The sequence below is a fragment of the Marmota marmota genome, unplaced genomic scaffold, assembly GCF_001458135.2.
Source record: "Marmota marmota marmota unplaced genomic scaffold, marMar, whole genome shotgun sequence".
NCBI lineage: Eukaryota > Metazoa > Chordata > Mammalia > Rodentia > Sciuridae > Marmota > Marmota marmota.
In genome coordinates, this window is record NW_026000016.1 from 40,224,908 (window position 1) to 40,295,527 (window position 70,620).

The window sequence follows — 70,620 nt, forward strand, 5'->3', positions numbered from 1 at the left end:
GAGAAGGGATGCGGGACTTCAAGCAGAGACAGACGGAGCTATTATCACAAGGGTCTTAATGACACTCAGGTCCAAATATGTGTTAATGACCAAGCTCCTGTTACGAAGAAAACATCACTACAGTAGATCATAGAATGTAAGAGTTTCCTCTCCTCAAAAGAGCCAAATCATGAGGTCAGCCTTGGTCCAGGTTCCTTCCATGTATTGCTCTCTCGTTTACGAGGCCATTGACATTGTGCATGATGGAAGCTGGGTCACCAACATATCTAGCTGTTAGCCACCAGGAATTGGCTCACCTTATTCTCTATTCCATGGGTGAGGACCCTGTCAATGGGGTCCACAGGTCCTACCATAATGGTCTGCCTGTCCTACCTCTGATGGTGGTAGCTGTCAGTCTGTCCCACAGCACCATCAGGGTTGGGATAACACAAAGTGACACAGATTGAAGAGATGGCACCATCCTCACTTTTGTGACACACGGCAAGGCAGCTGGTCATAGTGTGATCTGAGATAGGAGCTCTGGACAGAGCAGGAGGGCCTCAGGAGGGGTCCTGTCTCCACGTGACTCTTAGGCAATAGTAAAAAGGAATTGGGAACTACTAAAAACTACTCAGAGACACCTGGAGACTCCCACGATTCACCATGGCAAACTGCAGCCCCGAGTCGGAGGAGGGCACAAATTGGCAAAATGTGATGACATCACAAGAATATGGGCCCACCCACTAGGGAGGAGCCCCGCAACTGAAGCTCCCCTTTGGGCCTCCATTAAGTATCTCTGGAAGCACAGTGAGTCAGGATTCTTCTTGCCCTGGGGCAGAACCCAGGTTGGGTACCCGGTCAGCCTGTGGGGATGCTCCCAGGATCCTTTGCTTAGCACATTTGGGTCCAGGAAGGAGACAAAGCAACCCACCCAGCTCCTATGCTCTAGGAATAAGGGCCCTTGTGAGTGGTTACAGCCAAATCCCTGACAGCATATAGGGAAGAGTAGACCAGGTACCCCTGGAGGTACTAGGGGAGCTGAGCAGGCAGGCCTCATGGAAATGTGGCTTGGGCTGAAGGACTTGGAAAACTGAGAAAAGAAAGGAGAACATTCCAGGCTAAATGGGGAAAGAGCATAGAACAAAGGATAGTATCAGTGCCATGGGGCCCTCTGGGGTGGAGAAAGTGTCAGACTTTGGGCCAAGTGTTTAATTTGCCCAACACCCCTCTGATGTAGGGCATCACCTTCTCATTTTGTAGATGAGGAAACTGAGAGCTCAGAGAAGTTCAGTCACTTGCCCAGAATCACCCAGCTTGTTCCTGAGGGAGCCGGAGCCAATCTCAGGACGCTCTGGTTGTACAGTCTGCTCTCTGCCTCCTTGCCAACGCTGGAGGTGGTGTTAGAACATCCAGGGAGGACTTGCTGGTGCCCTTGGCAAACAGCCACTGACAGTCACATCCCAGGCTGGCACGAGCTCTTGCTGCTTCTGAGCTCCCTGCTCGGTGGATCAGTCCAGGTCTGCCCACTAGCTTGGCGTCCTGCCTGCCCCCTGAAGATGTCTTCAGCAGGAATCACAGCCAACAAATGTACCAGCAGGATGAGACAGGCTAAATGCTTAAGAGGGAACAATGCGGCTCTGTGAGCAGCCCCGGCCGGAGCCCAGCCCTGACAGGAACTCGCCCCAGCTGACGGGCCTCCAGACCCACTCACGCTGCGGCCTGCTCCCTGCACCCTGGGGGTGAAGACGCTTCTTGAGCCCTGCAAACCCCAGTGTGACTCAACCAACCTTTGCCCTGCCCACCCAGGGCCTGCCTGCTGTGCCAGGGGCTCCCCAAAATGTTTCTTCCTGCACCCTTACTCCAGTATTACCTTGTTTAGCACATTTCATACCCCTCTGCTCCCAGAGGGAGAATGGAGTTTAGGGTGGCCAGTGCTGATCAGGCTGAGGAACCCTGCGTGTGACCCAGGTGAATGTCCTGGCTTGGTCCCAATCTCCTACCCAGAATGGACCTGCTGCTTCTCCAGGGCTAAAAACCTGCCCTTGATAATGCTTGGTTCTGGGGAGGTCACTGGAAGGAGAGGAAGGAATCAGGGTGCTAAGGACCCTGACCTAACAAGCGGGGAAAAAAAAAAAAATGAAAACAGAAATATGAGGTTCACTTTGCTAAGTGTAGAGACATTTCCAGGCTTGGCCCCGCCACACAGCCCCTGAAGGAATCTCAGGATGGAGGCCTCCCCTCCACCCTCCCTCCTCTCCAGTGTGAACTCCAGTGTGTCCTCTCCAGACAGCCCCATCCGCAAGACTGTTCTCACAAAGGCTGCCCCTCCTAGTGTGGGTCTGGCCCTAAAGAGTCTGGTTTGTTCCCAGTAGTGAAGCTTTAGGGACCTAGAGGGCAAGGGAGGTGTATCATCCAGCCCTTCAGATGACCAGCTGCACCCAGAGCAAGGCAAATGACCACAGGACGTGAGGAAACGTGTGGAGGTCAGGAGGGAGTAAGAATAAAGGTGTGGTATGTGCCCTGAGTCCGCCTCCTCCTGGGAAAGCATTCTTGTTCTTGGCCAGTACCCACACCATGGACACCCCCTTGCGCATGCACGCGCACACACAGACAAACCCCTTCTTGACACCTCCCAAGAGGACAAAAGGCAGAGGGGGCTGCGGCTAGAGGGCTCAGGTGCCCATAATGTTCAAGGGCTTGTTGAGCTAGAGCAGCTCAGGAAAAGAACCTTCCAGAACCCACTCTGCCACTTGGCTGCGTCTCTGGGATAGGAAGGGAAGGCCTCAAGAGGGAAGTTGACACTCCTGGCACCCTGGGACAAGGGAGTTAGGATAAGGAATGTTCACTGTTCAGGGGGAGAAAGAGTGTCACCTAGCTGGGGTGTGGCTACCGGACTAAATGCAGAGGAGTGTCAGAGAAATGATGGAGACAGGCAGATGGCCATGCACTGTGTGGTCAGTCATGGGCCAGGTGCACCTCCTTTTTGCACATGTCCCCTATCACAAATGAATAAACTGAGCTTCAGAGGAGCCCACACTTTGCCCGAGGTCACATGATTAGCCAACCCCAGGGTCAGGATATGAGCCTGAATTCTCTACTCTTTCCACTACATCCTGAGGCCTCTTGAGGGCCTGTGACACAATCCCAGGCCTTGAGGAGCTGCAGGGGAGACAAAACGAACATGGAAGGCCTGGGGAAGGCCTCAGCTTTGGCTGGTGTGAGTTCGGCAGTGCCACTCAGAGAACAGACATGTGTGGGCCAGGGGTCATGGAGGAGGGGCAATTCCGTGGACCAGACCAGGGACAGGTAAAAGTACCTTCCAGTTTTACACTTCTTCCTAGAGAACACAGACTACAAAGGGAAAGACAAACACACATCATTTTCCTGTGACTGTCCCAAAATCACAAAACACACCTTCTGACTTAACGCTCTTGCTGCACAAGCCAGACCCTGGAGAAAGCACAAGGCCTTGGAACCCAGGAGTACTGATCTCATGCTTCTCGAGCATCAAGCTATTTCAGCCCTCCCTGGGTTTCAACCTGTGTACACAGTTAAGGTGTGCCTGGCTTAGGGGCCCAAAGTCAGAATCGCAGCCAGGAGGCCTGTCAGTTAACATCAGCAGCCTGGAACGCCCCCTCCCCACTTAATCTCAGGCCTGCTCATAGCATTCCCAGCCCTGTGCAAACTGCCTTGAACACCCTCACCCAGGCCACCAGTTTCTGGTTCTGAGCAGAATCTAACTCTTCTTTCTAGAAGGTGCAGGACTACCCACCTAGGAGCCGCATCACCCTGGGCTCCCAGGCCAATGCTACGGTCCGGCTACCCTTCCCCCACCTTCCTCCAACAAAGCCAGATGGAGCCCAGCAGTCTCTTTGCAGCCACAGCCACACAGGCCCAGCTCAGGGGAGAGCATCAAGACCTCTTATCTCTTGTGGAGGCTGGGATTGGGGATGAGGGACACTAACCTGAGTTGTCTTCACAGCTCTGCCCTCGCCTCTCTCGATGACCTTGGGCAGATCCCTGGTCCTGTCGGGGATTTTGGAATCTAATCCATAAAATGAGGGAGGAGGACCAAATGGGCTTAGTGTCGTGCATCTCCCTGTTCCATGGCTCTGTGACACTTGCTTTCCTCTGGCCACAGATGTATAAGGACCATGGACAACCTTGACTTGACTCTCCAGAAAGGTTCTAGCCAGACCCTCCATGCCTCAGAGGCCATGCTAAGATTCCATTCAGACTACTGTCCCCACCTCTGCTATGTTCATTTTTGAAAGCCTCTCTCTGCCGGTTCTTGTCAAGGTCTTGACCTCCCGGGACTGGTTTTTACTGGGTCATGTCTCCCTGATGCCTAATATGGGTCAGGCATTCAGTAGGAGCTCAGGCTTACTATATGGAAACAGTGAATCCTAGTTCTCATCACCCCACTCACCTTGCCCCCCACCATCTCCTGACCAGCCTGAGCAGCCCACAGCTAGGGTGCTGACTCCCTGAGATTCCCAGGGAGCTCTGCAGTCCTCGAGTCACATACACTCCTATAGCTGGCTGGTAGCCTGAGGGCCAGGTCAGATCCTGCCACCGCAGGGCAGGAGGTGAAGAGTTTTCTGTCTTTGGCCTTGAGCTGTTTGCATAAGTCACTGGGCCACTCTGCTCCAAACATGATCCTGCCCACACCCTTGGCACAGGCCCTACACGGGGCACTCGTGCAAGAAGCCAACAGGTGCAGATAAGGCCAGAGGCCCAAGAATGGACTGCAGTAGCAAAATTAGTGTCCTTCTTGCAGGTCTAGATTCAATTTGCTCACTTGAAAAATAACCGCTGTGCCAACTCAAAAGTACAGCAGATACACGCAAACACGAGATTTAGAAGTCAGAGAGGGCTGGAGACAAGCTGAAAAATCCTTCTAGAAATAGTGCTTCCAGGGGCAGTCCCCATCTTACTTCCTCCAGGGAGTGGCCCTGTATGGCTTATAACTCAGGTGTCCGGGCTTCACTTGTAGCAGAGCCTATATGTCCCCTTCCACAGAAGTCTTCCCTGACCTCTGTCCCCTCTGCTCAGGAGCTAAGCTAGGGCCTCTCCTGTCTCTTGTGGCATCCAATGTTTCCATATGACAATGGTCTTTCCCACCAGCATGAGATCTTTTCAGGATGGGAATTTTGTTTTATTTATCTCATTCTCTCCACGATGGGATCCCGGCACTTGAGGAGGGGTTTTGAATGAATGAATGAACGAATGAATGGGCAAACCAATATAACTTTCAACCCTAGGATGTGAAGTCGGCTGTCTCTAAAGGAGAATGGACACTGGTCCAAAGAGAGGATACAGCTAATGTTCACCTGCTTTCATCATAAAAAAACATATACTTTAATAAAACCTAAGACTGACCTGCTTTGAATGTTAAATGTCTTCTTTGCTCTTTTCTCATTGTTTATGAGTCCTTATTGCCCTTTTTCTCTACCATTTATGTCTGTCTCTCCATACCCTTGTGTTCCCCACACCTCAGTTTAATCCCATCCAAGATACCCCTAAGACGCCCTTGTCAGCCCCCAGGGTTGCTCTACCTCCTCTCCTGTTTCCCCCAGCCTCCGGACTGGTTCCTTCTTTCTGAACCACCCACCTGTGACTCTTGCCCATATCCTGAGGCCCCTGTTCATCCCCTTGGTGACTTTGAAGGAACCTCTGGGACCATCCCTCCTGCCCATATTACTTAGGCCTGCCTGTCCAGGATTTTGCTGAGACAATAGAACAGTTGGGGAAAAAGTTAACTAGTCCCCAACTCTAGCACATGTTCTGGAAGTCCCAGCCATCTGCATCCAGGTGACCTTGGGAGTTATTTGAAAGGGAAGCTGAAAGTGTCCAAAAGGTACGGTATTGAGTAGGGCCCCATCCTTAGCTTTGTGGGTTCAAAGATTAAAGTGATATAGTGGACAAAGCAGAGGATTGGAAGCCATAATATTTGAGTTCGACTTCTCTCTCTTCCATCCAGATCTTTGTGACCTTGAGCAAGTTATTTCATTTTTGTCAAATTCAGTTTACTCACCCCCCCAAAAAAAAAAAATAGAGTAACATGCCTATCTCACATGGTTGGTATGGGAATTAAACTAAACAACCTGCAAGAAAGCCAAGCATTCCATAAAGCAGGTCAAAATGAGGGGAGATTCTCACATGAACAAATTTTACACTAGACTAATTGGTAGCCCCAAATATCCATGGGTCATTTAAAAGAGAAGAAGAGCGTCTTCAGATAGCCCTGGGTGCTTCAGTTAGCGAGGCTGTGCCTTCTCTGCCCAGAAGGATGTACAGCCAGATGATTCCCTGGTGAGAATGGTATCATCTCAGCAAAGGGACTTAGTCATTTGATCTGGATGGCCATTGTCCCCGGAGTAGAGTAGGAGCCGGATGACTCATCTGCTTTCTAGGAATTTCCTGGCCAAAGTTTAGAGGAAGTCAGGCTCCCCACAACTCGGGACAATGCTTGATGATCCATGGACAAATTCCTGCCCTTCCCCATTCTCCATCACACAGTTCTTCTCCCATCTCACAAACCTATATTGTGCTCCTAGTAAGTACCAGGCAATGGCCTAGGTGGTAGGGATACCAAAGGGAACAAGCCAGGCACCACCTGCCCATCCTCCCTAGGCATCTTTGGAAAGACTGACAATGGAGCAAATAATTGCCACTGGTTGCATTGAGTGATATGCTGTTGGTGCAGAAAAATCCACAGGAATGAACCAGCTAAGTCCTTGCAATGGCCAGAAAGGGCTCCTGGAGGCAGTGTCCACGCACACATCCTTTTCTCAGCTGGGTGGCAGGGCATGCTTAGGTTGCTTATATTCTGGTTTTCTTCAGGCAGTTGTCTGGTGACCTTGGGTGCTCCCCTGGTCCACACAAGCAATGCATAGACAAACTACCCCTGGGGTTGGGCTTGCAGACAATCCATTCTCTCATTCATTCAACAAATATTTGTTGAGTTCCTATTATGTTCTGAAGCTAACATATTTCGTCTTTTATTTCACCCCAATTTCCAGTGGTGTCTCACGGAAGCACCCCTGTACTAATTCTCTAACACTCCAGAGCCCCTGAAAGACAATTTAGGACTAGGACAGCCTGCCCCACATGTATTGAAGAAAGGACACCTGGCATCAGGTGGGGAGTCTCCTTCCCAGGAGATGTCAAGAAACTCCCCCGACCCCCCTCCCACCCTGCAATGCAGAACTACTTTCTGAGGTCCTTCAGTGGCTCTCAGTGGGCTTAGGGTGGGTATCTATGACCCCCAAAGGCAGGCTGAGCCTGGAAAAACCATGGCTCAGGCAGGCAGTCACTCCTGGAAGTAGCCTGTGGATTGGAGGTTCACTAGCCTTCAAAGCACCTTGTATGTAATTGTGGTAGGTCTAGTTTCTTGAGCTCCTTACCAGATCCCACACCTCCACTTCTCTTCACTTGATACTTGATTGCACTGATGGACAGACCAAGGCACAGAACTCGCTAGTGACTTAAGATCAGGGACAGAACTGGGAACCAGGTCTCTGCTACAGCCCCCCAAACCTTCAGGGGCTCTCAGGGTCTCCCACACATGGCTCATGCCCTTCCACAGGGATGTTCAGAGGTCTGCTGTCCCCCACCCCCAGATCTACAACCTTCAAAGCAGCTCCAGAGTCCCACCCTCAGGTGGCCTCAAAGGTTCCCATTGTCCAAGAGGCTATTTGGCTTGACCCCCAGCCCATAAGCATCAGGACAGCAAGCTCAGAGAGGAATCTGCCTTGTGTCCCTCCTCGGCTGGCCGCCTTGGGGGAGCCTGTGGGGCAGGGGCCCCGCTGAATGTGACCTATTGTCTTCGGGGTGGATTTAGGAAGTGCCAAGCTCCCATCAAACAGCCCTGCTCCCCCAGTAAAACAAAAAAAGGGCTGTTCATTTGGGACCTTTTCCCCCTTATCTCCTTTTCCTATCTCCTCAGGCTTAGCTATGGTGTAGTGTTCAAAACCACTTCCCCTCGGAGCCAATCAGAAGCCGGGGCTCACCCCGTGGCCCTGAGGTGAAGTTATTTATAAACGCCTCCCTGGATTATTTGAGCAGAGCCCTTTCACACACCTCACGAACACCTTTCTGCTGCCCGCTGCCCAGACACACCTGCAGCCCTGCCCAGCCGGCTCCACTCACCCACCGGTAAGGCCCATCCAGCCCAGCCCAGCCCACAAGGCCGGGGTCATCCCTGGAAGAGGGCGGGTGCCAGGGGTACGGAGAGGAGGATGACAGGAACCAACAGGTCACGGGGTGAGCTGCTGGTCCACCTGGGCACCAGTGGGAAGGATACTCTGGCCCCTGAGTCTGAGAGAGGCCCTCCGAGGAGCCCAGGGGGTCCCCACTTCCATGGAAGGACCTTGGCTGCCAAGGCCAAGCTGGGTTGAAGGAGTGTGTGGGACAGAGGCAGTGGTAGAAGACCCCCAAACAGCGAGACAAAACCTCCTTCACAGGCCTTCCAGGGAAAGGGGGACGGTGGCCTTCCTCGGGTGCCTCCCCTTTCTTCTCAAGCCTTGAAGCAAAGAGCCCTGAGTGCCTGTTTGCCAGCCTGCTCTGGGTGGCTGGGTCCCCTCCCTCTGCAGAGGTCCTCTTCCACTTCTCCACCAGCTCTGGGCACTTGGTGTGAACTGCATGGAACCTCATTTGTCCCCATTAATCTTGAGAAATTGGAAGAAGTGGAAGGAGAGGAAACCGGGAGTGGGAGAGGATGGGGAGGGACCAGCTCCATCAGGCAGGCAGGTGGGCAGCGGGGAGCAGGGCCCAGGGGACCTGACTCCATGATGAATTTTTCTGCATGGAAGGGTTTGGGTCAGGTCAGTGGATGAAGAGCCAGCTGGCTCCCAGCATCTGAGCTCACCCTGCAGCTCAGAGGGGTCCCAGCCACCTCAGGCAGTGCCTCTGTTCCTGAAAATCAGCTCAGAGGGCCACCAGCCTAGGCCAAGCAAGTCTTTCTAGTACCAACTTCCCGGGACTTGGCCCCTTTGGGTCTGAGTGCCAGGAGGAAGACCAGCATTAAGGCAGTGCCCCCTGGAGTGACACAGGCCACCAAGTAGGGGCGGAGAGAGAAGGCCTCCCCCGATAGCTGTCTTCACTCACATAGACAACCTTCTCCAGAGGCCCTGACCGACCCCGACTCTCTCATCTCGGCCCTGGCATTCAGAACCTGACAAGGGCCTGCCTGGGCAGCACAGAGACCACATACTCTAGTGCCACCTCCATCTCCAGAATGGCCCTCCCAGACACCTTCCGGGTCCAGTCAGCTCTGGGGCTCATTTGTATGAAATCCTGGGGGCAGAGATGGACTTTCTTTGCTCTCTCAGTGACCAGACCTCCAGGAGATTTGCACATGATTGGTATTTTGTGTGTATTAAACTGTATTAAATAATCAGAGTTAGCTCACTGAGGGACTGGGGGACCAGCTCCACACTGACCGAGCTCTGAAGGGTGAGGGGGTCACTATTTGGAAGACAGAGCTGACACCTCCTCAAAGGGAGATGGCCCTTCACTCGGCCACCCTTGGCTCTGAGCTGGATTCTTGGACCTTTACTGTTCTCCTTGTCCAGGACCCTGATTCCAAGAGAGACTAGCCCTGAAATCCTCAGAGACCTCTAGGAGTCTAACCCCAAGTGCCTGTTCCCATGACCTTGTTCAGGTTTCACTATTGTGAAGTACTTCACAACATCTACCCTCCATTCCTCTTGCAGGAATTCATTTCCTCCAGCCAGCATCTGTCCGCATGTCCCCAGCAGGGAGGCCAGAGTGGGAAGGAAAGTTCACTTGGAGATAAGGAGAGGGGATTTGGGGGTCCCAGCAGTGAGTCTCTCTCCTGCATGCGATACAGTCCTGGAGCAGCCAGAGAGAGGGCACACACTTCAGGGACATTTGTCCTCCCCTCACATCTCTGAGGAGGAGAGTAGGTTGGGGTGAGGAGGGGACAGGAGATTTGTCCAGGAAATATGAGAATTTCAGAAAGAAAAGTATTAAAAAATGCCTTAAGGGTACATAGGCCTCTACAGACTCCCTCCACCTGCCAGGGACACAGTCTCCAACTAGGCCCCAGGAGCACACTTACTTGTCCCAGCTCCCATCCCCACCCTGGTCAGACAGAGGCTACTCTTTCCCTGGAACTCCCACCCTGGATGAGGCACTCAGAGCAAAGGGGAAGCCTCAAAGTGACCTTTCCTCTTCCCAGACACAGCGACTGGCCAGGTAGGAACCAGTGATAAGGACGCCAGGGTAGGTTGGCCAAGCCGGGGCTGCTCCCGTGCCTGGCACAGGTGCGTCAAGGAACACCCCCCAACACACCACACACACATACACAGGCACACACACACACGCACACGCACAGCCAGGCAGGGCTGAGAAGGAAGTTAATCTCTGCCACAATGACCGTCTTCAGTCACCTCCAGACCTGACCAAAACCCACAGACAGGCTCCCGCCTTCCTGCTCCCCAGGTGTCCTGGCTTCTGAAAAGCCTCTCTGCTCTTCCTCTAGCCCATCCTGGGGACCTCTGGAGAGTAAGGACCTGGGGCTGTGGGGCAGGGCAGAGGGGAAAAGAAAGGCAAGGAAGCAGAGTGACCTGCCTAAGGTGGCTGAGCAAGAAAGTGAATCCTCCAGGGGACAGTAGCAACAATAATGGTCAGGAGGTACCGCAGGCTCACCACGGGGCACCCTTCCAAGGCTTCCCCTGCGTTAACTTGGGCACTGTGCCAGCGCCCATCTCTGCCCACAGTACTCTAGGGACATGGACAGATCTAGTCACAAAAATGATTGGGAGGAGGTCCCAATGCACTTTCTTTGGCATGAACTCATTATAGGGGCTCCCCACAGACTCCATTTGCCCTTGGCTCCCCATCCCCCAGCCATGCCACTGTGCAAGTCCCCTGAACCTCTGTCCCCACTCCCCTCCCTGGGCTTAGGAATCGTCCTTGCACCCCTATTTCCTCCCATCTGCTTTTCTTTTTCCCCCCTACCTGCCTTAAGCCCTGCCTGCTCCCCCCCACCCCAAGTCTCTCCAGCTCTTTGGACGGGCGCTGCTTTCCTCTGCAGAGTGGGAGGGCCAGAGTCACCTTTTTGTTCCTCAATATTGTCACATGGCACCTGCTATTTATCCCTGATCTGGCAGGAGCGGGGGAGGGGCTGTCACTGTTTGATGGAGGCAGGGCACCTATGGCGACAGAGCACTGGGCTCTTTTTTTTAGGACGGTGACATCACTGGGCAGAGCTGTGTGTTTAACTAGGGATCAGATCGCCATGTTCCCTATACCTCTCTCCCTTCTCCCCCTCTCACCTTCCCACCCCTAGGCCAGCACAGTGAGGTCCCCTCACTGGGGGACTCTGGGACCCCACGGCCTGGAGAACCCCAGGAGGCAAGGCCCTCCCCATTGTGCTGGCCACACTTACCCACCCCTCCCAACCCCCTTCCTCCAGTGCTGAGGACTGGCTGGAGATGAAGTGACACCCCCACACCCCTCTTCTTGAGATTAGAAAGTATGATGAGGTCGCCTCCTCACCAGGACCCGGCGCAGCTCCTGAGCCTGCAGATTTGAGATTCTGCTTGTCCTTGTCCAGGGCAGCTAAGGCCAGGGTGGCAGAGCCCTCTATGGAAGAAATGGAACCCAGCAGTCCCATCTCCTCAGCTAGGGAGCAAGGTCACCAGAGTGGTCCAACAGGAGCACTCTGGATGCCACTGGGGTGGGGTGGGGGGGCAACCTCCAGAAAGCAGGGGTCAGTGTTGTCTCTAGGGGAGTCTAGAGCCCCTTCCAGCAGGGGCTCTTGAGTGGGAGTCAAGGCCTGGTTCAGAGCCGCCTCGCCCCGCCTCCCTCCAAGACTCAGTTTCTTCATCCAAAAAATGAGAGGCTTGGGCCCAGGGAGCCCTCAATTCCCTCCGAGCAATAACTTCCCAACTCTGACTGGCCCCTGGGTTCTGCTTACTGAGACATGAAAACAGGGGTTGTGAGAGCTCCCTAAGTCTTTCCCCTGCAACACCCTGTTTCTGGAAAAGAATGGGGCAGAGAGCATGGGGAAGGGACGGATGCAGGGTTGCAGAAAGCAGGGGGCTCTTCCCTGTCAGCCTGTGTCGGAGGGGATTCCCTGGCCTCCGGTTCTCAGCCTCTGGAGGCCTGCCCACAGGGGTAGAGGCAGTCCTGAGTCACCTACCTGATGCTCTCTGAAGGATTTCCACCACCCCGCCCCTTTCCTCCCTCCCTTCTCTGGAAGGACAGCCGGGAATTACCAAAGCCAACAGCGGTATACAGGCTGGAGAGGGGCCCGGGAAGGGGATCCCAGAGGAGAGAGGGGGCTCCAGGCTGGGGTGGTCTGGAAAGGTTTCGTAGACAAAAGGAGGAGTGGGGAGGAGGAGGGACGGAAGCCATCTCAAGGATGGGCAGGTCTGGGAAAGCAGAAGTGAGTCAGTCAGTTCAACTGGCGTTAAGAGCAAAGTGTGAACAGAGACCCAAATTGGTTTGGCAGAGGGTGCTGGACAGACCCACCTGGATGGTCCAGAGGGACCCAGCCAACAAGTCCACCCACCCACCCACACAAGACCAGAGGGTGAAACATCAAAAATTGTCAGAACTAGGGGTTTGGCTTCACCCTTCTGGAAATGAGGAAGATAGAGATTTCTGAGCAGGGGGTGTAGGCTGGAGTGGAAGAGGCAGGGCTGGAGGCCAGGAAATCAGTTAGAGGGCGATTGCAACAGTCCAGGTGCGAGGCCAGACTTGGAGGTGGAAGGACAGAGTAAAGGTGCAGAGGCGATGGACAAGAGAGGAAGAGGAAGGGAAGAAATAGCAGAAGGGACAAAACCACCACAGTAGGCTGATTAGCAATGAACGTGGAGGCTGAGGGGTAGGAAAAGGACAAGGTGGAGTGGCAGGGGAGGGACTGAGACACAGGGAGAAAGGTACCACTGCAGAAATGGGGAAATCAGTGTGAGGAGCTGGGAAAGTAGGCCTTAGTAAGACTGGGTATTAGTAGCACCCACCGCAGCCCCCCACTCCCAATGCACTGACAGAACTTCTGGCCTTTGGGAGTGGCCTCGGAAGGCGCTTCTGAGGTCACTTCCTGTTGGTGGGTATGGAAGCAAAATTTCCCATCACCTCTTCCAAAATTTGGGGTGGGTTTTTTTTTTGTTTGTTTGTTTTTAACTGGGGATTTTATCCCTGAGCCACATCCCCAGTCCTTTTTTTTAAATTTATTTATTTTTAAATCTAGAGACAGGGTCTCACAAAGTTGCTAAAGGTTTCACTAAGTTGCTGAGGCTGGCCTCAAACTTTCAATCCTCCTGCCTCAGTCTCCCGAGCTGCTGGGATGACAGCCACGCCCCACTGTGCCCAGCTGGGCTGTGTCTTTGCAAGTGGTCTATTTGATGGCCTGGAACTCACTCCCCAAAACATAAGTCTCTCTGAAACCAGGTCTGTAGCTCAGATTCCTTGGAAAATCCTGCTCCCCACTCATGGCCTCCAAAGAGTCCACCAAGAACATCACTTGGAAAGCCAGACCCTTGCAGATACCATAGAAGGCATGGAGGAAGAGTGAGGCCAACCTGCCTCATGAAGGTGAAGGGCTGGAGGCCGGGTAATAGTCTCTCCTGTACAGAAGGGAGCATCCTCCCATCTTAATAATTATAATCATCGCCGTTACCATTTACTGGATGCCTATGAAAAGCCAAGCACTTCACACTCTAGATCTTGTCAAATCCTCATAGCAACTGTCTGGGGCTGCTATTATCCCCACTTAGGGATGAAGAAACTGAATCTTTGAACCCAGGTCATTCTGGCGGTAAAGCCTGTGCTGCTTTTCCGATGCCACCCTGCATTTCTCCCACTGAAATGTCTCACGTGCCATTATCCTTACTCATTTCTGCCCATGTCTCTTCCAAAACACCATTTATTGATTCACTCAACAAGCATCTGTTGTGTACCGACTAAGTGCCAGGCAAGGGGCTGGGCAGGGGACGTGGGGAGGCTCGTGCCCCCATCTTGCCTTCTGTGGGGTATCATCCATGGGATTTTTTTTTCCAGGAATCCATCCCTTACCTGCAGTTCCCCCTGGACCTCGGTGCCAAGACCCAATGAATGGGATGCACCAGCCCAGCCCTCATTAATTCAAGTACAACCTCATTAAGGACAGAAACTCAACATTTGCATCATTCTCTACATTTTATGTAGGTAAAATCTTAGCCATTACATCATTGGATCTTCACAACAACGCTGTGAAGTAGGGGGGCTGCTCCCCATTTTGCTAATGAGGAGCCTGAGATTCAGAGAGGCAATGTTACCCTTCTGAGTACAAACAGGTCTCCAGACCCTTAGTAAATACGCTCATTCATTCTCTCTCTCTCTCTCTCTCTCTCTCTCTCTCTCTCTCTCTCTCCCCCCCAGTGTCCCCTTCCACAAAAATTACCCACCAGACTGCTCCCCTCTGATAACCTCCCTCCTCCCCCCAGGTCCTCCTCTAAGAAGTCCAGAGCCATCTCCCTCCTGTCGTGAGGTTACACATCTCAGATTTTTAGCCAAACTGGACACAGCCACCCCACCCTCCCCACTTGCCAAATATAAACCCTCCATCTAAAGGTGGAGGTAAACTGCCCCCTCTCCTTCCTCCAAGTAGGTCTTCCCAGTTTAGGGGGTCAGGGCACAGGAGAAGGGACCAGGAGTTGGAAGACAGTGGTGGGCGGGGGAAGGGTCCCACAGGGAACCCCTCTGGGCCTTAAGGGCCCTAGCACCAGGCTCTGCCCAACTCGGCTCCTGGATCAACAGTGAGGTTGCGCAAAGCAGAGGAGGAGGGACACCAGTCCACGAGGGTGGGGGGAGAGGCTGGGCCCAGGAAGTTGTGGGAGAGGCTACCGGCAGCGGGACCATCCTGATTTCCCCAGACACACCATTTTCCCTCTGGGGAAACCTGTTGGTGAAGTCCTGGATGTCTCATTTGAGAAAGGTCCTCCTGAAGTCACCCCAGCCATTCCTCTGCCTCCAGGAAGGCTGTTCTCTCTATTTGTCCCAAGTGGACTGATTGAGTGGCATGACCCATCTGCCAGGGAAACTGAGACCTGGGGACAGAGTGGTAGTTTGTAGGGGCTCCAAGAGGGGCCAGAGGATCAATCCACTGAATCCAGCTGTGACTTCTACCTCTGTACTCCCACCTCCCCTGTGCCTGGTGCTCGGCGGGGGTGATGGTGATGTCACAGGTGTGGAGTGCCAGCCACGTGCTGGGCGCCAAGCAAAACAGCCAGGGCAAGTGTGTGTATCATCAGTGCCTGAGAAGGAAGGCCACCAAAAGGAGGGAGTCTGGCGGGAAGGCGACAATGGGAAGGGAGGCACCTTGCTGGATGGGGGCGGGGAGGACCAGAATAAAACGCCCCTGCAGCAAGAACAGACAGAGAGAGGGCCCTGGCTGGCGCTGGGGAGGGATGCCCCCTCACTCTCCTCTCCTTGCTTCTCCCAAAGCTTGTAAATGCCCCAGACATGAGCCAGCCCAGGCCCCGCTACGTGGTAGACAGAACCGCATATTCTCTCACCCTCTTCGATGATGAGTTTGAGAAGAAGGACCGGCCGTACCCAGTGGGAGAGAAACTTCGCAATGCCTTCAGGTAATGTGGCCCAGAACCTGTCTCCTTTTTCCTCTGCTCCTTGCCAAAATCCTTCCTGAGCCAGGGCATGGCTCCTGCACTAGGATTCCTAAGACAGAATGTAGGGAAGATCTGGAAGGGGAGGTTCTAAATCCTGAACTTTAGAGCCTACAAGCTTATCTGTCCTGAGACCCCCTCTCTGCAAAGAGGATAAGGAGGAGGAGCAAGAGCCATTCAGTTTCAGAAGGGTTTTAGAGCATCCCTGACTCCCTGCCTAGGGCCTCCCCATCATCTCAGTCCCTTCAAGTCTCTTTTGGGTCTTCACATGAGCTTAAGATGCACATGCTAGGATAGGGAGGGGAAGGGAGCATCAGAACCCCCCACTCCATGACCTTTGTTAAAAAACGCCTGAAGCCACCATATCCCATCCCCTTTCTCCTCTTTCCCTCCTTGACATTCCTTTCTGTACCTGGTCCAGAGAATTCTTAAAGGATGCCCTAAATTCCTGGGCTCTCCTGAAGGGGTATGGTGCCACCAGCCTCAGGCTCTTTCAGCACCCAGATACCCCAACTATGGGCCTTGCCTCAAAGAAAGAGGACACCCAGGCGATGCATACCCACGCTCCGGGAGCTGGGGCCCCAGCTGCACTCTCCCCGTTCCTAGACTCCTGGCAGGCCTCGCGCAGGCCTGGCTGTGGGCTGGCTTACGCTCCCTCGTTCCCCTGGGAGAAACAGCTGATTCAGTTACCTGGATTGAGGTCACTGGCGGCGGCTAAAGTGGAGATGCAGGTGGAACTGGTTCAGGCTGAGGGAATCACCCACTTGAGTTTTTACTAAAAGCCCCAGCCCAACCCTGCTTCCCTTGGGAGGCTCCATCTCTGCCTAGTTATAGTCAAAGCCATGGGTGCCCAGGGTTTGGGCACCATACCCACAGTTATGTTCCTCAGACTTAAGAGCTCGGCCAGTCTTTGAGCCCAAAGGAACCCCAAATTTGGGTTGCTCTGATGCTGAGGGAATAAGGAGGGTCTGCTTTTTTCCTAAAAGATAGGATGGTGAAAATTCTAAAAGGAGCCAGGGAACTCTCCATTCCCATGGGGCTGGCCTGGGAGCCTTGGACAGTTCCTGGCACAGAGAAGATGCTCCATAAATATGTGATTGATAATGAATGAATGAATGAATGAATGTCTAGAACACTAATCAGTCTCTCCACTAATGAGGCATCTACAGATATTTTTGATCTTGCTTCCAGCTCTTTTCAGACCTCAGATTTACCCACATAGGGCAGGGTTGCAAGAAGATCGGGCAGGCACTAGACCTCGAATGCCCTGTTATTCTTTACCCAGCCAGCTGTCTGCTTGGGAGTCCAGTTTCCTCTACCACAAGCCAACACCCTGCAGAGCCCCTACAGAAGGACCCCCTGATCCTCTCCTAGGATCAGACTTTAGAGATGCATGAAGTTATTTACCACTTTCAACTCCCTTTCCACCATACCAGGGAGGAGGGAGGCACCTGTAAGCCCCAGAGAAGACTGGACAGTCAGAGGCGGACGGCAATGCCATTCCACAGTGTCAGTTGGGTCAGAAAATCTGCCTAGACTTTTCTGGACACAAAGCATTGTCTGTGTTGGTTTCAGTCTTGGGTGACATCCAGGGGACCCAGTGTCAGGGAAACTATTATTGAGCAAGAGTAAAGAGCAGGAATTGGTGGCGGGCAGGAAAAGAAGCCTAATCAGAGCAGGCCAGTGAGTCACCAGATGGGCCCTGAGTATTTGAGTTCCCTTAACTGGGAGAAGAAAAGAAAATGCCCCCCACCCCCTTCCAGTCATCAATCCACCGGCTGTCGCCCTTGAATTTGTAAGCCCTTGTTCCTGCCGCTCCGGAGTCACCATGAAAGGACCTCAAGGTACTCAACAAACAGGGAAGGGATCAACTCTCCCTAGCCTGTGTTGGCCAAGGAACAGCTCTCCCATTCTTCCCCCTCCACCCATCCATTAACCAGGGGGAACTCCAGCTCTCGAGCATGGCACAGAAAGGTCAGCGAGTCAGCTGCAGTGCACCCCACAGGGACAACAGAGCCTTCCTTTTGGAAGGAAGTTTAAGAAAAAAGAGCAACAGATAGCCCCCGCTCAGACCCCGTGTCAAAACTGGCTCATCCATTTAACTATTTACTTATTCTTCTATCCAACAAATAGTTCACAAGCACACCTCTGTAACATTCAAAGTGTATGAGGGGGAACAAGAGAGACAGACCTCTCGCCATCACGGGGTCTGCTGAGTTGAGACAGAGGAAAGGCAAGAATTAAGTCACAGGGTGCACCCAGAGCTGCAGGAGCCCAGACGAGGGCAGTCGGGCCTAGGCTCAGTCACTCAGGCCTAGAGAAAGGCCATCTGAGCCAGGGTTGGACCTGACATCTCAGAAGCCTGAGCCACCATAAAATTCACACCTTGAAGCCAAGCCTTGTAGACGTCCCAGGTGAGCAGTCAGCAGTGAGAAGACCTCCAGCCCAGGGTGCATTGACAAGCTCTCCAGAGAAAGTTTCTGCCTGCTCAGAATCCTCCGCATGGTCTGTGGGTGCTCAGTTTCCTGAGATCCAAGTGAATTGTGAATTAATAAATGAGATTAATTATCATCCCTCTCCAACCTGCCTCCTTCCCTGTAGCTGTTCCTCAGCCAAGATTAAAGCCGTGGTGTTCGGGTTGCTGCCGGTGCTCTCCTGGATCCCCAAGTACAAGATCAAGGACTATATCATCCCCGACCTGCTGGGCGGACTCAGTGGGGGATGCATCCAGGTGCCACAAGGTGAGGGGTCCCCTCAGCCAGTCCTGGCCTGCTGCTCCCACCTCTTCTTCTCTCTAGTGCTCCTGAGCTTTGGATCTCCTTGTCCCCTGCAGGCATGGCATTTGCTCTGCTGGCCAACCTTCCTGCAGTCAACGGCCTCTACTCCTCCTTCTTCCCTCTCCTGACCTACTTCTTCCTGGGGGGTGTGCACCAGATGGTGCCAGGTAAGGTCTCTCTTCTTTCGACAGGCAAGATGACCTGGACCTCAAGGATGGGTGGCATGGCCCAGGGGGATGGGTTCCATTGCATTTTCCTGGTGTCGGTACTGATTGATCCTGGAGGGACGGTCACTGTATCAGTCCCAGGTTCTCAGTGACCTTGGAGAAACCACTGAGCTCAGTCAGCATGACCTGTTCTATCCCCCTCCCTGGAAGGAGTGGATAACTTGACAAAATAAGATAAGGCCTACACTACACAGGTGTGAGAAATCACTGTCCAGGGGCCAGAGTGGTCTCAGCAGGCCACTAAAGGGACATTTGGAGTTCTCTGATGCTAGGTGAGCTAGAGAAAAGGGGCCTGTCCACCAGGGCTGGTCTCTGATTCTGGTTCTGGTGAGTGGTGGCCTCACATGTCAATGAGATGCTGTTGACAGGTAAAAGCATAGGTGGTTGGAGAGTGCAGAGGGTGACTGGACGTCAGTGGCATTGTCACACTGGAGAGGAGGGTGGAAGTGCAGGGATCCATCGCCCCGGGGATCAGGATGCTTTCCATGGGTGTGCTCCAAACCTCTCATTTTTGCTGGCTGGGTGGGGCACCACAGGTACCTTTGCCGTTATCAGCATCCTGGTGGGTAACATCTGTCTGCAGCTGGCCCCAGAGTCGAAATTCCAAGTCTTCAACAATGCCACCAATGAGAGCTACGTGGACACGGCAGCCATGGAGACAGAGAGGCTGCATGTGTCGGCCACACTCGCCTGCCTGACCGCCATCATCCAGGTAAGGTGGACAAGTCCCCAGCCCTGCTAGGGTTCCACCTTGGGAAGAAACCAGGCTGCTCCGCCCCTGCCCCAGAGCCCTTTATATGATGATAGGTCTGATTTAGGGCTCTGTCTTCCTCCATATTCTTCATCCCAGAGCAAAAAATACCTTAAAAATTCAGAGTATCTTTTCACCTGTGCCCATGTTAGGACCATTCCTACGACCAGCAATGGCGCCTGATGAATCCGCCCTGAGCTTTAAAACTGCCTAAAAAAAAAAAAAAGATTCACAGCCTTTCTCCACTGCCCCTTGGAGAAACCCAGCTCCCTGCCAGCATTCCCCACGCCCCTTTGCCCCACACCAAGGCAGCAGGTGCACCATGTAAACCGAGCTTCTCCCAAGAAGTGCAAAGGATTCCCTGGGGCTTGGGGAGGGAAGCTCAGTCTGACAAAATGCAAGAGCAAGAAGCAGCCCCGAGTCCGTTCATTTATTCATTCACTTTACGTTTCATGTGCCAAGAACTGAGCCCTGAGGATACAAAGATAAATAAAAAAGAGGCTCAGTTCTCAGGTGCTCCCAGCCCAGCCGAGGAAGTAGCCATGTTGACCAATAAATGAATGTGAGATAAGCAACCCCCTAGAGCTCCTTACAAATGGCTGCAGGGACACAGAAGAGAGAATCAAGGAAAACCTCAAAAGGGAGGTGACATTTGACCTCAGCCTGAAGGATGACTAGAAGCTAACCCATGAATGAAGGATCAAGTATAGAAGGATGGGGGGGGGGTGCCGAGGGAGACAGCACCCCAAAGCACAGAGGCCTCAGAAAGGGAGTCTGACCAGAAATCAGCAAAAAGTGTGATGTGACCAGAGGGTAGAAGGCCAGAGAATAGGCCAGAAAGGTATCAGGGGCCAGACAGTGAAGTCAGTCTGTCCCCTAAGAAGTGGCTTTGGATCCAATGGGCAGTCTATAAGACTTACTGGGGCTTCTGGCTGGAAGGTGAATTAGAATCAAGGGAGAGACCTGTTGGGAGTCTCTGCAGAGGCCCAGGCAGGAGTCACAGGGGCCTAGACCAAGGTGGTGGCCATGGAGAGGGAGATGGGGGTGGACGTTGTTCCAGGAGCATCAGCGGGGCTTGGTGATAGATGGGATGTGGGAGGTGAGGGAGGGTGACTCCACTTTCTGGCTTGGGCAATCAGGTGTGTGACGGTGTCATACGGAGAGAGAAAGCACTCAGAAGGACCAAGTTTATTTTGCAGATAAGGAAGTCAAAGCCAGAGGGGTGACGTGACAAAGGCCCGATAAAGAACCAAAGGCCTGGTGGCGGCCACATAGGGCACAGTGAAGGGCAGGAGGAAGCCACAGAGGACCCTTTTCCCTAGAGCCACTGTGTCCCAGCACGGTGGGAGCTCCAGGCCTGGATTTGTGCTGGTCAGGTTGCAGGGGTGGTTGACCCATCGTGGGTCTCTCCTGCCACCTCCTTTCTTCCCCTCAGATGGGCCTGGGCTTCATGCAGTTCGGCTTTGTAGCCATCTACCTCTCCGAGTCCTTCATCCGGGGCTTCATGACGGCTGCTGGCCTACAGATTCTGATCTCCGTGCTCAAGTACATTTTTGGATTGACCATTCCTTCCTACGCAGGCCCGGGGTCCATCGTCTTTGTGAGTCTGGGGAGGCACCCTGCCAGTGGGGCAGACCTCAAGCAGATGCATGAGCAGAGGATACTGTTGAAGGAAGTTGTGAGCTGCTCATTCTGAGATGTTCTCAAGCAAAGGCTGGCTGAGCCATTGTTCAGAGGATTCTGCGGGAATTCCCACCATGGAAGGAGGGAGTTGAACCCATGCCCTCGAGAGCTTCCTGAGATTCTCTGTGGTTTATTCCTGCAGAAAAAGAAATGTACTTTCCATTGGTTCCCCACCCCCCATTGCAGTGCCCCAACCTGTCCCTGCTTGGGAAGACCTTCCTTAAGTGTAATCTTCATCCCTCCTTAAGTTTGAACTCTTCTAGAGGAAAAGAAAGTATTTCCATCCTAGCATGAGTTCCCCACATGTCCTTTGGGAGAGGATAGTGGGAGATGGCAATGTTCATGACCAGGGTCTGTGTTCAGCCTTTGTTCACCTCCATAAGCACTCAGGGCATCTCTCCCTTGAGACAGGCACCCAGGAGCGGGTTAGTATGGGGTCAAGGGGTGGGAGCCTGTGAGCCTCATGCTCTCTCCCCCAGACCTTCATTGACATTTGCAAAAACCTCCCCCACACCAACATCGCCTCGCTCATCTTCGCCCTCATCAGCGGAGCCTTCCTGGTGCTGGTGAAGGAGCTCAATGCTCGCTACATGCACAAGATCCGCTTCCCCATTCCTTCGGAGATGATTGTGGTAAGATCTTGCCCAGGGCTGGGATGTTGGGGGGACTGGGATTTAGGGGCTGTGAGAAGAGATAGGCCCAAGGGAACCCCTACCTGTCCCTCACCCCATCCCTCCACTGACAGCCAGGGGACAGAAAGTTACATGGAACCCATTCCATGCCCCGGGTGTGGGACTTCCTATTCCCACTTCCCCTTCCTACTCCTACTTCCTACTCCTTCAGTAGGTGTGTCTGCCCCCTCCACCTACCCCCATCCAAAGGAGGCAAGATAGTGTGATTTGGTGCCTCCAAAGAAAAGAGAGACTAGGGAGAGACCCCTGCCCTGGCCCCAACAGAGAGCCAATCCTCATTCTCCACCTTGGGATTTGCAGGTGGTGGTGGCAACAGCTATTTCCGGGAGCTATAAGATGCCCAGAAAGTATCACATGCAGATCGTGGGAGAGATCCAAAGTGGGTGAGTCCAGGTGATCCAGAGGCCTGGCCCCACCCCCGACCCCCTGGGCTCCGATGGGGATGACATGATCTCTGTGACAGTCCATTAGAAACAGTATGACACTGGTCACAGGAGAACATCTACTATTACTTATTACCAAGAAGAGCCGCGCAACCAGCCAAGGCTGACCTCTTTATGGAACATGGGTCTTCACAGCGACCCTCCCCTGCAAGTCTCACGCTATAAGTGCTGTTCAGCAGAACTTCTCCTGCTGGCCCTCTGCCTTGCTCTTGGCCCTGTTTATCCATGCACAGTGGTGACCATTAGGATCAACCAGATTTGTTAGGCATCCATGTTGTGCCAAGCACCATGCTGGGCCCCAGGAGGCCAGGGGCAGAGCCTGTCCTACTGAGCAGAAGAAGGCATGCGAAGGACATCCTCAAGCACTGGGGGCCCGTGAGTCCATAAACTAGGGGAGTGCAAGAGTTCAGAATCTGGACACAAACAGACAAGGCCCTACCACTGGCCAGTTCTGTGATGAGGAGGTTCTCGAAGCCTGGCTTCCTCCTTTGTGAAACAGAAGTGATGGTGCAGCACCCCCGGGCTGCAGTGAGAGAGACTGGCAGGGATGAGTTAGGAAGAGATGCCCCTGGTGCACAGCAGGGGGCTCTGGCTGGCCCCTGAGGGCTGAGGAAGGACTCCCTTCCCTCTCCTCACACCCCTGGGCCTTGCCTTCTTTCCGGCTCCTCCACAGGTTCCCTGTTCCAGTGTCACCCGTGGTTTCGCAGTGGAAGGACATGATAGGCACAGCCTTCTCCTTGGCCATCGTGGGCTACGTCATCAACCTGGCTATGGGCCGGACCCTGGCCAGCAAGCATGGCTATGACGTGGATTCCAACCAGGTAGCTTTGGCTGCCCTCAGCAGGGCTGGGTGGGATGGGCCAACAGAGACCTGCAAGAGATTTGGGGGCCCTTTGAGCTGAGGGCTTGGGGAGACTCTGATCCCAAGAGGCTGACCTCCTCTTGACTGGTAGTGTGTGACTTCATGGCACCAGGGTCACTCTCAAGTCATAGGCCCAAGATCCAGAGTGCACACTGACTATTTTGGGTCGCTGCCCTCCCACCAACTCTGCCCCCTTCCTATAGGAGATGATCGCCCTGGGCTGCAGCAATTTCTTTGGTTCCTTCTTTAAAATCCATGTCATTTGCTGCGCGCTCTCTGTCACTCTGGCTGTGGATGGAGCTGGTGGAAAATCCCAGGTGAGCCCTGTACTGGGGGTGGGGTGGGGGGGTGTGAAACAGAACCCAGCCCCACCTTCCCAGCCCCATCCTCTCCCTACTCAGTCTCCACTCCACCAAAGGCATCTATGGGAACAACCAAGGGCAAGACTTCCACAGCATCCCCCTGTTCCCAACTCTTTCTCTGAATAGGTGGCAAGCCTGTGCGTGTCTCTGGTAGTGATGATCACCATGCTGGTCCTGGGGTCCTACCTGTATCCTCTCCCCAAGGTAAGAGCCCAGCTGGGGAGCAGAAGACAGCAAGAGACTCCAAGCACCAATGATCCCTAGGAGTTGGGTAGATCTTAGATTATGAAGCACTGTCATTGTCACACTTAGTCTCAATCACAACCTGTAAGGTAGACACGCAGGTTTTATTCTCTCCATTTTACAGAGGAGGGAGACTGAGCCTGAGAGAGTCTACCTGGAGAGACAGCTCGTGGTGCAGGACTGTTCCCAACCCTAGCCTTCTGGTCTTAGGGTATAGCCCCAGGCACTTTGTGCACTTCCTAGGGTGCCAGGCCCTGGTACTGCCCGGCTAGCAGGGCTTACAAGAGCCATTTGAGGATAAGTGGAGAGACAAGGACAGAGATGGGGCCAGGTGAATTCCATGGCTCTAGCAACGGCACTTTCCAAGCCTAAGATTGAGCGGAGAGGTTTGGGGGTTCTGCCAGAGGAAGTGCTCTAGAACTCCAACTCTAAGCTGCCAGTCTCAGGGTCAGGTGTGCAGGAAGAAGGGAGTACCCCAGGTGACGTGGAGCCACATTCTGCCTCTCCAGGCCGTGCTGGGAGCCCTGATAGCTGTCAACCTCAAGACCTCCCTCAAGCAACTCACCGACCCCTACTACCTGTGGAGGAAGAGCAAGCTGGATTGCGTAAGTAGTGGGCAGCTCGGGGCACCTGTCCAGGACCTTTCCCTCCTCCAACCCACAGCCCCAGCTTATCTTTGAGCCCTCCGGTCTGCTGTTCCCTGAGTGGTTAAATATCCAGGCTTTGGAGCAAGGCATCCTATGTTTAAACCCTACCTCAGTCATTCCCTAGCTCTCTGGTCAATAGCAAGTTCCTTAACCTCTCTGACTCTCATCTTCTTCATCTGTGAAATGGGTGTTTTCTACTCTCCAACCCTTTGATTGCTTATGAGGAAGAAACGAGGTCATATGAGTAAACTGCACGCTGCCCGAGTTGTATTTGTGCTCAATCAAACTTAGTTACTCTTATTTTTATAATTCACAGTTCAAAACAGCACAAGAAAATCACTTTGTAAGAAAGTTTGGAACATAAAGCCAGAGGATCAGGGTCTTGAGCAAGTTACTAGATTTCTTTGGGCTTCTGTTTCCTCATCTGTAAATGAGGATGATAGTTATGTCTGCGTCAGACACTGGTTCTGTGGATTAGGTGAGATCACAGTGGGAAAGCACCAAGTAACCACAAACAATCTGCAGCATGACTTATTATCTTGATTAGTCACGCACGCCAAGTGCGTCTCCCACTGGGCAATAGTAATGCAGGCTCCCAGGTACCGATGACATTGCATTAGCTGCATTTGAGCCAGGGAGAGGATTTGCTAACCTCCTTCAAAGATGACAAAATCAAGGCTCAAAGTGGCTAAGTAAATCATCAAAGGCTCCAGAGGAGGCAAGGGGCTGAGTGGATGGGAACCCCAGGTCTTGAATTCCAGCCCCCTGGGCTGTGTTGTCTCCGGTGAGAGAGAAGCTCATCTACTCAGTGCAGGGAAGGAAACCCTCAAAGTCAGAGCACAGAGTGGGCTATCTGATGGGGAGTGATGGGGCTGGGAAGAAAAATTATGCCCCAATTCCCAGCCCAAGGATCTACTTTTCCTCATCCCAACATGCAATCGCCTCTTATATACACATAGTGCTGTGGTTCCACTTGACCTTCACCACAATTCTCTATGGGAATCCAGGAAGACCGATTCCTTTTAGAGGAATTTGGGGATCCCTAAAGGCCCCTGGCCCCAGCCTATCGGTGCAGGTCCAAGCACCTGATATATTGATCACTCATTGATCCCAAGACTGGGACCTTTGCGTTCCTTAACTCGAATCCCTTTGTGGGTTAGGAAACCACAGCTCACACAGCTAAGAAGAGAACCAAACGCTGAACCCAAGATGCACAATCTTATTATATACATGCTCTCCCTCTGGACGCTGGGGCTTCTATTTTTAAAACAGGCAAGAGATTGAGGATGTAGCTCAGTGGTAAAGCCTTTGCCTTGTCGGCACGAGTCTCTGGGTTCAATCCCCAGCACTACCAAAAAAGAAAGAGAAAATGATCAGGCAGCCACACTCAACGTAAGGGAAGCAGGTAAGTCTAACCAAAGTACAAACACGTAAATCACTGCAAACCTGCAATCAAAAGGGAAGGATGGGTCTGAGGTTGTGCTGACAGTGAACAAAATTGGCTAATCCAGGAAGACTTCCTGAAAGAGGCAGTTTTTCTCCCCAGGCCTGCTTTTGACATCTCTCTCCTCACAGTGTGTCTGGGTGGTGAGCTTCCTCTCCTCCTTCTTCCTGAGCCTGCCCTACGGTGTGGCAGTGGGTGTCGCCTTCTCCGTCCTTGTTGTCGTCTTCCAGACTCAGTTGTAAGTAACAGCCTCCTGACTCCCAGGCACAGCAGCGGGTTGCTGAGCCGGCCTGCTAGGGGCTCCCACACCAAGGCCTAGCTCAGCCCGCTGCACCTGACACCTTTTGGCCCAGGCACTGGAGATGCTGCCAGGGCCAGAGGATGTGTGGCCCAACCAAGACTGCAGGCACAGGATGGGCTGTCTGACTTCTCATACCTTAAAACTCCCAGAAGAAGCCAGCCTGGTCTTAGCGGGCTGGGGGTACAGAGAATGTAGACAAAGAGCTGGTGGGTGAGACCCAACACCCTTCCAGAAGCACAGCCAGTCCCCAAGACCTAAGGGGACCCCACCCAGGAGAGCACCAGGGCAGAGCACAGGGCCACGCTCTTCCTATAAAGGGATTGAGTAGGACAGGCCCTGGGTACAGGGAGAGGATCTGGCCAGGGCAGCGAGGGTGCTGAATGTTGGAGAAACCCTGCCTTCTCTTCTTAAGAACTCAGAACCAGGAAGTGATGATTTCAGGGCCACCTAACCTGGTCATTTTGTGAAATCTCACCCTTTCTCTCCCCTGAGCTGCCTCAAAGGCCTGCCTGACATCCCCACTAGGCATGTGTCTCCAGTGCAGAACAACTGGCAGAGACAAGCCCAGGGATGAGGACAGGACCCTGTTCCAACATTGCCCCACCTGGGCTCCACCCCAGCATCCTTCCAGGCCCACCATAGCATTGTCTGCCATCTTTCTTTTTTCTAGTCGAAATGGCTACGCGCTGGCCCAGGTCATGGACACTGACATTTATGTGAATCCCAAGACCTACAATCGGGTAGGTAATCCAAGCTGATGACCTCACTCTTTGGCCTTGCCCCCACCCCGAGCAGAGGTGTTTAAAAATAGAAAGAAAAAAACAACAGTCAAGACATTTCTGCAACCTGAGCTCAGTCTCCTTCTCACAGGTCCAGGAAATTGAGGGGATTAAGATCGTCACTTACTGCTCCCCCCTCTACTTTGCCAACTCAGAGATCTTCAGGCAAAAGGTTGTTGCCAAGGTAAGCCTCAGTCCTTGGTGACCAGGAGGGCTGAAGAAAGAGTGACCAGAAAATGAAAGTAGAGAAGGGCTGGGAGCAAAGAGCAGACCACCCCAGCAAAGGTGGAGGTCAAGATTGTTGTTGGAACCAGATGTGGTGGTGCACACCTATAATCATAGCTACCTGGGAGGCTGAGGCTGGAGGATCACAAGTTCAAGGCCAACCACCATCAATTTAGTGAGTCCTTGTCTTAAAATGAAATAAAAAGGGCCGGGGATAGAGCTCACTGGGAGAGCACTTGCCTAGCCTGTGCATGCCCTGGGTTCCATCCTTAATGCTACATAAAAAAATAATTTAAAAAAAGAAAGATTCTTGTTGAACCTCTCCCTACAGACAGGTATGGATCCCCAGAAAGTATTGCTAGCCAAGCAAAAATACCTCAGGAAGCAGGAGAAAAGAATGATGCCCACACAACAGAGGAAGTCCCTCTTCATGAAAACCAAGGTGAGCAGAGGCCAGGAGCAGCCCGGCCACCATGCCGACCTTGGCCCTGGTACCCCACCGAGAGGCAAAGACAGGAAGTCTATGAGCACTGCCTGCTGGCTGCCAGGCAATCTTCTTTGGTGATGGGCTGCCAGCTCCCAGGGAAGACACTGAACTCCCATGTTCTGGCCAAGATAGGACACTGTCTGTGGACCCATGAGCAACCCCAGATAATGGAGAGCTTCCATGGATTTCCTAGGGTGCCCAGACAACCCAGAGTACCACGGCCAGGATGGGAGGCATGGAGGAGCAGGCAGACGTGGGCAAATGCCTAAGAGCTCTGCTGTCCCCACAGGGCCTTCCTCCTGAGCAGAGTGAACCGAGGTTTCAGGGCCTCTCTGGAGGGGTCCTGGACTCTCTCCCTGGACTGGGGGAGACCAGGCTTGCAGGCCCTGCCTCAGGAAGGGGCTCTGGGAGCGGCCTCTCCAGTGGGGTTCCCTGGGCCTTATTCACAGCACCAAACTGAGCTATTCACCTCCACCTGCTCCTCACCCTGCTGCGGCCATAGCCACGTCTGACTTGGTTCCATGGTCCCTGCCTCTGACCCCCGCCCCACCCCCCAGACCGTCTCCCTGCAGGAGCTTCAGCAGGACTTTGAAAACGCCTCCCCCACAGACCCCAACAACAACCAGACCCCAGCCAACGGCGCCAGCATATCCTACATCACCTTCAGCCCTGACACCTCCTCAGCCACCCCATGTGAGCCATCAGCCTCTGCTGGGTCCCCCAGTGAGCCCAGTGACACCCTGGCCAGTGTCCCACCCTTTGTCACCTTCCACACCCTCATCCTAGACATGAGTGGAGTCAGCTTTGTGGACTTGATGGGCATCAAAGCCCTGGGCAAGGTGAGGCCCCCAGGGAGAGGGTGCATGGCCCCTGCTCCTGCTCCCCGCACCCCCTTAACTTGGAGCCCTCATTTCAACCAGCTGAAGGACACTCAAGGCCCCTAGGGATCCCTCCTTTCCCCAGACATGACCAGGACAGGATACTCTCTGCTGAGCCGGCACACGATAGTAAATCTCTTTTGAGTTTCCGGTCCCCCTGTGCCACCCCACACCAACAGGCACCAGGCCTCTGAGGCCTCTGGGATCCCACCCCAGGGTTCTCTGAGTAGAGTGTAGCTTGGCTCGAGATCACAATCTGCTGGCCCTTCCTACCCTCACTGGCCAACCTAGGAGAGAAGAAAAGTAACACCTTGTCCCCAACCCTTGGGTCACACAGGTGACCAAGGGACCCTGAGTGAATGTACCCATCTGATGACTTCTCAGTGGCCACCCCTGATGTCAGGGAGTCAGCAAACCTCAGATGGAGACAGCACAGGGGTACAGAGGGGCACAGAGATCGTGTGGGCCAATGTCACCAGCAGCCAGGAGATGTGAAGGCCCCTGCCTTCCTCAGGCCTCAGCCTGCCTCCTGAGCCTGAACCTGCTTCCCAGGCCTGGCTACAGCCTTAGTCTCTCTCTTCAGTCCTCCCCTGCGGCTTCTGCCTGAAGCCACAAAGTCGGGGAAAGAGGTGGAGCCGGGAATCCAAGTTATGAAAAGAAAAGATCTGGCCCCATAAGAAGGGCCACCGAGACTTTAAGTGCCCAGCACATTGGCAAAGCCCCATTTCCGCCGGGCTTTCTAGAGGAGGCTTCAGCCAACACTCCAGAGAGAAGTGGTGTGCTCGGCTGCTATTTTTGTCTTTGGCTGCCAGGGCTCCCTGGGTTGCTTATTTGTTTGGCCTTCCCTCTGAAGTAGGTTTTGTGAGTCACTTTGGAGACCCACTCAGAACATTCCTTTCCTTCTGCCCCCACTCTCTGTTCCCAACGCCTTCCCCACACGTCTAGCTGAGCTCCACCTATGGGAAGATTGGAGTCAAGGTCTTCTTGGTGAACATCCATGGTAAGAAATCCATGGGGACGTGTAGGGCACCCTGGTATGTCTGGGGGGTACAGATTGGTGGGGCACTGAATAAGAGCACCCCAACATTCCCCTGAACTGCTGACTGCTCATAAGAGATCCAGTCACAAGTCATAAGAGATGGGTCAGATTATGAGAGTATCAGAGGAGTCTCCATGGCCAACTGGGAGAGTTGAGAAAGGACAACCAGGACTCTCATCTGCCCNTTACAGGAGAGAATTGGCAGCAACTTCCCCATGGACATGCTAGTCTTTCCTCTCAAATTACCACAAAGTACCGACTCCCTCAATCAAACTGCTTCCTTATGCCCTGAGTTGAAGGTTCAGCATCCTCAAGCCCATGTTGCCCTCTGCTGTCCAGAACTGATATGGCAGTGCCAATGTCATGCTGCCCGCACCTCCGCCCACGTGCGCTAAGAACATGAACCTTGGGCGTCTCTGTTCCTCTCTGTCTGCTCTGGGCTCACCATCCTTCCTCTTCCCCAAAGGCTGTTATCTCTCTGAAGGTGATCTTGCTTCCTTCCAGCCCAGGTGTACAATGACATCAGCCACGGAGGTGTCTTTGAAGATGGGTGTCTGGAACGCAACCACATCTTCCCCAGCATACATGATGCAGTCCTCTTTGCCCAAGCAAATGCCAGAGAAGTAGCTCCAGGTCACAGCTTCCAAGGGGTAAGGTCCCTGCCCCTGGGAAATCCTAGGGCACTAAAATAGCAAAACTAAAGGGCATTAGAAAAGCCTAGCCTGCTAGCTGGATAACATGTATAGGAGGCTGAGGCAGGAGGATCACAAGTTTCAAGGCCAGCCTTGACCTTGTTTCAAAATAAAAAGGGCTGGGGATGTGACATGGCTCAAGGGTTAAACAATTCTGGGTTCAACCACCAGTACAAAATATATATAGATATAGATATAGATATAGATATAGATATAGATATAGATCAAAAAAACATAACAGGCATTAGAAAGAATGCAGGAGAAGGTTTGAGTTCCAACACCAATTTCTGAATCTCAATTTCCTTATCTGTAGAATAGGCACCATCAACTACTATTACCTACTTCACAGCATTTTTCTTTTGGTTTTGATTTAGGATTAGATGATAATTATCACTTTTCTATCATTCAAAAACTATTTGTACCTTGTTAAAAAAAAGGCCCTTTTTTAATATTAATTTCCCTACAGCACACATAGTACACGCTGCCCTATCATCTGGCATTGCTCACTGCCTCCTCCTTCACCCTTTCTAAAAGGGCCTTTGGGGAGGGGAGGGGAGGGGAGGCGGGGAGTCTGCCTGGTTTGATTTTGCAGCACTTGGAGATTTCAGGCTGCTGATGGATGAGGAGGCTGGGACCCAGCCTCTGGTTTAATTTACTAGTTCCATAAGTAATATGCAAATGAGATACAAATAACACTGTCTGGGACTCTAGGAAGTTGAGGAGTCAGGAGAAGTCCGCTTCATTGGGGCCCTTGCCCCTGTCTCCCCAGCCACCCCTCCCTCACCACCAGTCCCTTCCCAGCTCAGGCCCTGCCCTTGGCCTTCCCAGATTGTTTGTTCCCCTGGCCTCTGCTTAAACCTCCTCTGCCCTCTGTGGACTTTCCTGGCCCTAGAGCAACGATTTGCTCTTTGCCTTAAGAGATGGGGAAGGTGAAGCCATCTGTTCCAAGTGCTGAACGACTGTCCTGGGAAACCCAGGGCCTTGGCTCCAGCCCTCCATGCTCAGAGGGAAGCTCTAGGGGAACAGCAGGCCCCCCCTGCTTCATGAACCCCATCCACCGAGCCCACTGGGAGACAGGGATGAATCCTCAGCGTTTGTTATTGTACCAATAATGACATTATTATGGTTTAAATATATATACACATTTATACTTTATTATTTATATATTTATAAATAATTTATATATAATATTGATTTGCCTATTATGGAGTACATTTGTATATATAAATCTCACACACACACACACACACACACACACACACACTCCTCTTCAATGGCATGGTGAGGGAAAAAGCATCAAGGTGAGTCTGATTATCCTACATTTACAGATTCCCAGAGACAGGAAAGGAATCCCCCCAGGTCAGGTGATGGCCCATCACCTTGTAAGCTAAGGAAACCTTCCCTCCCTCTAAAGGTCCTCAAAGGAGAATAGGCCCTTTGCACAGCTGCCTGGTGTCAGAGAGACCATAGCTGGGCTGTATTTTGTGAGGCAGATGAGGCAGGTGAAAGGAGGAACAGGAGGACAAATTATGTGGGAAACATGGCGCCCACTGGGGTCTGCCATGCGTCCTTCTTGCCACCATGCGCCCCCTTTGTCCTTCTGTCACTGAGCTCATTCTGCAGTGGCTTCCCTCCCTCTAGGTTCCAGGGGACACTGAGCTCTCCTTGTATGATTCAGAGGAGGATGGCCCCAGCTACTGGGACTTAGAACAGGTGAGCAGAGGGAAGAAGGGGAAGGGGAGGGAGGGAGAGGGTCTCCTCCAATACAGGGTGTTCCCAGGACTCTCACGTCTGGCCAGAGCAGTCGCCTTGAAACCAAGTTTCAGCCTCCTCTTTCTTTTAATAGCAGATCTTAATTCTTCTCACTCCCTGAAAGGCATCCTGGGGGTAGGGAGAGTTACCAGGCCAAGTCCTAGAGAACTGATATCTATTCTTACCTCTACTGTGTTCTGGAGAAAGCCTCACATCACACTGTGATCTGGAGAAAGTCTCATAACACCACGAGGTCCCGCCATCATCTAAAATAAGGGAAATATGAATAATACTTGTCCCCTACAAGATTGGCAGTAGGGGGGCAGTAAGAGGGAGTCATTTGTTCTTTCACTAATTCAAAGGTTTATTTATGGAGTGCATACTATTTGTCTTATGCAGTTGCAGGGTGGGCATCTAGCCGTGAACAAAACAAAGACCTCTGCTCTTGCCAGGCACTGCCGCACATGTCTGCCGCACACTCCCGCACAGTTCGGGAGGCTGAGGCAGGAGGATCGCAAGTTCAAAGCCAGCCTCAGCAACTTAGTGAGGCCCTAAGCAACTCAGCAAGACCCTGTCTCTAGATAAAATATAAAAAAGGGCTGGGGATGTGGTTCAGCGGTTAAGCACCCCTGGGTTCAATCCCTGGTACCCCCCAAAAAACCAAAAACTGCTTTTAGAAAATTCTATTCTGGTGGAGTTGAATGGATTCTGGGGATACAAATGCATTATTATTGCAAGTGAACAGGCCTTAAGAACTGAAAGCTATGCAAAAATGAGAGGCACTGTCCCCTCACCCCAGAGCCCATGGGAATTAGTACTACTCCAAAACCCTGAACTAAAAGAAATCAGATGACTAGGTCTAGAGAAATCTGGCTTTAGACCTATGAAGAATAACATCTTTTTGTGCCTCTTCCCACTCTTTGGGGGTTTGAGTTCCATGGTCCTCTGACTACATCTCTGAGAGTGCTGACGGCAGGTGGGAGACACTGGAAAACAGAGCTGGAGCCACAGAGATTTGGCAGGCTGGTTTCTATGCCCCCTTGGAATCTCCAGCACATTCCAGAAACCCTGTATAAGACGGAAATAGCTTATCAAAGGAGGCAGCGCTTCACAGCTTTACCATCTGTACAACGCTACAGATAGCGTCCCCTGGTTTCAACCCTCGTTCTCCCTAATGGAGAAAATGAAATTCAAAAAAAACAAGGAAGGGACCCGTGGAAGGTCACCCAGCACACCAGAGGCCATTTAGAACTCAGATCTGGCATTTCTTCCTGCCACTGCTGTACCCCAGTTCACCTCCTGGCTAACCCCGCCTCTGCCCTGTTCTCTCTCTCTCTCTCTCTCTCTCTCTCTCACACACACACACACACACACACTCGCTCACTCACTTAACTAGAGGTCCACACGGTCACCTCTTGGTTCCAGTCGCCCTGACCCCACAGGTCTAACACTTTCCCTTGCTCTTCCCCACTCCTTCCTGTGGCCCCTCAGGAGATGTTTGGGAGCATGTTTCATGCAGAGACCCTGACCGCCCTGTGAGGGCCCCGCTGGTTCCCATGCGACCTCCAGAGCACCTGGCACCTGGAACTCCACAGAGGATAAGCCCAGGACCACAGGAATCGACAGGAGAGGAAGTGTGTCCTCCAGGACTCTGGTTCTGCTTTCCCCTCCTCCTCCTCCTCTCTCCATTTCTCTCCTTCCCCTCCCTCCCTCCCTGCCTCCCTAGAAAACACCATCTCAAACCCTGTTCCTCCAAGGGACAGACAGAGTCTGGTGAATCCACCTGTCACCCCCTCCCTGGCCCTCAGACCCTGTCCAGCAATGAGCAAGCCACAAGCTCACTCATCTCACCCACCCATGGCAGCCAATGGACACCTTGACTTCCAAGAATGAGCCAAGAAGAGGACAAGTACCACTGTGCAGACCTGTGTGGAAGCTTCATGAATGGCCCTATGACTGCATGGCTGGGTATAGAGGGGATCTGGCTGTCCCAGGACACAGGGATGAACCTGGTTAGAACGCTGAGCCTTACCTCCTTCAGCTGCCCCACTCTGTGCCCGGCAGCTCTGCACCCAGAGACCATGCACTTTTCAGAACCTAGGAGTCTCTCTCTTTTGGTGACTCTGTCCCTTCTTCATCCCGAGGCTGCCCAGATGACCACTGTGTTCAGCACTGTAGATTCTACCCATGCAGTGGCCTGGGCCTTCAGACCACTAACGCAACCTCCTCAGGGGCACTCCATCAAAGGACTGCTTTGATCTCCTGGAACATCAACCCACCTCCCAGGGGTTGTTCCCTTCCACTTGAGGCTGAGTAACAACCCCAAAGAAGAGAAGGTAGCAGGCAGAATCCTCTGATAACTCAGCAACAGATATCAATTATTCTGCACAAAAGCTTTTGGGAATCCCTCTTGGTACTGGAGACTTGGAAGGGGAGGGGGTGCTAATGCTAAACCAGAGCAAACTGGTAGATTCTGAGCCCTAACAATCCCCCCCGGACCTCAGGGCCTATCAGGGAAGTGCCTCCCCTCAGGAAAACTGCCTTGTCCTTCTTCACTTGGCAGAGAGCCCATGTTTTAACCCTCCCTTATCAGCTTGTAGCCCAGAGCCATAATGGAGACCTGACAAGAGGGAGGAAGTCCCCAGGAATCAAGTGCATCCCCTAGCTGGGTGCAGGTGCAGAGAAGGGCGGATCCAGATTGAGTCTTCCACTGCAGGGAGTCCTAACACCCTCAGGACCTGAGGCTACCTTCCTCTAGGAAAGAGGAAAATCAGGGTCAAGATCTCTATGCTTATGGAGATAACTAGAGGATCCCACTAGTGACTTGAAAACAAATAGGTTTCATGTGCAAGTGTTTTGTAAAAATTCCATGAAAGTGCACAAAGAAATCTTCTGGCTTCTCCTGTTTTGTTTTTTTGTTTTTTGGGGGTTTTTTTTCAAGTTTTTTTCCAGTTTAATGATCCCCACCCCAACAGGTCGGGCTGGCCCAGCCTGGGAAAAACATCCCAACGCCTAACTTCAGCCTGACCTGTGTGTTGAGAGAGCTCGTCAGCTAGCAAGTCTTCTTAGAGTTAAAGGAGAGGGTGCTGGGGAAAAGCCAGCACATTCTTGGCCATGGGCATTGCTTCTCTGTGAATTCATTATGCCATCTGGCTGCCAATGGAACTCAAAACTTGGAAGGCGGAAGACAATGTTATCTGGGATTCACCGTGCCCAGCACTCGAAGTGCCAAATTCCAGGAGGACAAGAACCTTAGCCAATGACAACTCACCCTCCCCTACTCCACCTCCTTCAAAGTCCAGCTTGGGCCCAGGAGGTGGGGGAAGGTCACAGAGTCTCGGGACAGACCTAGTCAGAGTCCCCTTTTGTCTAGATCCCCTGGGGACTTGATGAAATGACCATTAACCCTCCAGGCCAGCCCCAGAGCTGAAGGGGATTGCTGACTCACAGCGTCCTGCAGTAGGGACTCCAGGAGGGATCTGCGACATGCCCAAGACAAAAAGTACTCCGGAGCCCATGGTGGAGATGTGATTGGAAACACACTGGACCAGGAAAAACACTGAAGAAAACCTCAGTGTTGAGATATTTTGGAAAGAACACAAATGTCGCCTAGACGCAAAAGGGTCGGGGGGGGGGGGGGGGGCGGGGGGTGATGTAGCAAAATAATCCAGAATTATCCAGAATTTCAAAACTTTGAATGTTCTGATACTTTAGTTGAGATTTTATGGTTTTGTTTTGTTTGGGGTCGTTTGTTTGTTTGTTTGTTTTAACAGTAATGGTTTCATACATTCTAGGCAAGTGCTCTACCACTGAGCTACATCCCCCGTCCTTGTTCTTGCTGACACTAACCTGTGACACACGATTCCCAGGAGGACTGGGAACTTATCTCTTGAGATATTTGTATAATTTATTTAATTTAAATGTCATTTTCCTTTTGTTCATTTTGGTAATAAAGTGGTTTTGAAATATGAACAAATGCACATGTTCTGGTGGTTTTACAGAGAGGCAAACAAGTCACCTTCAAGGTCAGCTGGAAGGTTAGTGCTTGGCTTTGCACTATCCTGAGAAGAAACAACAGAGATTTCCTTTTGAGTCTCCTCGACCCTCTCCACATTCTGGTGTTCACTCCTGGGAATACATTTTCATGAACCAAACAAAGAGCAACCAGAGACTAGGGAGAGAAGACTGGGTGGAGTGATTTGCCTCCCCAGGATCAGATCTGAGGGTCAACTCTGTATTTACTACTACTAAGAAAATTGAAATCCCATCAGCCCCACTGTGGACCCTGCATTTACCAATTCTTCTACGTTCATGAGATGCCTATGATGGGTCAGTGACATCAAAACTCATCAGAGCCTTGAGGATCTTCAGTTTGGGGGAGCACACAATCGAACTCTGCCTTTTTCCTCTCCCGCTTGACAGCTATTGCAAAGAGAGCAGGGCTCGGGACTCAAGGCTACAATTTTGATTACTGACAGTAGGAAAGGGAAGGAAATGAGAGGATTCAGAAAAATAAAGAGGAGGCATGGAGGGAACAGAAATAAGATGAAATGGAAAGAGATGAAAGACCAGAGAAGAGACACAGCAAAGAGGGAAGGGAGATGAAGGGTCAGGAGGATAGAGAGATGTGGGAACGAAGAGATGGAGAGAACCAAAAGAGGAAGAAAAAGGTAGAGGAGGAGGGAGATACGTTCCAGAGGCAGAGACGCCAGTGTGTTTCAAAATGATATACATCCCAGATAAACTAATCTTGCTCTATCCTTTGTCCTGCTGTTCAGCTGGACTGTGGGATCTGGGTAAATGAGCGATTAGCATCTCTTCCATTTGAGTTTTAGGTTTTTTCTAGTGATGCCATCTTAGCCTGGAAGCATCCTCTGAGACCAAACCCCTGTGCACAGGCTATTTAAGAGTGATTCTAGGGAGAAAGAGTGACAGGTAGGAGGAGTCAAACAGGAACAGAGGCAAAGCCAACACAAGCAAGAATCACTGAGGCAGCCATTGCCAAGGGCAACCACCTTTCCAGGGCCCTATGAGATGCATCTGCAAACTGTCTGGTGAAACATTTAACCATCAATCCTCTTCCATCAGTCAAGGGTAGCCCATGCGGACAGTTGCCATGGTGTCCCTGCTGGGGCATGGGGGAAGCCCCCTGGGCAGGAAGGAAGAAGTATGATATGGGTCCAGGGAGGGGCCAGTAGGGAAAGCTGCTCAGAACTGTTACCCTAACAGGTTTAGGGGGAGGGCACACACAAGAGTCATTTAAATCAGATGCTTTTTTTTTTTTCCATTTTAAACTCCATTTTTACCTGGGCTTGGTAGCACATACCTGTAATCCTACTCAGAGGGCTGAAGCAAGGATCATAAGTTCAGGCCAGCTAGGGCAACTTAGCAAGACCCTGTCCCAAAATAAAAACCAAAAAGGGCTGAGGAAGTAGCTCAGAGGTAGAGAGACCCTCAAGAGGAGTGATATTCAAGAGGAGTGAACCCCAATAATCACCACATTCAGACCCAATACATTTTATTAGTCCATCTCTTAACTCTTTACACTTTTGCTATAAATCCAAGATCTGAGGGTGACTTCTCGTCCTCTGTTCCCTCTCTCCCTTTAAACTAACTCTGTGTAATCTCATGTTTCATGTCCCAGATAGACTAATATGCCCTATATAGTCACTGTTGGCTAGGAACTATTCTCAGTTCTTTGCTTTAACTAAAATCATGCTGATTATCATGTTTATTTTCACATTCTCTGTACTGGATCCTTGGGGAATTAAGTGATTCCAAACTTGACCCACTGCCTTAATAGATAAGAGCCCTGAAGGGCAGTATGCTCCTCTCTCTCTGACCTCTTATTTTAGTCAAGATAAATACCCACCCTACTAGTATTATCTAACTGAAAGAATGACAGCCCCACCTTCAGGGGACAGCAATGTGTTTTGTTTGACATCAGACCTGACTGTGAAGAGAGGTGATTTCCATGAGGCATTCGTCCTTCCTCATGATCTAAAATGTCAGCTATCAACAAATCTCTATTAAAACTTACCTGACTTTGTCCTATCCTAAAGTACCTCAAAACTCTACAAGGTTTTTGTGTCCTTACTTATTTAAACCAAACCAAAACAACAACAAAAAATAATAAGTTTCCAGGTACACCCGGGTTACCTAATCTCTTACGGATTTTTTTCATAAAGGACTAATTTTCCTGAGGCGTAGCAGGCGTTGTGAAGCACCCAGAAAACTACTTAATGGGGGTGAGGATGATCATCCACTAATAATTTGCAGACAATATAGACAGACTTAGAAGAGATGTTACTTTATGGGACAGACTTAAAAATCCATTCCTGATGGGGACTCCAAAAGTACCCAGAGGCCTGCTTCAGCTTCTGTTGTTGTCTCTCTCTCTCTCTCTCTCTCTCTCTCTCTCTCTCTCTCTCCCTCTCTTTCACTCTTTTAGAAAACCACACACAAAAAAAAAAAAAAATCAAAGCAGGCAAATAAAAAGATTATGGGTAATTCAGTGTCTGTTCCTAAGAACTCACCATTTGTGTGTGCAATAAATAATTGGAATTATTTTAAAGCAGAGTACTTAAAGAAAAATGAAATTGATTTTTTTTCCCTATAACATGGTGTAGCCCCCAATATAAATCAGAGAATGAATGCTTGTTCTGAAAATGGGAAAGGAAATGAACAGAGACCTGACTCTGGGTTTCCACCACTGCTGTTTATTTTAAAGACCAATTCTTCAAGGTCCATCTTTCAAACTCACTTGGGACTAAAGGCAGGAGAATAAATCTTCCCCTTTGTTTAAATATTTTTATTAGTTGTTGATGGACCTTTATTTTATTTACCTATTTTTATGTGGTGCTGAGACTTGAACCCAGTACCTCACATATGCTAGGCAAGTGCTCTACCACTGAGCCAAACCCAGCCCTAAATCTTCCCTTTTAAAGGGTCCTAAAGAGGGGCTGGAGTTGTGGCTCAGCGGTAGAGTGCTCACCTAACATGTGCGAATCACCTGGGTTCGATCCTCAGCACCACATAAAAATAAGTATATAAATAAAATAAGGGTAAAAAAAAAATAAAGGGTCCTAAAGAGGGGAATAAATAGTGGTGATGTTGGACATGGACCTATCTCATCGATGGACAATGGCCACCTGAATCATTGCTTCAGTGTCCAACATGGTTGATAGACAAGGCCATCCCCAACTGTATTGGCCTCCCGAATTTTATAACCTATTGCTCACTGGGTCACACAAGAGATTTCTGGAACAGACTGTATTTTGGTTTCTAGAATTCTAAATCTGGTGCATACTCTTTATTGAGCAGCTTTAGCTTTCTTATCCCCTACCTCTGTGTACCCAATACCTGGTCTATACAAATCATTAAAAAAAAAAAAAAAGAGTCCTTGTCTTGGTCTTTTTTTCTTTGCCTGTCTCACAAAACACTTTCTTTTCTTCTTCTTGGCTAAAGGGGGACATCTGATGTATTGATGAGTCTCTGTAAATAAATCCCTATAAACCTGAGTTGACTCTTGCTCCAAGCAACAGATGAGTTTCCAAAAAAGACTTCAAAAAATCACATTAGGCAGAAATTGTATAAATGAATCTCAAAGGAAGTTTGTATTAGGTTGGATGGGCATAGAAAGCTCTCTCTGCATGGATCAAGGACCTAGGAATTAAACCAGACATCCTGCACCTAGTAAAAGAAAAAGTAGGCCCAAATCTCCATTATGTCAGATTAAGCCCCAACTTTCTTAATAAAACTCCTATAGCACAAGAATTAAAATCAAGAATCAATAAATGGGATGGATTCAAACTAAAAAGCTTCTTCTCAGTAAAAGAAACAATCAGTGAAGTGAATAGAGAGCCTACAGAATAGGAGCAAATTTTTACCACAAGCACATCAGATAGAGCGCTAATCTCTAGGATATATAAAGAACTCAAAAACCTAACACCAAAAATAAAAAAAACAAATAACCCAATCAATAAATGGGCCAAGGAATTGAACAGATTCTCAGAGGTGATATACAATCAATCAACAAATATAAGAAAAAGCCTCTCACTCTTAAGATGGCCCACATTCTCCCTTGAATGTGCCTATTTTCCTAAATAAACCTTTGTGTCTCTGACTGGCACCTGCTGAAATTCTTTTCCATAATATAAGCCAAGAAACTCACTTGTCCTGAGTCAAGGTCACCTCTCTGGAAACTTCTTGAACCTCCAGTGACAATTCCACTGGGACAGGATTGATATAACATGAATCTGGAATAGCTTCTTATGCTAAAAAGCAAGGAAGTGTTCCCAAAATAAAAGTATGTCACAGGGTCATAGGAACCTGATTAAAATGGTTTCTATTACCAAGAAAAAAATCCAAATAAACCTTTTAGCTTCACTTGCTCTTAATTGACTTGAAGACATTAATTTTTGAAGTTACACAGCTGGGCAATATATTAGTCTCCCACTAGCTTTGCTATAACACCTCTGATGTGTGGGTTATTAAGATAACAGTTGCCTTGGTTACTCTTCAGGGATCTGAATCCACTTTTGCTGAAAATACCGACTGTTCGCTGGGTCTGCAGATGTCTGATGGGGACTGGAATAGGACACAATGCTCAATGGCTGCCTTCATATTCTGTCTGTCTCCTTTTTTACTTTAACCTTTGGTCAGATTCTACTCTGCTCTGCATGAAGATACGTTGATCATTTTGAGTAACGTTTTGTCCACAATTATAATATAGGATTCACTTGACCTAGACATCCCTAATCCCACCACTCCCTTTAAAGTTAAAGACACCTACCAGCCACCATGACTGGAAACACCAGACCATGAAAGGAGTGAAGACAGCCAGGCGCAGTGGCACAGATCTATAATCCCAGCAACTTGGGAGGCTGAGGCAGGAGGATGGCGAGTTCAAAGCCAGCCTCAGCAACTGTGAGGAACTAAGCAACTCAGTGAGACCCTATCTCTAAATAAAATACAAAATGGGGCTGGGGATGTGGCTCAGTGGCTGAGTACCCCTGAGTTCAATCCCTGGTACCAAAAAAAAAAAAAAAGGAGTTAAGAGGGGACACCTAAGTTTCTGGAAAATCTCCACCTATTCCTAGAAAAGTCATGAATACTCCTCCCTTCATTGGCCTATTCTTTTCCTTCATTAGTTCTATTTTATATCTATAACCACACAACCCCCTGGAGTTGAGAAGCTGATTGGTGAGCAAGGTCCCTCATCTTCATTTTTGGCCACTGAATGAAGCTATTCTTTCTCCCCAACACTCATCTCTCTCAGTCTTTGGTTTTCTTTGGGATGAGCCCCAAACCAAGTTTCAGTAACACTACTAAGCCAAACGTGAGCCAATTTGAGCACCAAAATAATTAAATATAATAATGAATCTCAAACTACTGAAAAATAAGAATATAGTCCATACCAAAGTTTAATATTTGACAGATAATTATAGAAGTTTAATAACCTATTGCTCACTGGGTCACACAAGAGACTTCTGGAACAGACTGTATTTTGGTTTCTAGAATTCTAAATCTGGTGCATACTCTTTATTGAGCAGCTTTAGCTTTCTTATCCCCTACCTCTGTGTACCCAATACCTGGTCTATACAAATCATTAAAAAAAAAAAAAAAGAGTCCTTGTCTTGGTCTTTTTTTCTTTGCCTGTCTCACAAAACACTTTCTTTTCTTCTTCTTGGCTAAAGGGGGATATCTGATGTATTGGTGAGTCTCTGTAAATAAATCCCTATAAACCTGAGTTGACTCTTGCTCCAAGCAACAGATGAGTTTCCAAAAAAGATTTCAAAAAATCACATTAGGCAGAAATTGTATAAATGAATCTCAAAGGAAGTTTGTATTAGGTTGGATGGGCATAGAAAGCTCTCTCTGCATGCATCAAGGACCTAGGAATTAAACCAGACATCCTGCACTGAATATCTGTGTCTCTCAAGAATTTGTATGTTGAAATCCAAACCCCCAAGGTGATGGAATTTAAAATGGGGCCTTTGGAGGTGACTGCATCATGAGGGTGTAACCCTCCTGGATGAGATTAGTACCCTTATAAAAAAGACCCAGAGATCCCTCCCCTCCGTCATGTGAGTTTACAATGAAAATACAGCCATATGTCAGAAAAAAAGGTCCTCATCATTGACTCTTCTTGTGCCCTATCTTAATCTCTCAGCCTCCAGAACAATGAGAAGTAAATCTCTGTTGTTTTTAAGTCACCCAGACTATAGTATTTTGTTATAGCAACTCAAATAGATTAAGATAGTAGTATTTTAATTTTTAAAATTTTATTTATTTGTTTTTTGGTGTTTTTTTTTTTTACAGTTCTGAGGATTGAACTCAGAGTCTCACACATGCTAGGCAAGTGCCCTACCACTGAGCTAAATGACCAACACAAACAGTAGTATTTTAAGTATCCAGCAGGGGTATTAATCTCCACCTAGAACATCTTTTTGATACAGTTTTCCAAGAATATAATATTCCTTTCCATTTGTTGAAGTCTTCTTTTATAAAAATCTCAGTGAATTTCCTCATATAGATCTTACACATTTTTCAAATTTATTTCTAATTATTTTTACCTTATTTATTATCATACGAATGGAATCTATTTTTAAATTGCACTAACTGGTTATTGTTTACATACATAACAGCTATTAATTTCTGTCTATTACTAAATTCTCTGACAGTGCTAGTAGTTTTGTCAGCTGTATAGTGTATGTTGTCAAATAATTATAGTTTTACCTCCTTTTCAAATTTTATACCTAAAATCTCTTTTTCTTGTCTAATTGCATTGACTACTACCTATAAAATAATGTTTGCTAGAGTTAATAGTAGACATCCTTGTATTGTTGTTGGATGTAATTAAATGTTTCTAGGACTTTTTTCTCATTAAACATGATTCTCACTTTTGTATTGAAAAAGTATATTTTATTATTTTAAGATTTTTGTCAAAATAGATGGAGGGAAAAAAAGAATGGATGGAGAGAGATCAACACCTGGCATGGCAGTACAAGGAGATCCACTGACCAACTCTCCAATGACACTGGTAAAAACTATTTTTAAAAAGTTAAAAGGCTATAGAAATAGTCCTAGGGGCAAATATCAAATGGGAAAAAAAAACATTTATTCCAGAAAATCCCTGAAAATTTAGTAAGTAAGGTGAGACTCTGACATCTGAACCAAAACCATTCTCTCTCTTCCACTGCAAGATGAAGATACCACTCTGGATGCTACAGCCAAGAACACAGGATTCCCACTCTCCCCAGTTCCCAGTCAAAGGGTGCTCTTCTCAGGAAGAACATAACTTCAGCAGGTCTCGTCCTGCCCTGAGCCACTGTTGGCTGAGGCCAAGTCCTGGGTGAATGTGGTCAAGAGATGGGAGTTTCCCTTCTTCCTCCCATTCCCAGTATATGCAATAGAGGCTCACACTTGGGTGCAGCATGCTATGACTATAGGGGTCCCAATAACTGCCCCAGTTTGTGAGACGTTGATTCCATTACTGGAAGGGCAAGCCAAGACGACTTCAGGCTGCTGACCACCACCACCCTCAGCAAGTGCTGAGCTCCTAGAGCAGCGGTGTCACTCAGAGAGAAACTTGCCATTGTCTCCACCCCCACATTCAGAGATTGAATCAGAGATTTTCTAGGGGGAATCAGCAGGCCATAAAACAGATCCTAATTTCTTCAGAAAGGAACTGACATCATTCACAATAGAGCATGGATAAGAAAACCTAAGGGTTGTTCTCAAGAACAGCAGAGATGCTGGGGGTGTAGCTCACTGGTAAGTGCTTGCCTAGCATGTGCAAGATCCTAAATTCAATCCCCAGCAACACATACATACCTGTGCACATGTGTGCGCACTTGCACAGAGAGAGAGAAAAAAAAAAGCAATGGAGACTGTGGTAAAAGGCAACTGGAAGATTTATGGATTTAATAAAGATTCTGCTTAATCAGTAGGTCAGCCAGTTTACAGGAGAAAACCACAGTTGTAAGGAGTTTGCTAGAGTCAGAACAAATATCAAACTCCAACTCAGGAACTATTCCTTCCAATGAGCCAAGAAATAATCGGATTAGTTTGTACAAATTTATGTCCCAAGTCATTGTTGAAAACCATAGAACAATCACCAGCAATTGGTAGAGATTAACAGTCAGGGGAAGAGAAAAAGATATAATCTTCCAGGGCCAACTGTGTGTATCCCAAAACTTGTTCCTTCCTGAGGAGCAACATCAGAGGATAAATGCTGTAGGGGAAATATAGACTTCACTAAAATGATCCCTTCAGCCGCTAAAAAACTAGGCTGGGCGTCGTGGCACATGCCTATAATCCCAGCAGCTCAGGAGGCAGAGGAAGGAGGATTGCAGGTTCAAGGCCAGACTCAGCAGCTTAGCAAGATTCTATTTCAAAATAAAAACTAAATAGGGGCTGGATATATGGCTCAGTGGTTGAGCACCCCTGGGTTCAATCCTCAGTACCAAATAAATAAATAAATAAACAACCAAATAACAATTCTCAATAGTTAGAGTTGCTACAATGTGTTATCTAAAATGTCCAGTTTCCAACCAAAAATTATGAGGCCTGAAGCAAGCAAGGAAAGACAAACAGACAATAGACAAAAAGCAGGCAGGATATAGCTCAGTTGGTAGAGTGCTTGCTTTGCATGCACAAGGTCCTGGGTTTGATCCCCAGCACCACAAAAAAAAGGAAAAAAGGGCAGGCAATAGACATTGTCTGTGAGAACAACCAGATATCAGATTTAACAGACAAAGGCCTCAAAAAAGCCATTATAAATATATTCACAGAAGTGGCAGGGGAGTGTGATTAAAGAAGTAAAGGTAGGGTAGGGTTACAATGTTGTAAAAAGAGATAATGTCAATAAAGAGAAATTTTTTAAGATTTTTTTTTTTAGTTATAGTTGGACACAATACTTTTATTTTATTTATTTATTTTTATATGTGCTGAGGATCAAACCCAAGGCCTCCCATGTGCTAGATGAGTGCTCTACTGCTGAGCCACAAACCCAGCCCCAAGAGAAATTATTTTTAAGTGGGAATTATGGAGTTGAAAGCCTGAATTTTTAAAAATCCATTAGAGCACTGAAGATATGACTCAGTGGTAAAGCATTTTCCTATCATGTGTGAGGCCCTGGGTTTACTCCCCAGCAACACAAACACACACATGGTCATTAGAGGGGTCCAACAGTAGATTTACTAGCTAGAGGGAGAGATCACATCGCAAGACAGAAACTGGGGTTATGGGAAGGGCCAGTCTTGTGACCCCTCACTAGCCAGACTCCACCTTCTTTTGTGTATGCGTGGTGGGGGTGTGGATGTGGGTGTAGTACTGGGGGTAGAACCCAGGGCTGCACATGCTAGGCAAGTACTCTGCCACTGAGATACAACCCAAAGCCCTCAAGCCCCACTTCTTAAAGGTCCCACAACCTTTTACATCCCCATATTGGAGACCAAGCTTCCAAAATATGATTCCTTTGGGGACACACTCAAACCACAGTGTTCTATTGAAATGCCCAGAATAGGCAAATACATGGAAATATAAAGTAAATTAGTGGTGTAGAGGAGAAGATGGGAGAATTTGGATAATAGCTAAAGACTATGGGATTGGTTGGTTTTTGAGACAGGGGTGTTGCTATGTTGCCCAGACTACCCTGGAACTCCTGGGCTCAAGTAATCCTTCTGCCTTGGGAATTGCTGGGACTATCGGCATGCACCACCCGCTCAACTCAGGATTTCTCTTTGAGTTGGTGAAGATGTTCTAAATTGATCATGGTGATGTTTACCCAAGACTATAAATAGAATAAATTTTTTGCTGAATGCTTTAAAAGGAAAAATAAAACATTTGACATCTAGTCACCTTGAAGTAAACTACAAAAGATCAATAATTGGGGCTAAAAGTGTAGCTCTGTGGTAGAGTGCTTACCTAGTATGCACAAGGTCCTCGGTTCAACCCCTAGTACCACAAAAAATAAATCAATAAATATTGTTGTTGGACTTCTCAACAGGAAAAATGGAAGCCAGAAGACTATAAAATAGTATCTTCAAAGTGCTTAGAGAAAGCAACCACCAACTTAAAATTGTAACTGCAGCCCAGCCACCTGGAGAGAGGCCCGCCCCAGCACCTGTATGGACAGGCACCCCGTGCAAAGGTTCCTTATTCACCAAAGCATAGCTCCACAGCCCAACAGCAGGGTACATATAGGCTTGAGGCTGCTGCCAACACAAAACTGGGATATTGCTGCATCTATCAAGGGACAAAAATAAGGACCTGGTAAGACATCATCAAGGTCCCTGTGGGCCTGACTGCACCAGAGGTATCTCTACTAGGGGTGCTAACAGTTATCCTGTTGCTGAGATAACAGGGAGTATTGCATGGGGTTGCCTATCTCTTGTTTCTCCTACTAACAGCCAACTTGTTATGATTACCCTTTCACTAGTCATATAATCTAATATCTCTACATTTTCACATCTCACCTCATAAACATCACACCCAACCCCCAGCCTCCCCGCTTCTTACTGTTAGAAACTATAAACCATTACGCAAACCTATTGACTCAATGGTAGAAGATAACCAAACTCCATTTCTGATTATAGTGACAAAACTGTAAATGTGAAAATAGAAGCTGATCGATGACTGCACAGTTGGGTACATTCAGTGCTGTAATATTTTTTGATCTCCCCTTTAAAGGTGAGGTATTGGTAACCTGTAGGAACACCATAAGACAATAGGGCAGAAGCTGTAATACCTCAGATCTACACTACAAGAGAGGAAGACACATAGACATCATGAAAAAACAAGGGAGGAAAGTGTCCCAAACAAACCAAGCGACTACAACAACAGAATCCATAGCTAGTGAAGTAGGTGAAATGTCAGAGAAGGAGTTCAGAAGGTACATAATTAAAATGATCTGGGAATTAAAGAACGACCTATGTGAGCAGAGGCAGGCAAAAACAGATCACTCCAACAAAGAGATAAGAGAGCAAATACAGGTGACCATCAATCACACCAACAGAGATAAGAGAGCCAATACAGGTAGCAAGAGATTACTTCAAGAAAGAGATAGAAATTCTGAAAAAAAAAAAAAAGAAAAGAAAGAAAGAAATCCTTGAAATGAAAGAAAAAATAAGCCAAATAAAAAACTCAATAGAAAGCATCACCAACAGACTAGATCACTTAGAAGACAGGACCTCAGACAATGAAGAAAAAACATACAATCTCAAAAATAAAGGTGACCTCACAGTGAAGATGGTAAGAAACCATGGATAGAATATCCAAGAATTTTGCGATACCATCAAAAGACCGAATTTAAGATTTACTGGGATACAGGAAGTTTCAGAGATTCAAACCAAAGGAATGCATAATCTCTTCAATGAAATAATATCAGAAAATTTCCCAAGCATGAAGAATGAATTGGAAAATCAAATACAAGAGACCTATAGGACACCAAATGTACATAATTACAACAGATTTACACCAAGATTCATTATAATGAAAATGCCTAGCGTACAGAATAAGTATAGAATTTTAAGGCCACAAGAGAAAAAAAAATTGGATCTCAGCAGATTTTTCAACCCAGACCTCAAAACCAGGAGATCCTGGAACAACATATACCAACCTCTAAAAGATAATGGATGCTAACCAAGAATCTTATATTCAGCAAAATCAAACTTCAGATTTGATGATGAAATAAAAACCTTCCATGATAAACAAAAGCTAAAAGAATCTACAGCAAGAAAGCCTGCACTATAGAACATTCTTGGCAAAATATTCCACGAAGAGAAAATGAAAAACAACGAAAATCTGCAAAGAACTATGTCGCGACCCCTCGCTGGCAAGGGAAACACGACACAGGATTCTTCTTTCAACAGTTTATTCAGGCCTTGAGTCATGTATCATCTTCTAGCGCCCCGCCGCCCGAACACACCCAAGCACAGCTTAATAAAGCCCCCCGCGTCCCAATCCCAAGCCGCCACGTGGATCTCTCTCATAGGGTGGTAAGGGATTGCGCGCCAACTCTCCATAAAAGGAGTTGTTTATCACAGGCCACAGTGGAAGCCGGCGCCATCTTCTAATGGCGGCCACGGTCTATAAGAATGGCTTACCACAGAACTACAATAAAGGAAAAGCCAACTAAGGGAGAAACCAAGTCAAGTTAAATACCAAATTTTTTTTAAATGACCGGAAATACAAATCATGTCTCAATAATAACCCTGAATGCTAATGGCCTAAACTCACCAATCAAAAGACATAGACTAGTAGATTGGATTTTAAAACAAGACCCAACAATATGCTGCCTTCAAGAGATTTATCTCATAAGAAAAGAGGTCCACAGACTAAAAACGAAAGGTTGGGATAAAATATACCATTCACATGGTCTATGTAAACAAGCAGGGGTTCCCATCCGCATATCAAATAAAGTAGACTTCAAGCCAAAGTTAATCAAAAGGGATAAAGATGGACATTTCATACTGCCTAAGGGAATCATACATCACAAGACATAACAGTTATAAATATATATGCCCCAAACAATGGAGCAACTATGTTCATCAATCAAACTCTTCTCAAGTTCAAGAGTCAACTAGACCACAACACAATATTCTGGGTGACTTTAACATACCTCTTTCACCACTGAATAGATCTTCTAAACAAAGAAATTATAGAACTCAATAATACAATTAATAACTTAGACTGAACTGACATATATAGAATATTTCATCCTTACTTTCTTCTCAGCAGCACATGGATCCTTCTCTAAAATAGAACATATATTATGCCACAAAACAACTCTTAGTAAATACAAAAAAATGTGGTCTGCATTCTATAAGACCACAATGGAATGAAATTAGAAATCAATGATAAAATAAAAAATAAAACTACTCCAACACTTGGAGAGTAAATGATATGCTATTGAATGAACAATGGTTGCAAAATATATCAAGGAGAAGATTTAAAAATTCTTAGAGGTAAATGAGAACACTGATACAACATATTGAAATCCCTGGGACACTATGAAGGCAGTTCTAAGAGGAAAGTTCATTGCAATGGAGTTCATTCCTTCGAAGAAGAAAAAGTCAACTAAATGATCTAACATTACATCTCAAAGCCCTAGAAAAAGAGAACAAATCAACACCAAAAGCAGTAGAAGACAGGAAATAATTAAAATCCAAGCTGAAATCAATGAAATTGAAACAAAAGAAGCAATTGAAAAAAATTGACAAAACAAAAACTTCATTCTTTGAAAAACTAAATAAAATTAGTAAACCAATAGCCATGCTAGCAAAGAGAAGACAAGAGAAAACTCAAATTACTAATATCCATGATGAAAAAGAAAATATCACGATGGACACTACAGAGTCACTGGACCAATGAGCCACATCCCCAGCCCTATTTTGTATTTTATTTAGACACAGGGTTTCACTGAGTTGCTTAGCGCCTCACCCTTTGCTGAGGCTGGCTTTGATTCTCCCCAGCCACTGGGATTACAGGAGTGCACCATCGCACCAGGCTCCACATTTACAATATTTTAAAAAACACTTCTAAACAACTTATAGTGAAAAATGAAATCAGATGGAAAGTTAAAAACACTTAGACCTAAACAACAATAAAAATACTACATATCAAATGTTTTGTTTGTTGTTTTTTGTTTTGTTTTTGGTTTGTTTGTTTGTTTGTTTTGTTTTTGTTTTGCAGTACTGGGGATTGAACCACTGAGCTGTATCCCCAGTTCTTCCTATTTTTTTTATTTTAAGACAGTGTCCCACTAAATTGCCCAGTCTGGCCTTAAACTTTCAACTCTCCTTCCTGAGCCTCCCAAGTAGCTGGGATTACAAATGTGCACCATGGTGCCTAAAATTTGTGGTGTGCAGGAAGGCAATGCTTCAAAGAAAATGCATATCCTCAAATACTATTATTAGAAAAAATGAAAATTGACACCAAATGTTCACATTAGTAGTTGGAAAAACAAATATGTTCAAAGCTTTTTTGAGATATTTATATATCCTGGATATTAATCCTTTGAAGGAATAGTTACTGGCAAAGATTCTCTCCCATTCTGTATAATATCTCTTCACACTCAACTGTTTCCTTTGCTGTGCAGAAGTTTTAAATTTGATGCCATCCCACTTATTGATTCTTGGTTTTACTTCTTGTGTTTTAGGAGTCTTATTAAGGAAGTCAGTGCCTATGCCAATATGTTGGAGTGTTGCCCCATGTCTTCTTCTAGTAGTTTCAGAGTTTCTGGTCTAATTCCTAGGTCTTTGATCCACTTTGAGTCGATATTTTTTGTACAGGGTGAGAGAGAGGGTTCTAGTTTCATTTTTCTACATATGGATATCCAGTGTTCCTGGCACCATTTAAAAAAAAAACAAAACTGTTTTTTCTCCAATATATGTTTTCAGCACCTTTGTCAAGGATTAGATGACGGTAGCTATGTGGATTTGTCTCTGTGTCTTCTATTCTATTCCAATGGTCTTTGTGTCTGTTTTTATGCCTGTACCATGCAGTTTTTGCTACTATAGCTATGTAAATTAATTTGAAGTCAGAAATTGTGATGTTTCCAGCCTCCTGCTTAGTGCGCAGGATTGCTTTGTCTTTTATTCTTCCATAAGAATTTTAGGACTGTTTTTCTAGTTCTGTGAAGAACTAGAAAAATTTTGATGGGGATTGTATTGAATCTGTAGATTGCTTTTGGTACTATGGCAATTTTTCAATATTAACTCTGTCCACTGAACAACAAAGTTCTCTCTGACTTTTGAGGGCTTCTTCATTTTCTTTCTTCAGTGTTCTAAACTTTTGATTGTAGAGTTGTTTCACCTCCTTGGCTAGATTTCCTCCCAAATGAATAAATAGGAGAAAGATCTAAACAGACATGTCTCCAAAGAAGAAATACAAATAGCCAACAAATATAGGAGGAAAACATTCAACATCCATAGCAATCAGGGAGATGCAAATCAAAACTACACTGAGATGTCATCTTACTCCAGTTTGAATGGCAATCATTAAAAACACAGACAATAATAATTGCTGGCAAGGATGTGGTTGGAAAGGTACACATGTACATTGTTGGTGGGACTGCAAATTGGTACATTGAGTCTTTTCAGGTATCTCCAAAGACTAGCAATACATCCTAGTCTTTGGACTAGGACCCAACTGTCCCACTCCTTGGAATTATTCCAAAAAAAAATCTAAAACCAGCACACTATAATGATACTTGCATAACAATTTTTATAGCAGCTCAATTCATAATAGCCAAGATAGGGACCAGCCTAGGTGTCTATCAGCAGATAAATGGATAAAGATAATGTGATGTGTGTGTGTATTAGGGGGAGGGGAAAGAATAATAAAAAGGGGTAAATATCCTAAAATAGGCTGGAGATCAAAACACTACAGGAAGGTGATGGAGGGGTGGGAGGAGAGAAGAGCATGGGGAATGAAATCTACCAAACTATGCTATCTTCATGTACAAATTTACCACAATGAATCCTACACACACACACACACACACACACACACACACACACTTATAATGCACTAATTAAAAGAGCAATAATAGAAGGGGAAAAGGTAGAGTAGAGCAAGTAGATTTGGGGAGAAAGGTAGGGAAAGGAAAGATACTAGGAAATGAGAGTGATCAAATTGTTATGTGTAAGTAGAAATACAACAAAATTAATTTCACTATTATATTTAATTACATAGTATAGCTTACATTTATTGAGTGGTTACCAGGTGCTATGTACTCTTCCAAGTCCTTTACATATTTCAGTTCACTTAATCTTCCCCAAAACCCTAAGAGGCTCATGTTCTTATTATCCCCATTTTACAGAAAAAGAAACTGAGATGAGGTAAGTTTCCCAAGGTTATTCATCTTGTAAGTGAAGAAACTGATTTTAAGCCAGGCAGGCTGGTTCCAGAGGTTAAGGTTTTAACTACAAATGAAAAATTTAGATGAAATGAATAAATGGCTAGTAAAATATAACTTCCCAAAATGGAATTTAAAAAAATAATCAAAAGCCTGAAAAGTTCTATAACCATTAAATGGAATCCCAGATTAACTTCGGGTGATTTTATTTGTAGAGTGTATTAGAAAAATATATTAGAGCACTGGGTTGTGGCTCAGTGGTGGAGAGCTTGCCTTGCATGCGTGAAGAACTGGGTTCAATCTTTAGCACCACATAAAAATACATGAATTAAATACAGGTATTGTGTCCATCTACAACTAAAAAAAATATATTTTAAAAAGAAAAATATATTAGAATTTTGTTCGAACTTTATACAGACTCTTCCAGAAAATGCAAACCAAAAGAAAGGAAAATGGAGGAAAGTTACTCCTTTTTAGTAGTTTAAGTGTGGTAGAAATTTCTCTCTGTGTTAAAACAATCCAGAAGTAGAGGGTCCAGAGCTGGTACAGCTAGTGCAGGAAGCTTTCAAGGACTTGGGCTTCTTCTAGCTCACCTCTTGCCTTGCCCCTGAGTGGACCATGTCATCACGGTCCAACACAGCTGCTAGAGCTGCAGTCAGTACAGCTGAGAGTAGAGAAAAGGATTTTTAAAGAGTGCATCAAGGTAGAGCATTTGCCTGTCATGCACGAGGCGTGGGTTCCCTCCCCAACACTGGACATAAATAAAATTAAAAAGAGGGACTGGGGTTGTAGCTCAGCGGTAGAGCACTCGTCTAGCACGTGCGAGGCCCTGGGTTCAATCCTCAGCACCACATAAAAATAAATAAATAAAATAAAGATATTGTGTCCAGTTACAACTAGAAAATAAATATTTAAAATCAAATAAAATAAAGTAAATAAAAAGAGTGTATCCTCAGAGACATGCTCTCAATCATATACCACACTTCCGCTCATCTCTCATTCTCCAAATATAGTCATATTGCAAACCCCAGCAGACACAAGGGTCTGAGAAATGTGGCTAATCATGCTGAGCTGAAACTCAGGATTCTTGTTGCTTAGAAATGAGGGAGGATGAATATTGAGAGCAGATCAAAATCTCCACTGTGTTCTTTAATTAGATTTCTGAGGCTACCAAACACTCAATGCTAAAGCCAAACAAGAATGTTACAAAAAAGAAAAATTATAGGCCAAATGAAGCTCATAAGAAAAATTGTAAAAATCCTAAAAAGAATCCAGCAGTAGGTTTATCCAGTGTAGTTTATTCCAGGAACATAACTGTGGTTCACATTTTTTAAACTTATTAATGTAATTTTTATTACTACAGTAACCAATTTCATAAGTAGCATGCTTTATCAAGATATTGAAACATATTTTAAAGCTTATAGTAATTAAGATAGTCACAGTAACATAGTAATGAACAAAATAATCAGTGAAATAATTAGCCCAATAATGGACCCACTTAAATATGAAAACTAATTAATTATAGAGTAGGCATTGCAAATCACTGGGAAAGAACAAACTGTTAAATGAATGGGAAAATGGGTTATCATCTAGTTGGAAAAAAATAATAAATTGGAGCCTGACCTCATGCCACATATAAAAATTTAATTCCAGATGGAAAAAGGACATTAATATAAAAGGTGAAAGTTTAATACTTTTAAGATAGCATGTTGACCCAGTTAATAAAGGGGCAAATGAACTAGACAGACACTTCTCAAAAGAATACAGATGGCCAACAAATACACGAAAAAAATTGTTGAACACTGTTAGCAACTAGAGAGATACAAATCGAAACAATACTGAGAGTTTACCTCGCTCCAATGAGAACAGCAGCCATCAAGAACTGCTGCTCCCCTCCCCTGACTCAGGCAATGGCAAGGCCCTACTGAGGTGGATGGCGCAAGGCGTCCATCCTCTGGAGGAGCGCAGTATGTTTCTGGGAATGGGCTGATTTGTTTTTGTATTCCTTTAATAAGTATAGTTGCGATTTCTCATATGACCATTAAGTATGAAGGAAAAAACATGACTTTCCCAATTAATGCAACTACTTCTAAGATCTGTTTGCTCTAAATGCAATGATTCAGCTGTGGAGTGTAAATTGTTAATGTCTGATGAGAAACTCCCTGTATTCCTGTCAAGGAAGTTTTTGAGAAATTAAATTAAAATCTAGAGAAGAAGAATTAATGTTAAAGAAGACAGATTAGTGCTTAGTACTGGGCAACTTGTTCTTGTTCCTGTGCACAATGGTCTGTGCTCTTACTCTTGTTTGATTAAAATTAATAACAAGTTAACCACTTGCCGTAACCATGGCACCGGTTCTAGTCAGTAAGTCAAGAAAGAATAGTCAAGGTATAGGCCAATAGTCTGGGACATTTCTAACTATTATTAGAAGTTAACTAAGCAGAAACAGCTCAAAGCAAAACACGAACTGAAAGGAAAAATGCTTGCTTATGCATAAGCCAAGATACATTCTTCTATTCTAATTGTAGCTACCTAATATTTTGTTTCTTTGAATAATGATTCCTGTTTTGTAACCACAAAGTACTGTGAGCCTGCAAAAATGAAAAGTATATATGATCAACTACACAAGTAAAGATTGGGATCAACACCTTCACTTTGGTGTCTGTGTTGTTTCTCCACCCCCCTTTCGCCGACTCCTCACCATCCGTTCGTCTCCTGAGACCCCCTGTTGGAGCTGGACTCCGACAAGAATACACATAATAAGCCAGGTTCAGTAGTTCACATCTGCAATCCCAACAACTCAGGAGGCCGAGGCAGGAGGATCACAAGTTCAAAACCAACCTCAGCAACTTAACACAGCAACTTAGTGAGATCCTGTCTCAAAATAAAATTTTAAAAAATTAAAAGGACTGGGATGTGTCTCAGTGGTTAAATACCCCTGGATTCAATCTCCAGTACCTGCCCCCCCCACACACACACACACACACAAAATACACATAATAATAAACGCTGGAAAGGATGCAAAGAAAAAGAACACTTTTACACTGTTAGTGAGATGGTAAATTAGTACAACCACTATAGAAATCAGTATAGCGGTTTCTCAAAAGATCAGGAGTAGAACCATCATATGACCCCAATATGCCACTCCTCAGTATTTATCCTAAAGAATAAAAGTCATAATACTATGGCGATATAAACATGTATACCCATGTTTATAGCAGCGCCATTCACAAATTCATAATAGCCAACCCATGGAACCAGCCTAGGAATCCACCAACAGATGAATGAATAAAAAAAAAACTGATATTTATATCAAAGGGAAATCAATAATACAATTATAAAAATATAATATATAACAATATAATTTGGCCAATATCATTCTCCAGTAGTTCCTTCACCAGGTCCCCTTTCTCTAACTCTACGGATCTCCCTTCAATTTTCATGAAACCATTCCCTCACCTCTTTTCCTTTTTCCACTCTAGCTTTCACATAAGAGAGAAAACATTCAAATCGACTTTCTGAGTTTGGCTTGTTTAATCTCTACCCATTTTCCTGAAAATGACATGTAAATATAACTTCCCACTCTAGTATATTGATTCCTAAAAGTCAATAAACATCTCATAACAAAAGGGCAAAAGATATTTTTTTTCTTTTCTAAATTTATTTTTTTTTTACAGTAGAATGCATTTTGACATATTGTACACAAATGGAGCACAACTTCTCATTCCTCTGGTACATGGCGCAGAGTCACTCCAGTAGTGTAATCACACATATATATAGGGTAATAATGTCTGTCTCTTTCTTCTGCCCTGCCCAACCCCTCCCCTCATTCTCCTCTACACAAACCAACAGTCTTAGTGTAACTTGCCTAGAGTGGCAAAAAGCACTATTAACATTAATATTAGGATACTTTAATTTGGGCAAGTGGAACTTACCTGTAATCCCAGCAACGGGGAGGCTGAGGTAGGATGATTGGAAATTCAACGCCAGCCTCAGCAATTTAGCAAGACCCTCAGCAATTTAGTGAGATGCTCTCTCAAAATATAAAAATAAAAAGGGCTGGAGACTTAGCTCAGTGGTAAAGCACCCCTGGGTTCAATCCCTAGTACAAAAACAAAAACCAAACTTTCAAGAAATACCTGAATAGAAGCAAACCCGCTAAGCTGGTAAACTGGCATTTCTTTTTTCCTTTCTTCCCCCCCCCCACCCCCTTACTGTCACACTAAGTTGCTGAGGCTAGCCTTGACCTTGCAGTCCTCCTGCCTCTGCCTCCAGATTGCAGAAGTGTGTCACTTTCCCCCCTAAATGGTATTTCAAAGCATTATATATAAACAGAGAGATTATCTTTCAATTTCAGATGAAATCAAGTCCGGAACCCGCAGAGCTCCCCCACAGAACCTAGGGAATGAGTTTTCGTAAACTTCAGAAGAAGCCAAACACCATAGTACGGTCTGGTAAGCTTTGTTCATCTTACTTTGCTTTCTCCCCGCTTTAATTTGGATTTGCAGCCGGGCGCAGGGGCACAGGCCTGTAATCCCAGCGGCCCAGGAGGCTGAGACAGGAGGATCGCGAGTTTAAAGCTAGCCTCAGCAATGGCGAGGCGCTAAGCAACACAGTGAGACCTAAATAAAATACATTTTGTAGGGCTGGGGATGTGGCTTAGTACTTGAGCCCCTCAGAATTCAATCCCCAGTACCCTCCCCCCACCAAAAATAAAGATTTTTTTTTTTAAATTGATTTGCCGTCACACGGCAAGGCATTTACTAGTGTCTCAAAGCAGAAAAGCCAAGCGCCACCAAGACCTTTACCCTCATCTGGAGCCCTATCTCACCTCCGCCCTTCAGTAACCTGCTACTGGACGAGAAACCACAACCCCCAAAAGGCCTTGCGGGGACTGGGGCGGAGTCTTTGCGTCGATTGGTTGTTCCGCAGCCCAAACCAAGCGATGATTGGTCATATCTGGGAATGGGGTGGAGCTAATTCAGATAGCGAGAATTGGAGCAGTGACAGAACCATGCAGGAGATCTGGGCGTTTAGGTCCAAACTTCCGCGGCGGGCGACAGGTAGCAGAGACTCCGGAGAAGCATGGCTCGGTGTAATGTTTGCGTGGTGGCCCTGGCGGCTGTGTTGCTGCTAGTTTTTGCCATTGTCTCCAGATCCAATGGCCTGAAGGGCAGGGAATTTCAGGGGGCGTCGCGAATACCTTCTGAGTTCAGCGAAGAGGAGCTCGTCGCTATGAAAGAGGCGCTGAAAGGTGAACCTGGGTCCCCTTCACCAACTTGAGTCCCGCGGTTCTCCGGTCAACCCGTGACTCCCGTTTCCCTCGGCAGAAGGGCCGCTGCTCAAGTCGGAGCTCCTCCCCATACCCAGCCAGGTCCCAGCACACCATGCCCTGACCTGGAGTTCGCTACTCTCCCCCTTGACCTGGTTTCTGTGACTTTGGTGTTCCCTGTCTCGCCTGGAGGCTCCACCTTCGCTCCTCTTGTCATGTCTTCCTCCCACCCTACACAGTCTCCAGTGTTCTGACAGCTTTTGTTTGAACAGCACTTTCAGCCTTTGGAAAATTTCACGTCTGTTAAATCCTTGTGGTGTCTTAAAATAAGACTAAATGACTCTGTATTGTCTCCAGAGAAAAGGAATTGAGGCATAGATCAAGTGACCTTCTCCATGGTCCCACAACAAGGAATGGTCACTGGGTGTCAACATCTAATATCCAGGAGTATTCACTGGGTTCCAGATTGCTCTCGGGGTTATAGAATGTTCCTGAGGTGTGGGATGTTCCCAATTCCCTTTTCTGATAGAAGAACCTAACAATGCTGACAACTCATTCATTTAAATCTCTGTTTTCCAGGTGAAAAGAGGAAACTTTCTGTTGAGTGCTAGATCCTGTGGGATAATGAGATCCTTCCTCCCAGGGGGCTTCACTCTAGTCTTTTCCCTTTCATTAAGTAGTGGATTAAAAGAAACTGCCTACATAAACATGTGCAGGCAGATCCAGGGAACAAATGCTAACCCCTATGTTTGGAGATGGATTGTGCACATGCTGGAGTGATAGGCCTGGGAGGTAGAGAGGGCTTTCCCTAAGCAGAGTATAAATAGTCCTTTGAAAGTCAGCAGGCAGTTGCTCAGAGTCTCTTTGCACTGGAGAAAGCAAATGTTTACATAAGAACCTAAGGTAGGACCTGACGGGTAGTACACACCTGTAATCCAGCTACTCAGGAGACTGGAGCAGGAAAATCACAAGTTCCAGGCCTGCCTGAGCAATTTAGTAAGACCCTGTCTCAAAATAAAATTTTAAAAAATGTCTGAGAATGTGGCTCAGAGGCTGAGCACTACTGGGTTCAATCCCCAGTAGCACACACCCAGAAGAAAATAAATAGGTAGATAGATAGATAGATAGATAGATAGATAGATAGATAGATAAACCTAGAGAAGTGACCTCATAGCAATGTGTCTTAGAACTCTCAGCAGGGTGCAAAACACCTGAGTTCTGAGCTTCCGTCTGCTCTTGGGTAGACAGTTTTAATGTTTTTGAACGTTGAATTTCCCATCTATGTGGCAGGCTATAATGTTATAGGGATGATCCTTAGCAAAATTGAACATAGAAGTCCATTTGTCGCTCAGAGGCATCCCCAAGTGAATGTGTCTGAACAGTGTTCTCAGGTGCCTTTCTAATCAAATGTCATCATGACTCATTGTGTTCACCCCCCCCCAGTGGTGTTTACATTTGACAATAGAATCCTTTCAGTCTTTAAAGACTTTAAGATTTAAAGGGATGAGCTTCATGACAAGTCAGGAACTGAAACCTGCATAGGGAGGATGAAACTAAGGACTGATGAACCTGTTTAGGAGCATCTTAATCCTTATTTCCCCAGGCATCTTGTGCCCCAATGTTGGCTTGGTTGAAAGGTCAGTGAAACTCTGGATGAGCCAGTCCATGAGGAACAATCTGCCCTCTACGCAGACGAGCATACAAGCCTCATTGATTTAGGGTCCCAGGACAGTGAGCAAAGACTTGAGACTGATAAAACCTAGATTTATCAGAGGGAGTGATGATTTAATAGGCAGAGTGAGGCCTTAGGAAGCAATATATAGTCACTTTCTACTCAGGATCAGAGTTCAAAATCTAATGCCTTTATTTTCCTTAAAGAATTAGTTTAAAAAAACTCAGAAGGACTTCTTTTAAATTCTGGTTCTGCTCTTTGTTCCTGGGCAATCTCTGGCAGCTCACTTAACCTTGCTAAACTTGTTTCCTCATCTTCTAATTAGGGAAAATAATGATGGCCCCCAAAATTGTTTTGCCCTCTGCAATAAGATAATGAATGCAAAAGAACTTTTTAAACCAGATGAGGTGGCACATGCCTGTAATCCCAGCAACTCAGGAGACTGAGGCAGAAAGGTTGCAGATTCGAGGCCTTAGTTAGTAAGACTCTGTCTTAAAATAAGAACTGGGATTTGCCTCAGTGGTAAAGCATTCCTGGTACTGTTAGAAATAAAAGTAAAATCAAAACAACTGTAATATTTCCTCTTTGTCTGTTTAACTCTGACAGGTGCTATCCAGATTCCCACAGTGTCTTTCAGCCATGAAGAATCCAACTTCACAGCCCTGGCTGAGTTTGGAGAATACATACATAAAGGTCAGCTGCACACTGTGGGTGAGGAGTGGTAGGGTGATAAAGAAGCATATTTTGTCACTGATCAGAGAAAAACGTCTAATTTCTAAAGGTCTTTTTTGAGTTTTCCCATCGAGGGGAGGTATAAAAGGGAGAATCCAAGAGCTACAGTGGAGGCAGAGTAGGCACTATAGGTTTTCCCTTTGAAGAACTAAGCCATGTAATTGTCGGATTGGAGTTTGAACTCTCTCAGTGTTTGCCTTAAAAATGTGTCATTCAATAAATATTATATAATCAAAACATAGAACTAACGATTCCTCCCACCTGTGCAAATGTCCAAAACTGTGCCCTGTGTATCTCCCATCCCCACCTGCCCTCACACACCTGAACCCATACATGTACTCCGCCTGTTGAGGCCTTCTCAGACTCATTACTAACACATTTCTAAGCCTCTAGACAGTCAACAACTTTAAGCTGTCACTTCAGTCCTCCTCCCTTCATCCCCATCACCCATGGAGCACAGAGCTAGGAAGGATGGCTCTGAGGAGGAAAGGAGTCTTAGAATTCCCCTGTTGGCCTGTGAAAATCTTATGGAGAATTGGGAGGACCCCCTCCTAAGTCCTTTAAAAGCGTTACCTCTAAAGTTGTCAGGGGGCAGAATCTGGCCTAGGAGCAGGAGGTAGCTGCTTCTCCAGCACTCTGGGACAAATGGTTTAGTCATCAAACTAGAGGACCAGGCTGGAAGTCTTTACCAAACAGCTGATAAAAATAGGGAAATAAATATACAATGACAGTAAACTATTTTATCCATTTGACACAGTAAAGCCACATTCTTCTTCCATTTTGTTTCCAGGTATCTGAAGAGGAATATGTGGATTCTTCCAACAAAGCCCACAGGAGAGAAAAGCTCTTTCTCACATGAGAAAACTCTTTCTCTAAAGCCACCTATGTTAAGATCTACCAATAATCTGAATAATTAACCCTGGGGACATCTACACCTGCACACAGAAGTGTGACCTTGTGCCAAACACAGTAATCTTTATCTCCATACAACACAAACTGTAGGAATGCTGTTTTCTTAAAAGTAACTCTAAATATTTTTTAATGTAGGGCTCATGTTTGGCTCTGAATAATTTGTATACTGGGAACTACTATGTTCAAATTTTAACAATATCCTCAACTTCAGAGATTTCTATATGTGGTAACATGTTATAGGTCAAACTGAGCCAGATCTGGAGATATTTACCATTTTAATGGTGGAGTCTTTGCATGTTATTACATGATAATAGTACATTAAAATATGTGGAAGAGGAGATTCAGAGATTGAACAGGCAGATCAAAATTCAGACTAGCTTTGTCCCAGAGGTTTCTTAAAGGAGGATGTACATTTTTAAAAAGAGACAGAGAGAGAGCACAAAATGATTGAAAGACCAAAAGAAACTGTTAAACCTGACTTTCTCTCCTGTTTTATATCCCTTGGTCTCTAGTCTTTCCTGCAGTATTCAACACCAGCTTTATCCGGCATGAAGTTGTGGGAAACTACAGCCACTTGTTTACTATCCAAGGCTCAGAGCCCAGCCTGCAGCCCTACATGCTGATGGCTCACTTTGACGTGGTGCCTGCCCATGAAGAGGGCTGGGAGGTGCCCCCCTTCTCAGGGCTTGAGCGTGATGGCTTCATCCATGGTCGGGGGACACTGGACAACAAGAACTCTGTGATGGTCTGAAATGCTATTTTCTCTGCCTTGGGGTCCCTAAAGATCAATCTGGGAATGGAGTGTTTGGCTGACTTCTGGGAGGAAGAAGGTGATAGTAGAAAAACTCCTGGTTCCAGGAGAACTGGGTTCCAGCCATCAGTTGTCACTTCCTTTTTTAAAAAAATTATTTATTTATTAATTTATTTATGGTACTAGGGATCTAAACCCAGGGATTCTCTACCACTGACCTACATTCCAGCCCTTTTTATTTTTTATTCTGAGACAGGGTCTCTATAAGTTGCAAAGGCTGGTCTCAGGCGTGTGATCCTCCTGACTCAGCTTCCCAAATCACTGGGATCACAGGAGTATGCCATGATGCCTGGCTCTCACTTCCTTTCTGTAGACCTTGACTTCTCAAGTGTATAGGGATTAGAGCAGATAATCCTCCAGGAAGGACCCTTTCAGGGTCCTAATAATTGGTGCTTTTCTCCAGGTGGTGAAGGTTTTATGCAGAGGTCTGCTTCCCCATAACTAGCCCCCTGGAACCTGCAAATTTGTTCTTTAAAGAGAGTCTATAAGATGCTAGTTCCACCAGCACTGATGCAAGAAGCTGTCCCTGGTACCCTGCTTAGATAATAAGTCTTTCTCCTCCTCCATGGTACTTCTGAACCCTAGGCAATCCTTCAGGCCTTGGAACTTCTACTGACCAGGAACTACAAGCCTCGAAGATCTTTCTTCATTACTCTGGGCCATGATGAGGAGGTAGAGGCAACTCACCCTAAATCTATCTCTAGGGCCCCTGTTGGGGGAGGCAGGTACTTCACCTGAGTCCATTGTGTTCTTTCAGGGTCTTTGTGATATGGCATAGAGGCCTGCCAACTTCTCTGTGTATCTATGTGCCACAACTATCTAAGGACCATGACCAAAACTCAGGTTCCTGGGTCCTTATGCCAGAGAATATTTAGCAAACTTTGTGGTAATATCTGAGGCAGGCAGGTAGACCATCAGCTGCTCCCTGTGAAACATTTGTGTAATAGAAAAAGAACTGAACAGGGAAATCAATGGCTGTATTTTATTTCCAGTAATACCACTCAGTTTGTGGACAAATCACTGCACTCTCTGGGTCCCAGTTTCTTCATTTGTGAAAATGAGGGGCACTGGGTACCTCCAGCTCTTACATTCCAAGATTCTATAAAACAGAATCATCTCCTGTATCTATGGAGGTCTGTTTCTGGTCCAAAAAGACTGTGACTCTGTGTTCAATGTCTGCAGGTGTCAGGAACAAATGGGGCTCAAAAGATGTCAGCACTGCTACAGGCCAGGGGTGTCCAGCTAGCCTTCATTGTGGACGAGTGTGGCTTCATCTTAGATGGATTCATTCCCAATCTCCAAAAGCCCTTTGCCATGTGAGTAAGGCACCCTATCCCCCACCTTGGAAGAAGTTTGCACCCTATTTGAGGTGACCCCAGTCTGGTATGTATAAGCCATGCTGGAACTCCTGTTGCCTTACCACCCTAATCTCCAACCTGTCCTGGGTTTCCCCTTCCTCTGCTCCTCTTGTGTGTGGGTGGTTGGGTTTTGTTTGTTTGTTTGTTTTGTGGTGCTGGGGATTAAACCCAGGGCCTTGTGCTTTCAAGGCAAGCACTCTACCAACTGAGCTATATCCCTTGCCCTTCCTTTGTGCCTCTAGCATAGATTTCTTAAAGCAGTATGAAGCTTCCTCCTAGCCTACCAGACCATACAGATGGGCCTGTGAGTCTGTGGATTCATTCATGATGAAAAGAAATCAGAAGGACCATCTCTGATCCCCTTCCACAGGATTTCCATCTCAGAGAAGGGTGCAATTGACCTCATGCTGCAAGTGAACATGACTCCAGGCCACTCTTCAGCACCGCCAAAGGAGACAAGCATTGGCATCCTCTCAGCCGCTCTCAGCAGGTGAGCAGCTGCAGGACCTGGACCCATGTGAGACTTGGAAATAAAGACCTGGCATTTTTCCACGTTGGCTTTGAGGAGCCTAAAGTTCCTTCCCTGAAGCTGGGCTAGGAAACCAGGGTGTAGGCCACAGGAGGGACAGAACTATCCGCACCCAGGCAAGGGCTGGGTTCAGAAGAGGATCCATCAGTGCAGCCCTATGGCAAGCAGGGACCAGCAGATAAAAGCTAGGCCAGCAGCTCAGTAGTCCAGAGTCCAGCTAAGCGGTCTGAAATCACAGATCGTCAATGATTAGTAGAGCTGGCTAAATTCTCTGTCTGCCCTGGCAAGAGGACAAAGGTAAATAAAGGGCATCGGGCTGTGGATGAGAAGGGCAGGGTCTATAATAACACTCACCTATATGGCTGGGTTTTCTTAGCAAAGTGGGAAAGAGAACTACCTGCATTCAAATACAAAACGAATAGCTGTCATGGTCAAGGCTTTGTGCCAGGGGAGAGGTGTACAGTAAGGAATAAAACAGTCCGCATCCTCAAGGAACTCATAATTGGGAGAGGAGATGGACAATTCTGCCGCAGTGTGGTAGGTGCTATGAGACAGGATGTCAGAGACAGGCACAGGGCAAGGTGGGTAAGAAGGGACTCTAACTTGGACTTGGTGGACAGGAAAAGCTCCTGCTGGTGGAGTGGAGGTAGTTATGTGAGTACTTGACTTCTTCAGAATGGTTGGGTGGTGGAGGTGATGAGGGTGGGCATGGATAGCAGACCTCCTGACCAGACTGGGTAAAACTTCTGCCTGTCTCCCTCCTCTTTGATTTTTGCTAAGTCTTGAGAACTCTGTTTCTCTTCCAGACTGGAGCAGACGCCAATGCCAAACATGTTTAAAAGTGGACTGTTGAAGACGACATTGCAGCAACTGGCAAGCGAGGTGTGGGAAAGAATACCACTCCTCCCCAGTCCTGGAGAGGAACAAAATGGTGGCAGAGAAGTCACCTTGGAGTGATAAAAGGGCCCTAGTGCTAACCAGTGTTCTGCCCATTCTCATCTAACCACAGCCAGTGGCTGAGCCAAAATGAGGGATCTGGCTTGTTTCCTGGGACTTCTAGGGTATATCTGAGAATTAATGAACCAAGTCCCCTTTTGGACTTGGTTCCCACTCAACCTAGAAGGTGGTGAGCAATCGTTCTGGCCAATCAGCTAAGCCTAGCCAGGTAGAAACTGCCCGGGTCTCTAGCAGAATGAACTGGCTGCTCTTCTGATTGCTGAGGGCCCTGAAGCAGATCAGAAGTAGGAAGATCCAGGCTGCAGGAACAGTGACCCTATGGTGCGGAGCCCTCTGATCCTGCTAACCTCGTTCTTTCCCTTTCAGTTTTCCTTTCCTACCAATATAGTCTTGAGCAACCTGTGGTTGTTTGGGCCCCTTGTAAGCAGGTAAGTATTCTTACCTTCTCTGCACCTCCCACCCAAACCTACCCCTCCCCTTGATTCACTTGAACCTGACTAATGAACTCAGCCACAGACACTACGTCTAATCCACATACGGGTTGTCTCTCTCAGCCTGAAAGATTTTTGAGGTTCAGGAAAAGTGAATGAACTTTCTTTCCCCATTGGATAGTTCTTCCTAATGTCTGACTTTAATCTTTTTGTTTTAGGATATTGGAGAGAAATGACGTGACCAATGCGCTGATCAGGACCACCACAGCGCTTACCATGTATAATGCAGGGGTCAAGGTAACATTGCCTGGCTTTCCCATTTACCATCTCCTTATTGCCTGTTCACGCCTCCATCCTGCAGCTTTGTCTAAAGACTTTCCCTTCCTTCTCTGACTACAGTTTGAATAGGAAGGGCCACTACTGAACTGTCCTGTGACATCAGTTGGGTAAGCCTCAAGAGAAAGGAGTCTGGTCAAGGCCTAGAAACTCTCTGAAGTTGTTGGCCAAATTCTATATGTATAATAGGATGCAGTGGCACATGCCCCCAACCCCAGCAACTCAGGAGGCTGAGGCAGGAGGATCACAAGCTCAAGGCCAGCCTCAGCAACTTAGAAAGACCCATCTAAAAACAAAAACTAAAATAGGCTGAGGATGTAGCTCAGTTGTAGAATGCCTCTGGGTTTATCACAAAAATGTGGGGTGTGTGTGTGTGCATATTTTAGTGGGAATGCTGCCTCTTGGGTCTACCCCATGCCAAAAAAAAAATTACACTAGTGTGAAGAAGGGTTGTTTGGGAGTTGGTTCCTTTGACCTGTGCTTATGCTGTAATTCAACAGGCTTTAGATTTACCTAGCACTTTGTACTTGTCAACTAAAGTTTTCTAAGCATTCCACCATCAAAGATCTTTTTTAAATTTTCCCTATATTTTGAAAGATTTACCACTTAATAATGAGTAATCAATGTACTCTCTCTTGGTGTTACTCTTAGTTGAAAGAGAAACTCGCTGCCATTTATAAAATCTATCATGTGCGTGATAGATATACGACACTTAAAACATGGTATATTATCATTTCTCAAAAATCTATGAAATATTGGCCAACCTTAACAAACATAATTTCTTTCTTTTTTTGCGGGGGGAGGCAGTATACCAGGGATTGAACTCAGGGGTGCCCTGTCACAGCTATATCCCTAGCCCTTTGTTTGTTTTGGTTTTGGTATTTTGCTTTTTGGTTCTTGGGTTTTGGTGTTTTTTGTTTGGGGTTTTTTATTTTTATATTTTTAAGACAGGGTCTTACCTAATTGCCAAGACTGGCCTTGAACTTGCAATCCTCTTGTCTCAGCCTCCCAAGTTACTGAGATTACAGGTAGGAATCACCATGCCTGATTCGTAATTTCTATATGAAGCTTACTTTTCTAAAAATAAGTTTTAGTTGATTCAATGCTTTGATAAGTTTTTATTCCAAAATTATTTTTCAGCTAATTGGTTTATTTCCATTCAGATGTCCATTAAGAGGCATCTTCTTGGACTAGGGTAGCTCAGTGGTAGAGCGCTTGCCTCACATGTATGAGGCACTGGGTTCAATCCTCAGCATCAAAATAAATAAATAAAATAAAGATATTGTTTCCATCTACAACTAAATATATATATATATATATATATTTTTTTTTTTTTTTAAAGAGTCATCTCTGTTAAAAGAACCAAGCCTAGCCACACAAATAGACCTTTCTGAAATCTTTTTTTTCTTTTTTTTTTATACTGGGGATTGAACCCAGGGGCACTTAACCACTGAGCTACATCCTTTTTATTTTTTTCTCTTGAGACAGGGTATTGCTGAGTTGCTGAGGGCCTTGCTAAGTGGATGAGGCTGGCTTTGAACTTATGATCGTCCTGCCTCAGCCTCCCAAATTTCTGGGATTACTGGAATGCACCACTATGCCTGGCTCCCTTTCTGAAATCTTGAAGGAAGTTAGACTACTCCTATAACTATCAGTGCCACCATCACAACTTCTGGGGACACCATTCCCCAAGAATACAATGTGACCTCCAGAAGTTCTTGTAATCTGGAGCTCAAATTGAATATAAGTGAATGGTGTTTCAGAATTAAGTCCTGGCATAGCTGACTGGTGAGTTCAGTGTGTCACCTGACTCAAGCCATCTGTACCAGCTGCCTGTAGTGTTCACCAGAATAACAGTACTGTATCCTTGCATTTGAATGGTGTTTTCGTCCCCCACTGCTTTCACATTACTCCATTTGATCCTTCTAAGAGCCTTAGGAGTATTACTGTCCCACTCTACAGTTAAGAAAACAGGAACAAAGATGTTATAGTTATTAAAAATCACACAGCCAATTTGTGATGGGTGGCTAATATTTTTTTTTTAAGTACTGAGGATTGAACTCAGGGGTGCTCTACCACTGAGCTACATCCCCAGTCCTTTTATTTTTTATTTTGAGACAGGGTCTCACTAAGTTGCACAGGCTGTCCTCAAACTCACAATCCTCTTGCCTCAACCTCTTGAGTTGTTGGGATTATAGGTCTGCGCCAACCTGCCTGGCTCACAAGGCCAATTAGTAACACCCTAATCTGTCCCTAGCCATGTGTTTTTATGCATACTTGTTCAAAAAATGGTATACAGTCAGAGAATCTGTTCTCTCTCAGCCTTCCAGGATAAATAATCCCTCCAAAATATGCCTTCTTCCATTAGTCCTGGGTTCTTCCTCTTTGAACAAAGAATAGAGTCATATTTCACAAATAGACACAAGAAAGTCCCACCCCCATCATAATCCCCATAGGGTTCAAACACACCATAACCGAGGCCCATTAGGAAGCACTAACATTAACAGAAATGTCCAGGTTGCCCTGAGAAAGTGCTCACAGAAGGTTCCCAATGGTACAACTCAGGGTCATCACAGAGAAAACAAACCTTTCTGGGCAGCTGTGACTCCCTCCAGGATCAAGAAGCATAAAGATCTGGCCTGAATATAACCCCATGTCAAGGACCCAGAGAAGACAAAGGCAGACTAAGAAAATTAAACCCAGGATCTTTATATCAAATCCGCTTCCTCTGCCCCTGCGTGTGGTAATTGGTACTTCCTGGGCGGAGATGAGTTGTGGAAAACTTGAGGTTGGCTCAGGCCAGGGTTTGTGGTTCTCTCCTTAGGTGAACGTCATCCCCCCGGTGGCCAAAGCCACAGTCAACATCCGGATTCACCCTGCACAGACAGTTGTGGAGGTACGTGTCATATGTTCTAGACAACACGTTCGTTATCAAGGAGGTGGGGCCCTCGGGACGTGGGTTAAGCTACAACATAGGGCAGAGCCAGTCTCTCCTTTGTTCAATCTACAAGTTCTAAAGGCATCCTATTGCTACGTGGCTAGGATAGGAGACCTCTGGTTTGGGGAACTTGGAGTCTGGGGGTAGGAGACAAGTACAAATAAATTAGAGCATTGTAGCAAATATATATAGTGGGCTTGCTCTGAGTCAGGTACCCTCCTGAGCTATACATGCATGTGCACACTCATCAGGTCCTCATGGCCACCCTGTGAAGTGGCAACTGCAATATCCTCATTGGCCTGGTGAGAACTGAGACACAGAGCAATGCAGCAGCTAAGCAGTATAGTCAACAAGTGCACATCTAGCAGTTCAGTTCCAGAATGTTCTAACCACAGCTCAACACTATGATTATAACAATTAGGGATGAACAAATTACCATAGGACCATTGCAAGGGAGACTGATGCTACCATGGAGGGTCAACAAAAATCTTTTCTGACCTCTAGAAATGAGTAGGGGCCTTAAAGGATCACCAGGACTTTTCTAGAAGTAAGACATTCGTTGTTACTGAAGAGGATAAACTGGGAGAGAGTAGTAGGAGATAAAAGATTGGTAGAAGATGGATTTGTAGCTTGGAGATGGAGCCTTGTGTGCCATGCTGAGGACTTGAACTCTAATCTGTGGACAGGAGGGAACTTTCAGAAATCTTCAGAAAGCACCAGGATAGATTTGCTGTGAGGGAGATAATGTTGGTGGCAATGCAGAGGACATGCTGAAGTAGAGAAAGAAGCTTCTGCAATGTCTCAGGCAGTGCATGTTCAAAACCGAGGCCAAGATCACAGGGTAAAAGAAGGAGCATTCACTTCAAGAGAGAAAGGTCCAACGGGATAGGGTTTTATATATGGATGTGTACTGAAACGCAAAGTCTTTAACCTGGGTAGTTGACCAGGCAGGCACTCATTCCTTTGATCAAGATTGTAAACTCAGGAAGAAGAGCAAGTTCAATGAGAAATACAACAGCTTTGAAGTTTAAGATGTGTATAACATAGTAACAGGCAATTATAAATACTGCAGGTCTGGAGAGAGACATGAACCAGAGGTACAAACTGGAGTGTTATTAACATAATTGGAACCTCCTAGGCAGTGATGAGTATCAGGACAAAGAAACCTGGTGCTATTGGAAAATATTTCAGGAACCAGACCTTCTGTGGGGTCAGACAAGTCTTCCCTGAGAGAGTGACATCTGAGCTGAAAGCTTCAGGGTGAGCAGAAGTTACACAAAATGTTTGATATCTGTAAGAAATGCCAGCTTTCTGGTTGGGCTAAAAAGAATTCAAAAGGTTAATCTGACCCTTCAAAAATGAACCAAAAATGGGCTGGGGGTGTAACTCAGTGGTAGACACTTGCCTAACATGCGTAAGGCCCTGGGTTTGATCCCCAGCACTGCAAAACAACAACAACAGCAAATTAATCTAAAAGGCAACCAACAATTATCAGATGAGTTAGGGACAGGTCCCTGACACACATTATGAGGGGAAATTCTGTGATCCTTTCTCCTAAATTATTCCCCTTGGGGATTTCATCCGTCCTCACACAGGGAGGGAAGCACACTCCTCTTTGTAGATTGGGGAGTGGGTCAGTGGCCTGCCCCGAGTCCTCTAGCACTGGGTGAGGGGTGAGCCCTGACTATGCCGCTTTTCATCAGGTGCCAACCATTGTCCATTCCCTAGGGGCTCATAGGGCCAGGAAATCACTGCATTCCCCTCATTGAGCTTCTTTCCACCAGTTTTTTTCCAGCCTCATTCCAACTCCATGCCCTTTGCAAGGGCTGTTTTCCACCCAGCAGGGCTTTCATCTCCCTAGGTCATGGCACTCTTCCCTCCTCTCTTCCCCACCACAGAGGCCTTCCTTCCCAGCCTATCTGATGAAACCCCTGGGATCCCCAGGCCCACCCTGCCCACCTGCCCACCTGCCCACCGAGGAATGGAAATCTTCCATCCATCAAAGCTCACAGAGCCCATTCATCATGGTCACTGCCATGACCCTAGTGCCCCAGCTTTATGGGTCAGGAACATGGCCTAAGGCTGCATGCACAGAGCTTCGAGTAGACCTGGTGGAAACACAGGCAGCCCCAAGAGTCCTCCTTCTCCATCTTCCACTGGTATCTCCCATGTTCTAGATGTTGATCAGCTCCAACACTTCTCTGTAAGGAGCAAGAGTCTTCAAAAGTTTAACAGGTTACCACGTGGAAAGGTAGATTTATTCTGAATGGCCCTCAACGAGTAGAACTGAGGCCACTGGGAGAATCAGGGTCTGGTCTGTATCCTTCCTGGGATCAGGGATTTTTGCTGATTGCTTCTAGTCATTTCAGGCTGAATTTTCAGGAGTTTCTTCAGGTTCCTTCCTGAGGAAAGGAGGCAAAGAGAGAAGACTTGAATACAAGCATCCCAACTCCTAGCTTTTGTCTGTGTTGAGCTCATCTTCCTGGCTGCAATGCAGTTGGTTACAAACAGGAAGCAGGGATGCCCAGAGAGGGAAAGGAAAAATGTATGGCCTTTCATCACTGGGACTCTAGTTGAAGCAGGATCATACTCTTTGCTGTTGAGATTCCTATTCTAAAGACTCTTTTACACTTTCACCCAGTCTGTGGCTCATGACCTAAGGGGAAATTTCCCCACCCGACTCACAGCTATAAGACAAGCCTCCCAAATATTTAGCCAAAATCTACCATGCTATAGATTGCTTTCCAGAAAGGGCCAGTTCTTACATCACCTATAGCCAGTCAGTTGAAATTGAGGTCCCAGTGACTCAGGAGGCTGAGACAGGATGATCACAAGTTCAAAGCCGGCGTAGGCAACTTATGGAGACATGTTCAAAATGAAAAGAGCTGGGGATGTAGCTCA

General features: G+C 47.1%; 2 protein-coding genes and 1 long non-coding RNA gene across 7 annotated transcripts in view; all 3 read left to right on the forward strand.

Annotated features, from left to right (window-relative positions):
• Positions 1-8,052: 8,052 nt before the first annotated feature.
• Positions 8,053-35,532, forward strand: Slc26a9 (solute carrier family 26 member 9). Of its 2 annotated transcripts, none has more exons than XM_048809535.1 (21): positions 8,053-8,139; positions 15,458-15,584; positions 18,222-18,361; positions 18,454-18,564; positions 19,161-19,336; positions 20,811-20,975; positions 21,538-21,690; positions 22,051-22,133; positions 22,867-23,014; positions 23,259-23,372; positions 23,544-23,621; positions 24,170-24,265; positions 25,883-25,989; positions 26,723-26,792; positions 26,923-27,015; positions 27,388-27,498; positions 28,101-28,382; positions 29,367-29,421; positions 29,965-30,110; positions 31,794-31,865; positions 33,396-35,532. In XM_048809535.1, the coding sequence occupies exons 2-21, from the start codon at positions 15,460-15,462 to the stop codon at positions 33,441-33,443; spliced, it is 2,373 nt and encodes a 790-aa protein (XP_048665492.1). In that variant the 5' UTR covers positions 8,053-8,139; positions 15,458-15,459; the 3' UTR covers positions 33,444-35,532. The 2 variants fall into 2 exon arrangements, with proteins under 2 accessions (XP_048665492.1, XP_015338872.1); XM_015483386.2 differs by having other exon boundaries at positions 8,054-8,139; positions 15,442-15,584.
• Positions 35,533-46,555: 11,023 nt separating this feature from the next.
• On the forward strand, positions 46,556-47,040 carry LOC125618514. Its single transcript, XR_007349848.1, has 2 exons — positions 46,556-46,903; positions 46,947-47,040. It is a non-coding gene; the product is annotated as an uncharacterized LOC125618514 (long non-coding RNA).
• Positions 47,041-56,771: 9,731 nt separating this feature from the next.
• Positions 56,772-70,620, forward strand: part of Pm20d1 (peptidase M20 domain containing 1) — a 27,260-nt gene continuing 13,411 nt past the window's right edge. For 3 of the 4 annotated variants that reach the window (XR_007349847.1, XM_015483761.2, XM_015483760.2), the window contains exons 1-10: positions 56,773-57,025; positions 59,322-59,408; positions 60,872-61,104; positions 61,756-61,842; positions 62,353-62,486; positions 62,899-63,018; positions 63,864-63,939; positions 64,381-64,442; positions 64,664-64,742; positions 67,606-67,677. Coding sequence is in view for 3 of the 4 variants with exons in the window: in XM_015483761.2 (XP_015339247.1) it covers positions 56,857-57,025; positions 59,322-59,408; positions 60,872-61,104; positions 61,756-61,842; positions 62,353-62,486; positions 62,899-63,018; positions 63,864-63,939; positions 64,381-64,442; positions 64,664-64,742; positions 67,606-67,677 (1,119 nt within the window). In the remaining variant the exon portion in view is untranslated. Of the gene's footprint in view, positions 57,026-59,321; positions 59,409-60,871; positions 61,105-61,755; positions 61,843-62,352; positions 62,487-62,898; positions 63,019-63,863; positions 63,940-64,380; positions 64,443-64,663; positions 64,743-67,605; positions 67,678-70,620 lie in introns of all 4 variants that reach the window. The other variant, XM_048809537.1, reaches the window with a different exon arrangement.

Bases quoted from the DNA above. Each gene is read 5' to 3' on its own strand.
- Slc26a9 (XM_048809535.1), top strand. From the start codon at position 15,460: ATGAGCCAGCCCAGGCCCCGCTACGTGGTAGACAGAACCGCATATTCT. The intron at 20,976-21,537 runs GTGAGTCTGGGG...TCTCTCCCCCAG, and splicing joins GCCCGGGGTCCATCGTCTTT to ACCTTCATTGACATTTGCAA. The intron at 21,691-22,050 runs GTAAGATCTTGC...TGGGATTTGCAG, and splicing joins TTCCTTCGGAGATGATTGTG to GTGGTGGTGGCAACAGCTAT.